This window comes from Coregonus lavaretus, assembly GCF_964263955.1.
Source record: "Coregonus lavaretus genome assembly, contig: HAP1_SCAFFOLD_1277, whole genome shotgun sequence".
Taxonomy (NCBI): Eukaryota; Metazoa; Chordata; class Actinopteri; order Salmoniformes; family Salmonidae; genus Coregonus; species Coregonus lavaretus.
This window is the reverse complement of record NW_028163585.1, coordinates 45,198-117,286: the sequence shown is the minus strand read 5'-3', so window position 1 is coordinate 117,286 and position 72,089 is coordinate 45,198. Positions and strand designations below refer to the sequence as shown.

Genomic DNA, 72,089 nt, shown 5'->3' with positions numbered 1-72,089 from the left:
ATAATCCCTGGTAGGATCCTTACTTTGCAGCCTGAATAAAAAAATAAATGATTGCCTTGGCAACGTCTATTTGGGGATCCCAATAAAAAACTAAATACTTAACTTGACCACAATAATGTCAGCTGTAGTTGTTGTAAGATGCCCATCATCCACTGGTGGCAGGTAGTCTAGCGGATAAGGGTGTTGGACCAGTAACCGAAAGGTCGCTGGTTCGAAACCCTGAGCTGACTAGGTAAAAAAACTGTAGATGTATCTTTGGATAAGAGCATATGTTAAATTATGAAAATGTAAATACTATTATTTAAAATGGTCAAGGGCTTTATGAATGTATTTGAATGCCTATCATCTGCCATGTAAAGTGTTTCCATGCAATTTCTGTGAAAAAAGCCTGAAATGGTGGAAGGTCAAAGATCATGAGTATTTGATATCTGTGTCTCTCTCAGTCTCTGTCTGTCTCTAACCCCAGTTGTCAGTAACGAAAACAGTTAGCTACACCTCATGGTTAATGGTTTATCCTCATGGTGTGTAGAAAACATACCTTTTTAAAAGTATATTTGTTCTTGTCCAGCCATTACATATTTTTAGATGACAGATCAGGATATCCTATAAACTCTAAACTGGAGAGATGACAGAGCAGGATATCCTATAAACTCTAAACTGGAGAGAGGACAGAGCAGGATATCCTATAAACTCTAAACTGGAGAGAGGACAGAGCAGGATATCCTATAAACTCTAAACTGGAGAGAGGGCAGAGCAGGATATCCTATAAACTCTAAACTGGAGAGAGGACAGAGCAGGATATCCTATAAACTCTAAACTGGAGAGAGGACAGAGCAGGATATCCTGTAAACTCTAAACTGGAGAGAGGACAGAGCAGGATATCCTATAAACTCTAAACTGGAGAAAGGACAAAGCAGGATATCCTATAAACTCTAAACTGGAGAGAGGACAGAGCAGGATATCCTATAAACTCTAAACTGGAGAGAGGACAGAGCAGGATATCCTATAAACTCTAAACTGGAGAGAGGACAGAGGAGGATATCCTATAAACTCTAAACTGGAGAGAGGACAGAGCAGGATATCCTATAAACTCTAAACTGGAGAGAGGACAGAGCAGGATATCCTATAAACTCTAAACTGGAGAGAGGACAGAGCAGGATATCCTATAAACTCTAAACTGGAGAGAGGACAGAGCAGGATATCCTATAAACTCTAAACTGGAGAGAGGACAGAGCAGGATATCCTGTAAACATAAGTAAGTATATGTTTAATCAAGGAAGTGTGTGTCTCCTAAATGGTGTGTGAGTCTTTTTATCACACTGTAATTCTGGAAGTTGGAACACACTCCTAAAATGAGTGTCTCTGAGGAGAGAGAGGAGGGGGGCACTGCCAACCCCCAGACCCAGAGAGCAGTCTCCAGTACCCAGCTGTCTGTCTATGACTGGTCCATGTACAATCCTCTCAATGTTATCAGTGGACCAATGCCCTTTGACCCAAAGTAAGATTACTGCCATACATTATAGATTATAAAAGGGGAATTCCTCAAAGATCTGTGGAGAATGTGAGAATGTAACAGACTGTAGTCTGGTTGGGAGGTTGGGAGTTCAACGTTATATCAATAATTTATTTATAAAGCTCTTTTACATCAGCAGTTCCATGTGGGGAGAAATAGAGGGAAATGTCTGACATGATGAATGATGCAGGGTGATTTCTGATACTACTGATCATCATTACTGTATGAAATACTATGGGGTTTAATAATGATCCAGGGTGATTTCTCATACTACTGATCATCATTACTGTATGAAATACTATGGGGTTTAATAATGATCCAGGGTGATTTCTGATACTACTGATCATCATTACTGTATGAAATACTATGGGGTTTAATAATGATCCAGGGTGATTTCTGATACTACTGATCATCATTACTGTATGAAATACTATGGGGTTTAATAATGATCCAGGGTGATTTCTCATACTACTGATCATCATTACTGTATGAAATACTATGGGGTTTAATAATGATCCAGGGTGATTTCTAATACTACTGATCATCATTACTGTATGAAATACTATGGGGTTTAATAATGATCCAGGGTGATTTCTCATACTACTGATCATCATTACTGTATGAAATACTATGGGGTTTAATAATGATCCAGGGTGATTTCTCATACTACTGATCATCATTACTGTATGAAATACTATGGGGTTTAATAATGATCCAGGGTGATTTCTAATACTACTGATCATCATTACTGTATGAAATACTATGGGGTTTAATAATGATCCAGGGTGATTTCTCATACTACTGATCATCATTACTGTATGAAATACTATGGGGTTTAATAATGATCCAGGGTGATTTCTAATACTACTGATCATCATTACTGTATGAAATACTATGGGGTTTAATAATGATCCAGGGTGATTTCTGATACTACTGATCATCATTACTGTATGAAATACTATGGGGTTTAATAATGATCCAGGGTGATTTCTCATACTACTGATCATCATTACTGTATGAAATACTATGGGGTTTAATAATGATCCAGGGTGATTTCTGATACTACTGATCATCATTACTGTATGAAATACTATGGGGTTTAATAATGATCCAGGGTGATTTCTGATACTACTGATCATCATTACTGTATGAAATACTATGGGGTTTAATAATGATCCAGGGTGATTTCTGATACTACTGATCAACATTACTGTATGAAATACTATGGGGTTTAATAATGATCCAGGGTGATTTCTCATACTACTGATCATCATTACTGTATGAAATACTATGGGGTTTAATAATGATCCAGGGTGATTTCTGATACTACTGATCATCATTACTGTATGAAATACTATGGGGTTTAATAACAAACAAAAATACGTTGTGGAAATATTGTACTTGTAAATTGTTAGACTCCAACCAGACCCAGAGAGTAGAGTCTCCAGTACCCAGCTGTCAGAGACTCCAACCAGACCCAGAGAGTAGAGTCTCCAGTACCCAGCTGTCAGAGACTCCAACCAGACCCAGAGAGTAGAGTCTCCAGTACCCAGCTGTCAGAGACTCCAACCAGACCCAGAGAGTAGAGTCTCCAGTACCCAGCTGTCAGAGACTCCAACCAGACCCAGAGAGTAGAGTCTCCAGTACCCAGCTGTCAGAGACTCCAACCAGACCCAGAGAGTAGAGTCTCCAGTACCCAGCTGTCAGAGACTCCAACCAGACCCAGAGAGTAGAGTCTCCAGTACCCAGCTGTCAGAGACTCCAACCAGACCCAGAGAGTAGAGTCTCCAGTACCCAGCTGTCAGAGACTCCAACCAGACCCAGAGAGTAGAGTCTCCAGTACCCAGCTGTCAGAGACTCCAACCAGACCCAGTGAGTAGAGTCTCCAGTACCCAGCTGTCAGAGACTCCAACCAGACCCAGTGAGTAGAGTCTCCAGTACCCAGCTGTCAGAGACTCCAACCAGACCCAGAGAGTAGAGTCTCCAGTACCCAGCTGTCAGAGACTCCAACCAGACCCAGAGAGTAGAGTCTCCAGTACCCAGCTGTCAGAGACTCCAACCAGACCCAGAGAGTAGAGTCTCCAGTACCCAGCTGTCAGAGACTCCAACCAGACCCAGAGAGTAGAGTCTCCAGTACCCAGCTGTCAGAGACTCTAACCAGACCCAGAGAGTAGAGTCTCCAGTACCCAGCTGTCAGAGACTCCAACCAGACCCAGTGAGTAGAGTCTCCAGTACCCAGCTGTCAGAGACTCCAACCAGACCCAGAGAGTAGAGTCTCCAGTACCCAGCTGTCAGAGACTCCAACCAGACCCAGAGAGTAGAGTCTCCAGTTTCCCAGCTGTCTCAATGAAGAGTGACTGGTCCATGAACAATCTCCACATTTTATCAGCAGAACTACGCCATTTGATCAAAGGTAATATGAGAGAGACAGCACTTTCAACAGTACCTTTTATTGTTCAGAGGGTTTTGAGTTCACTTCCTGGGTCGGCGAGAAAGGGTCAGAACTATATATCAGTACCTGTTGCTTACTCTACTCTGTTAAAAAGTTCATAATGACATCACATTCATTGAGAAATAGCAGTGAACAATCTCAATGTCCTTATGTTTTTATAATGTTCTTTCAGCTCTCTGCCAGAGGATCAGTCCAGGTGTGCAGTGTGTCAGCAGGTGCTGAGTGATCCAGTCTCTATCACCTGTGGACACAGGTTCTGCAGACAGTGCATCACCAGATACTGGGAGAAACCTGCTCCTTCAGGAGACTATGACTGTCCTCAGTGTAGAAAGAGATCCAGAACACGGCCTGTACTACAGCACCTGAGTGAACCCAGTGATGCAAACCCTCAACCATATTTGTTGATATGACATGGCAGGTGGAGAGGGATCCCCATATATAACTCTGTGGGGACACCACTAGGTGGAGTCAGAGTGCCACTGTCACACCACAATTTATTCTCACCACAACTACGAGTTATTGTTTAAATGGAATGGAATAGTCCCAAAGGTGCAAAGATCAGTGGAAATCAAGTTCATCTAAAATACAGTACCTAACATTATGAATCCTTTACCCAAGTCTAGTATGAAGCTATGATTTCAGGATGTTCAGAACATTCCATTTTCAGACAGAAAGGTAGAACTGACCTGAAACAGGATACTGGGCCTCATAGTAGGAGTGCTGATCTAGGATCTGCCCATATAATCTTATTCATTATGATCTAAAAGGCTAAACTGATCCCAGATCAGTACTCCTACTCTGAGATGATTTGTGGATACGGCCCCTGACCTGAAACAGGAAACTTTTCTCTTCATTTAAGCTTTTGTGTTAAAATTCTAAATCCCTGTAGCTCATCAACATGGGTTCCTACTGTAACTATGGCAACCAGGACCAGATATACTGAATTACTGTGGTGATGTGTCTCTATAGCTGAACAACTCTTTCCATAATGGAGGACCAGATATACTGAATTACTGTGTTGATGTGTCTCTACAGCTGAACAACTCTTTCCATAATGGAGGACCAGATATACTGAATTACTGTGTTGTTGTGTCTCTACAGCTGATCAACTCTTTCCATAATGGAGGACCAGATATACTGAATTACTGTGTTGTTGTGTTTCTACAGCTGAACAACTCTTTCCATAATGGGGGACCAGATATACTGAATTACTGTGTTGATGTGTCTCTACAGCTGATCAACTCTTTCCATAATGGAGGACCAGATATACTGAATTACTGTGTTGATGTGTCTCTACAGCTGATCAACTCTTTCCATAATGGAGGACCAGATATACTGAATTACTGTGTTGTTGTGTTTCTACAGCTGAACAACTCTTTCCATAATGGGGGACCAGATATACTGAATTACTGTGTTGATGTGTCTCTACAGCTGATCAACTCTTTCCATAATGGAGGACCAGATATACTGAATTACTGTGTTGATGTGTCTCTACAGCTGAACAACTCTTTCCATAATGGCCTTGTCATTGAACAAGCCCAGAAGGCCAAAGCCTCTTCTGCACACAACATGATGGACAATATCTTTAAACAATATCTTCAATTAAAACCCTTCATTAAAACCCACTAAATATAATTTTAGTGAATCCCTTGTCCTTCCAGGTGTTAGACTATTATCAGTGAGTCAGGTGTTCTCTGAACCTGGTCCTGGAGAGCCACTGGGTGTGAGCTCTGTGGGCTATGGAGTGAAGCTACACAAAAGAGACTGTTGACCAGGGGCGGTGTGTTCAATAGGGGGGTATCAGTGTTGTAATCTAGACGTGTGATCTGACTGCCACTAAATGTCCAATCAGGCTAAAGTCGTGCTTCAAATGGCCCCCCCCCCTTTTGGGGCGATTTCAGTCAGGTTGAAAATCGCCCAGAAGTCTGTCATAGACTCCCATGTAAAATCTATTTTTTTCAAATATCAGAGCTTTCAATACAATCTCTATGGGTTTCTGAGGGCTTGCACTTACGCGCTTTCGTCATACGTAACACATATCCATGAACGTAACTAAGAAAAGAGCGGGTAGCAGCGTCAATCAATTCACTACTATCAAAATGGCTAGGCTTCAGTCCAACTCGATTGTGTCTTTGAAATAAGTTCCTTTTTGTCGGCGAACAAATGAAGATAAATTGGCAACGAAACAATTAGGACCTCCCAGACCAAATTTAATAATTCAACAGGTTTCTACTAAAGGCGGAAAGTCCTACACCCGAGGATTTTCCAAAAATTGGTACGAACGAAAAAAGAACATTGCCACTCAACATTGCCACTCAACTGGATGAGGGATACAGGCTAGCTGTCCGCTGCCACAACGATGAGGTTAGTGTTGATAATCACAAGTTTACTGGAGAACTGAGACCAAGTAGAGACTTTGGACAGGGTGGATATGGTATAATAAAGGCAGTTTATTCAGAGGTAAAGATATCTGGAATCGCGTGCACGGACCCGTTCGTCAAACTCTTAGGGAGCTATACATTAAGCCCCATTACTTACCATATCAGATAAGAGAAATTGCTGCAGCTACATATATTTTACATCCTGGCCCTACATAGTTCACTATTTGCATCACTTACCAAAATATTACATGTGGTCATATATGCTTGGAAAGTGGAGATGCCATAGAACGTCAAAAAAGTAAACATTGCTGGAGACACATTGCCGTTTTGGAGAAGACATCGCGTTTGCTAGCGAAGAGATTTGTTGTGGCAAATGAACTTGGGCTGGGAATTGCCAGGAACCTCACGATAAGATATATGCATTGCGAGTCTCATGATTCTATACGTATTGCGATTCGATACTGTTATTTTATTGCGCACCATATGTCTGTTGCAGAGGGATCAGAAAGCCATGAGAACGAGTTTTGATCAGTCATGGAAATAAAAGTGCTGAAAACAAATTGGCTCCCAATGTGAAAAGATTGAGAACAAGCTATGAAGGAACAATAATGGTGTTTTGGTGCAGGTACAGCCAACTAGCGCTAAAATATTGCGATATTGTCAATACAGTATATCGTAAAGTATCACTATGTAACTCGATTTATTTCACCCCAATCCCTCAAGTTAACGGTAAATAACTGAATTGTTTGCCCCACATTTAGCTAAGATGATTAGCTAGCCAGCTAAAATGTTTTATTTAGTTAGCAGTCGCATCTACAATAGTTTACTGTCAATAACATGTCTCCAAAAATGACGTGGTGTCTCCAATTGTGTTGACATTTTACAATTGCGATGCGCATCCATGAGTATCTACTTTCTGTAGCTCAGCTGGTAGAGCACGGCGCTTGTAACGCCAAGGTAGTGGGTTCGATCCCCGGGACCACCCATACACAAAAATGTATGCACGCATGACTGTAAGTCGCTTTGGATAAAAGCGTCTGCTAAATGGCATATTATTATTATTATTATTATCTGAAGAGAGCCCCGAAACATTGTGTGCAGACATTTTATGCAATAAATGAAGTAGGTTGAATCTAGTAGTTCTGATCTTCTGATTGGTCCTGATGAGTTGGGCGAGGTCCCCTCCAGGCTAGTGTCACTGTTGCATTGGCTCTGAGTCGGGTTCTCTGTCTTCAAATGTTCAGCCTAAGAGAGGGGATTTTTGTGTGTGTGTGTGTGTGTGTGTGTTTAACAGTGATGATGTGTGTGTGTGTGTGTGTGTGTGTGTGTGTGTGTGTGTGTGTGTGTGTGTGTGTGTGTGTGTTTAACAGTGATGATGTGTGTGTGTGTGTGTTTGTGTGTGTGTGTGTGTCCTCAGAGCAAGAACTCGTGAGTTGGAAGAACTGAGAGGCCTATGGCGTGGGTGTTGTCCTTGGCCACCTGCTGACAAGGCTGACAAGATAGGACCCTTTTGTCCATTGTTATTGGATAGGAACAGAACTTATAACCAGCTCCTGACCTAAATAGATCTTAGCACAACATTTTACTCAACATATCATATTCCATATTCACTATAACAAATATATTTACTACGACATTAGCAAGAACCGCCACATCCTCAGCCGGCTAATCCAGTGTGTGAAGTTTTGCGGAGTGTTTGAGTTAGCTTTGCGAGGCAAAGATGAAACTGAGGGCTCCACCAACCCTGGTAAGCCAACACTTTTGAGATCAGTCAATAAATGCTTCTGGTATTGACTTATATGCTGCCCCTGTCTTCATGTTGTTGCTGGACATATCTTTTTTAAAATGTGTGTAGGTCACCTAAATCATCAGAAAAATTGCCCCCCCTGAGAATTTTTTCAGGAGCCGCCACTGCTGTTGACTGAAAGTCATCTGACCTTGGCAAAGGACATTGGAATCAGTGTGTCCATGGAACTAGCTGCTAAAGAGGCTCACCAGTTGAGTTCATCAGGAACTTAGTGGGTTCATCTAACAATCCTAATCACCAGCTGATACATTTTAATCTCATACACAGGGTAAACCTTCCACCTAGAAAACATCATTTAATAGAAATCACAACCGCTCCTCTGTGTGATCTATGTAATCAAGGTGCCTTGGGCTCCTTTAATTATATGTACTGGGAGTGACCAGGGGACATGTTTTGGAAAGAGGTATCCTCATACCTTGTTCCCCCAGACTGTTATCACTTAATGATAATTCACTACATATTCATTACAGCAAAGCAATGATCTCCTCCCTAAACTCCCATACTCTCTAGAGAGAATTAGGCCTACCCTTACTTAGCTACCCAACCTCATTATGTAAAAGTATATCATGATGCTCAGCAGACCACGAAACATCAATGTTGAAGGATAAATGTTGATCGGATAAAGTTTATGATAGCCATAACTGAGTCCATTGTTTTTTAAGTCAATGCTGAGTTTAGCCAAAGCACGCTCTTATCAGTGGCGAAAGAGCCAGTAGGCGGGCAGACAGTCCCTGTACCCCTGTTAGCAGCTCTGATTGGCTGCAACTGGTATGTTACTGTAGTGTATTAAGATTATGACTATTCTAGTGGAACCTGATTTTTTTTTATTTTCGTTCCAAAAGAGCCGTTTTTACGGTGACGCCCCAGGGGAGACAGGTGATTGGACAGCAGAGGGAGCAACCCATATTTTTGCATACCTTATAAGTATAGGCTAGACAAAGGAGAGGTTAGAACAGACAGATATCTTTGGACACTGTTCTCCAGCCCTGCAGGGTCTGTAAACTTATGCTGACATCTTGTGATATAAATAAAACTTATAATCAAAGTACAGCGGACTCTTTGTTTGACAGCAATAATTACCAGCATTGACGCGATACTACATTACTTATATTGATTGACAGCACTTAATGGGCAAGACTATAGGAAAACAGATTCTCCCATTGGAGAATATTGAACGAGGGCTCATTTTGGCCCTAAACATTCCATTTTTACTGGGATTGTTTTGCAGATTCTTTTTAATTAATGTTCAGCATTTATCAAAGGGCCATTCTAAATTGATAAATGGTATGGATCTTGGCTGCGGGCTGCCAGTTGAATAGCCCTGACCTAGATGTTTAGAAATGTGTTTGCTAGAGCTTTGCTTCCTTCTGTTTTTATTTTGGAAGCCAGTCAAATCAACCTCTCATAAGATCCAAGTCACTGACATGAGGATTGTCATTTCGTTACTTGAAATGGTTCTTATTTGATTTATTTTTCAGTCGAGCCCAAAAATTGACAATACATCTGTTTCAACCAGAGAAGTGGTTCCGCAACTGGAAAGAACAGAGAGTGTATTTGTAAATATCAATGAACAGTTTATCACACAGGGTTGGGGTCAATTCCATTTCAATTCCAGTCAATTCAAGAAGTACACTGAAATTCCAATTCTCTTCAATAGTTTTCAATTAGGAAAATGTGGAATTGGAATTTGGTTTACTTTTTTAATTGAATGGAATTTAAATGGAATTGACCCCAACCCCTTATATCTCAACACAAAATGGCTGTGATTATTTCATTCTTGCACAGGTACTAACCACTTGTGTTAGGGAAATGTTTTTGGGATACTTGTGCAGTAGCCATTTTGGGGCTTGTTTTCACTTGTTTCACTTCCAAAGTGTAGTATGTATCCCATGTTCCTAGCACGCAATGGATACATCAAGCTTGTGACTCTTCAAACTCCATGGATGCATTTGCAGTATGTTTAGGTCGTTTCTGATTATTTTGTGCCGAATTGAAATGAATGCTAGATAATGTATTGTGTTGTTTTCTAAACACTGTGGATGCTACAGACGTCTTACCATGCCCCCACCCCAACGGACGTTTCATGCTGAATAACCACCACTAGTCAGTTTCCTGCTCCCCCTGGCTGTCACAGAAGAGGTAGAGGAAGACCATGAGCTCAGGCCAAAATACTGTGGATATCATCTTTCTACACTCTTACGAAAGAAAAGTGCTATCTAGAACCTAAAAGGGTTCTTTGGCTGTCCCCATAGGATTTGGGGTGCGTACTATTCTGTGCATTAGCCAACAAAATAGGTAATGGAATGATTACAGTTTTTCTTTCTTGATTATATGAAATAACCCTTTTCAGAAAAATCAGGACATGATTGAACAGTTTGGTTTAGTAAATAAGAGTTGATATGTTGGAGTAAAACAGTTCATGTTTTCAGTGACCAGACAATGTATTCAGTAAAACAACTGTATGAATTCTGATTGTTTTTATGATTTCAGCTCAACAAACAAATGCTTGGATATGATTCTGAAGACTCAATCAGAAACATAGAAACAACAGAAGATGAATATGTGCCAGGAACAGAACGTGGCAATGAGAGCAGTTTAGAGCTTTACTGTATTGAAGAACAAAGGCCTATAAGGGACATAGAAATACTGAGTCTGACACCTCTGTGCAAGAATCCACATGTTCACTTGAAGTCATGCACGTTACAAAGACTAAAGGTTGATCAAGAAGATACACCAAAAAACATTACTGTCTCTTTTGTGAGAAACCACAATCAAAAAATGCCCGGCATCTGGAAATGATTCATAAAGGTGAAGCTGAAGTGGCAAAAGGCCCTTTCTTTCCCAAATAACTCCAAAGACTGGAAGCTCCCACTGACCATAATGAGACAACGTGGGGACAGAGCACACAACAGGCAAATCATAAGAGAAGGCAAAGGTGTTATAGTTCCTTGTAAACAAAGCAGTTTCCCAAATGGAAATCCAAAAGATTTCTTGCACTGTGCAAACTGCCAAGGACTCTTTAAAAGAACATTCCTTATTGTTCAGCATTCACAATGGCATTTTCTGTTGTGACAGGATTGTTATGTTTGGTCTCTCAAGTTTCCACTCTGATGCTACGTTTGTAACCATGTGGAAGTTGGGAATTTTACCAGTTCTGAAGTCGTAAAAAGCAGTTGGATGCATTCATTTAATTTGAACTCATTGATAAACGGTGGTAGGCTAATGGCCAACAACTTCGTCAACCATGAACTAAAAGTACAGTTATCATGCTTGTAACCAAATTATAGAGTTCAAAAACGAATAGATTTTTATAAATAATGTTTTGTTGTTGCATTTAACTGCCAAAAATGCTGTTATAGAAACCATTTCCTCAGTAGGTGAGGTCAGAGGTCACCATGTGGGAGAAGTGGGCCTCAGGATGATAGACCAGTTTCCCACTAGTAATTACCAGTTGGAGGGCCGTTCAAGTGGATTTTTCCCAGTGTTATGTAGTAAATTCCCACTTCCCACTTGGTAACAAACGCACCATGACACTGCCTCCTTCAGTGCCTGATGCGTACTTGTGACTCTCATAAAGGGGGCTTGTCTGTAGCACGGTACATCTCCCACTCCAGGTAATGTGAAAGCCTTGCCCCCACTAAGCCACGCCTCCTAAATCATTTCCCAGTGTGTCTTGCCGTTTATAGTGAATTGTAACGTTACCACTGACTGTACTTGTTAGTGACAGAGACATGGTCGTTGAATTCGTTCATTTTCAGTCCTGTGGCCTTAACCAAGTTAGTTCCTAGGCATATATTATCATCATAAAGTCCATCATCATAAAGTTTTTGACAATACATTACATATCTCTGAAGGTACATTGTGTATTTTGATATTTTTGTACTCCAGGGAACTATACTGTACCCATATTTCTAAGTGTGTGTATACAGTCGTGGTCAAAAGTTTTGAGAATGACACAAATATTCATTTTCACAAAGTCTGCTGCCTCAGTTTTTATAATGGCAATTTGCATATGCTCCAGAATGAAGAGTGATCAGATGAATTGCAATTAATTGCAAAGTCCCTCTTTGCCATGAAAATTAACTTAATCCCAAAAAAACATTTCCACTGCATTTCAGCCCTGCCACAAAAGGACCAGCTGACATCATGTCATTGATTCTCTCGTTAACACAGGTGAGAGTGTTGACGAGGACAAGGCTGGAGATCACTCTGTCATGCTGATTGAGTTAGAATAACAGACTGGAAGCTTTAAAAGGAGGGGGGTGCTTGAAATCATTGTTCTTCCTCTGTTAACCATGGTTACCTGCAAGGAAACACGTGCCGTCATCATTGCTTTGCAATAAAAGCCTTTGACAATTATGGAATGCTTGTAATTATACTTCAGTATACCATAGTAACATCTGACAAAAATATCTCATAACACAGAGAGAGAGAGAGAGAGAGAGAGAGAGAGAGAGAGAGAGAGAGAGAGAGAGAGAGAGAGAGAGAGAGAGAGAGAGAGAGAGAGAGAGAGAGAGAGAGAGAGAGAGAGAGAGAGAGAGAGAGAGAGAGAGTTAAGGTACTGTGGGATTCTTTAATCAGTTTGGCTCATTGGACAGGTCAGAGTCTTTGTTTGAATATGTTGAGTGGTTTTTGGCAATACACTGTAGATGTATTCATGGATTTAGCTGTTGAAATTCCTTCCCGGACCCCTGTACTGCTATGGGCTAAGCCACCGATGTCTTCAAATCCTAGGGGAGAGAGGAGCTGCTACCCCTGGGGAGAGAGGAGCTGCTACCCCTGGGGAGAGAGGAGCTGCTACCCCTGGGGAGAGAGGAGCTGTTACCCCTGGGGAGAGAGGAGCTGTTACCCCTGGGGAGAGAGGAGCTGCTACCCCTGGGGAGAGAGGAGCTGTTACCCCTGGGGAGAGAGGAGCTGCTACCCCTGGGGAGAGAGGAGCTGTTACCCCTGGGGAGAGAGGAGCTGCTACCCCTGGGGAGAGAGGAGCTGTTACGAAGAGAGACTGCAACCCTGCTCGGGAAGAGCTTAACGATTGGTGATTGTTGGGGCAAGTTTGGCAGGAGCTTCAGTGACGAAAACTGCTCAACTTGCCGATGTTTCACAATGTGCCATGGCCGTCTCAGTCACCAGGTCTCAACCCAATTGAAGACAACCATCAACAAAACACCAAATTATGGAATATCTCGTGGAAGAATGATTCCACATCCCTCCAATAGAGTTCCAGACACTTGTAGAATGTATGCCAAGGCACATTGTAAGAGCTATAAAGAGACAGGGAGTGGGAGAGAGAACAGGTAGAACCTGATATGGAAATGAGCAGAACAAACTAAAGGAACTTTCCACCACCGAATGATCATTCCAGACTCTACTTCTATTGAGAGACATATAAAAGGTAAGACGACGATTGTTTTGTGTATTCAAATAGTTGATGATATTGTTATGATATTAATATAGTTGATGATATTGTTATGTGTATTCATATAGTTGATGATATTTTGTGTGGACAGAGTGTTATAATAGGCCTACACTCCATAAAATTGTATTTGATGTAAATTAGATGCGTGGGGTGAATTCATTCTGTGCCCAATATGTGTTCCCCAGGGTGATCTCCTTCATAATAGTCCTATAGACTATATGTGTTCCCCAGGGTGATCTCCTTCATAATAGTCCTATAGACTATATGTGTTCCCCAGGGTGATCTCCTTCATAATAGTCCTATAGGCTATATGTGTTCCCCAGGGTGGTCTCCTTCATAATAGTCCTATAGACTATATGTGTTCCCCAGGGTGATCTCCTTCATAATAGTCCTATAGACTATATGTGTTCCCCAGGGTGATCTCTTTCATAATAGTCCTATATACTATATGTGTTCCCCAGGGTGATCTCCTTCATAATAGTCCTATAGACTATATGTGTTCCCCAGGGTGATCTCCTTCATAATAGTCCTATAGACTATATGTGTTCCCCAGGGTGATCTCCTTCATAATAGTCCTATAGGCTTGTCTTCTCAAAACAAGCTTAAAACACAACAAGCAACAAACAAACATTGTCTCTTTCGAATCCTCTTCCGAACCCTATTGGTTCGATGCATAGGGAGTTTGTCTTTCTCGCCAGTGACCCGGGTTCTCTTCCCTGCCCCGCTGTTCACTACAATATTAATATCATAGACTACTTGTTGAAGAAAGAGACACAATAATATGAATGAAAGGATTTCAGGAAAATATCAGTAAGTCCTGATTTAGAGTTGTCTTTTGGGTTCAGCCTTGTAGCTGCCTTTATCAATAGGGTGAAATGTAATAAATGACATGGCTTCAGAGTTTGGAGATAACCAGTCCCAGTTTAAATCACCATGACAACCATTTCATTATTTCCCCAGAGCAGCAAGGGAATCTAGAGACTCAACCTTTGCAGAATCAGAATCACCTTTAAGTACATTTACACATACATATGTAGGATCTTAATTTGAGCCAATGATTATTAATGGACATTTTTGTAGTGGCCGAAACATTCTTAAGAAAAAATTGAGTCTAAAATGTATGTGGAAATTACAAACTTCAGAAGCCTTTTTAATCCTCAAATACACTGCAGGAAAGTTCAAATTAAGATCCTACATCTTTACTCATAATTTTACTTGGTGATATGGTGCTGCTAGTGATAGACAACATTTAGAGACAGAATACAGACAGAGGAGTTTACACAAAGTTTACGTACAACATTATACACAACTAGGAAGAGTGAGCATAGAGCTATAAGAGAATGAACAGTGGATATACAGATATACAGTACAGTGGGAATACAGTTGGTATACAGATATACAGTACAGTGGGAATACAGTTGGTATACAGATATACAGTACAGTGGGAATACAGTTGATATACAGATATACAGTACAGTGGGTATACAGTTGATATACAGATATACAGTACAGTGGGTATACAGTTGATATACAGATATACAGTACAGTGGGAATACAGTTGGTATACAGATATACAGTACAGTGGGAATACAGTTGATATACAGATATACAGTACAGTGGGAATACAGTTGGTATACAGATATACAGTACAGTGGGAATACAGTTGGTATACAGATATACAGTACAGTGGGAATACAGTTGGTATACAGATATACAGTACAGTGGGAATACAGTTGGTATACAGATATACAGTACAGTGGGAATACAGTTGGTATACAGATATACAGTACAGTGGGAATACAGTTGGTATACAGATATACAGTACAGTGGGAATACAGTTGGTATACAGATATACAGTACAGTGGGTATACAGTTGATATACAGTGGATGTACGCATTTACGGTATCAGTATAAATTCTGTGAGCTCCAAAAGTATTGGGACAGTGACAAATGTGTTGTTGTTTTGGCTCTGTACCCCACTACTTTCGATTTGAAATGAAACAATGACAGACACACAAATATCATACCCCCCCTCCCCCCCAAATGCTAACCTCCCTGTTATTTTTGAGAAGTTAGCATGTCTTGGGGGATGATATATTGTTGAGAGGTTAGCATGTCTTTGGGGATGATATATTGTTGAGAGGTTAGCATGTCTTGGGGGATGATATATTGTTGAGAGGTTAGCATGTCTTGGGGGATGATATATTGTTGAGAGGTTAGCATGTCTTGGGGGATGATATATTGTTGAGAGGTTAGCATGTCTTGGGGGATGATATATTGTTGAGAGGTTAGCATGTCTTGGGGGATGATATATTGTTGAGAGGTTAGCATGTCTTGGGGGATGATATATTGTTGAGAGGTTAGCATGTCTTGGGGTATGATATATTGTTGAGAGGTCACACTCTTAATGATGTACATCACACTCTTAATGATGTAACATGCATTTCCCAAAATACATTTTTGCAATTTAATGACACATTTCATGTAATTCTACACATATTGCCATGACTTATGTTAGTGATATCTGAGTGAGAGTGACTAACAAAATCAATGTTCGGTCGGTGTACGTAGCTGGCTAGACTAACTTACCAATCTAAAAATTGTTAACTCTCATGGCTAATTGAATGTTGTTAATGTACTGTCAGTGACTGACATAACAAGATAAAACATTGCTGATGTCCACATTTTGAACTTTCACCTTGTGCATTCTACTATTCTTACTGTCAACAGGAAGTTGAGACCTCGACTGAGTTGCAAGAAAATTTTATTATAATTTTAAAAAATTGTCCTCTGTAGATAAAGGACAGGTTAAAGAATGATTGTTAAGCCTTGAAACATGGATTGTGTATGTGTGCCATTCAAAGGTGAATGGGCAAGACAAAGCATTGAAGTGCCTTTGAACGGGGTATGGTAGTAGGTGCCAGGCGCACCGGTTTGTGTCAACAGCTGCAACGCTGCTGGGTTTTTTGCCTCAACAGTTTCCGTGTGTATCAAGAATGGTCCACCAGCCAAAGGACAAACAGCCAACTTGACACAACTGTGGGAAGCATTGAAGTCAACATGGGCCAGCATACCAGTGGAATGCTTTCAACACCTTGTAAAGTCCATGCCCCAACGAATTGAGGTTGCTCTGAGGGCAAAAGAGGAGGACTCAAATCAATATTAGGAAGGTGTTCTTAATGTTTTGTGCATTCAGTGTATATTGAGGCAAAAAAGTACAGGCAGTAGCCTACAATTAGCAAAATAGAACTCAATTGAATGAACATGAAATTGATTTCAATATTATTGAATTATATAGGCCTATACAGTGAGGGAAAAAAGTACTTGATCCCCTGCTGATTTTGTACGTTTGCCCACTGACAAAGACATGATCAGTCTATAATTTTAATGGTAGGTTTATTTGAACAGTGAGAGACTGAATAACAACAAAACAATCCAGAAAAACGCATGTCAAAAATGTTATAAATTGATTTGCATTTTAATGAGGGTAATAAGTATTTGACCCCTCTGCAAAACAAGACTTAGTACTTGGTGGCAAAACCCTTGTTGGCAATCACAGAGGTCAGACGTTTCTTGTAGTTGGCCACCAGGTTTGCACACATCTCAGGAGGGATTTTGTCCCACTCCTCTTTGCAGATCTTCTCCAAGTCATTACGGTTTCGAGCCTGACGTTTGGCAACTCGAACCTTCAGCTCCCTCCACAGATTTTCTATGGGAATATGTGCTTCTTCTTGAGCCACTCCTTTGTTGCCTTGGCCGTGTGTTTTGGGTCATTGTCATGCTGGAATACCCATCCACAACCCATTTTCAATGCCCTGGCTGAGGGAAGGAGGTTCTCACCCAAGATTTGACGGTACATGGCCCCGTCCATCGTCCCTTTGATGCGGTGAAGTTGTCCTGTCCCCTTAGCAGAAAAACACCCCCAAAGCATAATGTTTCCACCTCCATGTTTGACGGTGGGGATGGTGTTCTTGGGGTCATAGGCAGCATTCCTCCTCCTCCAAACACGGCGAGTTGAGTTGATGCCAAAGAGCTCGATTTTGGTCTAATTTGACCACAACACTTTCACCCAGTTCTCCTATGAAACATTCAGATGTTAATTGGCAAACTTCAGACGGCTTGTATATGTGCTTTCTTGAGCAGGGGGACCTTGCGGGCGCTGCAGGATTTCAGTCCTTCACGGCGTACTGTGTTACCAATTGTTTTCTTGGTGACTATGGTCCCAGCTGCCTTGAGATCATTGACAAGATCCTCCCGTGTAGTTCTGGGCTGATTCCTCACCGTTCTTATGATCATTGCAACTCCACGAGGTGAGATCTGGATCATGGAGTCCCAGGCCGAGGGAGATTGACAGGTCTTTTGTGTTTCTTCCATTTGCGAATAATCGCACCAACTGTTGTCACCTTCTCACCAAGCTGCTTGGCGATGGTCTTGTAGCCCATTCCAGCCTTGTGTAGGTTTACAATCTTGTCCCTGACATCCTTGGGGAGCTCTTTGGTCTTGGCCATGGTGGAGAGTTTGGAATCTGATTGATTGATTGCTTCTGTGGACAGGTGTCTTTTATACAGGTAACAAACTGAGATTAGGAGCACTCCCTTTAAGAGTGTGCTCCTAATCTCAGCTCGTTACCTGTATAAAAGACACCTGTGAGCCAGAAATCTTTCTGATTGTTATTCTGTCTCTCACTGTTCAAATAAACCTACCATTAAAATTATAGACTGATCATGTCTTTGTCAGTGGGCAAATGTACAAAATCAGCAGGGGATCAAATACTTTTTTCCCTCACTGTATATGTAGCCTATACTGTAGGCTATTCATCTTTGAATGTAATCTCTGTTTTCGAGGGCTGACAGGGATGTGGCCTTGTGTTGCTGCAACGTCTATAACTACCTAAACAAACAGTGACACATTATATAATTATTATAATTATTGTTATTGACAGTTAACATTAAGATGACGTGAAAAATATCATTCATGACTACATGTTCATGGGACTGCATTAAATCACCTGACTGTTTGGATGTTTCTGTTTAGTAAATATATTATTTCTATGAGAAAATGAATAAAAGAGAACAATTGACATTGAATAATTAATTGTCACTCTCTTAACCACAACCAACATGCTGGATCTCTGTTTAGGGCTCAGTGCTTGAAAATGAGTCTCTCTGGGGAACATGACACCAAAGCTAAGAGGTGAGATGTTGTTTAAGAATATATTTCAAAACGCTATATCCACAATTCGTGTTTTTCTCATCAGAAATTATTGCTTATGGGTACCTTCAATATTACTGTTCTCAGATTTTTAGATGTAAATGAAAATGTATTTTTTTGCAATATATCCATTGTTTAGCTGGAATGTAATGTTCGTATCCTGTATATTTGACTGTGATATGTGGTAATCTCACTTAGCTAGCTTAAGATGAATGCACTAACAGATGCCGTATTATTTAGCAAAAAAACATAATTATTTGTTTCTCTGAAATGAAACCATCAAGTGAAACTCTTCTTATGTTTCCCTGTCTGAGCTCAGAGTAGATGAGAGACGTAATATTTGTCTCTGTTGTGTTGAAGCCCAATCAAGCAGGAGAGACCAGCCTCCCCTGTACCCAGCTGTGTGTCCATGAAGAGTGATCATTCTTTGCGTCAACCTATGCTATGCAGTAGACACCTGCTCGTCAAACATCTCATTCCAAAATCATTCCAACCCCCCCCCCCCCCCCCTTGCTGCCATAACAGCCTCAACTCTTCTGGGAAGGCTTTCCACTGGATGTTGGAACATTGCTAAGGGGACTTGCTTCCATTCAGCCACAAGAGCATTAGTGAGGTCGGGCACTGATGTTGGGCGATTAGGCCTGGCTCACAGTCGCCTTCCCCAAACTGTTGCCACAAAGTTGGAAGCACAGAATTGTCTAGAATGTAATTGTATGCTGTAGCATTAAGATTTCCCTTCACTGGAACTAAGGGGCCTAGACTGAACCATGACAAATAGCCCCAGACCATTATTCCTCATCCACCAAACTTTACAGTTGGCACTATGCATTGGGACAGTAAGTGTTTTCCTGGCATCCGCCAAACACAGATTTGTCCGTCTCACTGCCAGATGGTGAAACGTGATTTATCACTCCAGAGAATGCGTTTCCACTGCTTGAGTCTAATGGCGGCGAGCTTTACACCACTCCAGCCAACGCTTGGCATTACATATGGTGATCTTAGGCTTGTATGCAGCTGCTCGGCCATGGAAACCTATTTCATGAAGCTCCCAACTAACAGTTCTTGTGCTGACGTTGCTTCCATAGGCAGTTTGGTACCAAGGTATTGAGTGTTGTGTGGAGGAAAAATGTATAGTCTGGAGGGACAGCCTTGAAAATGTTAATCTTGTCCACTCTGTCATAAACAATCATTGATTCCTGCATGTGCTGGGTAAAGATATGAGGGGGGACGTCATGACCCCTTCCTTAAGACCATCTGGCCAAACGCCCAGAATATGTCCTATAAGTTAAGATAGGAGACGGCGCCAGTCACATGCAGGAAGCAATCCTATGAACAATGTTTTTGTGTAGCTTCAGAGCTCACTTTAGACTGGTACTTTATGCATTCATTTAAGATTGACAATCGAGTGTCCCTGCGTTGAATTTCCATGACAATTTGGCGTCACAAACTGGGTCAGTGATTCCACCTGTGGAGCATCAAACTGGGTCAGTGATTCCACCTGTGGAGCATCAAACTGGGTCAGTGATTCCACCTGTGGAGCATCAAACTGGGTCAGTGATTCCACCTGTGGAGCATCAAACTGGGTCAGTGATTCCACCTGTGGAGCATCAAACTGGGTCAGTGATTCCACCTGTGGAGCATCAAACTGGGTCAGTGATTCCACCTGTGGAGCATCCCAGTGAAGGTCTGCGAAGGAGACACCGGTGCCGCATTCCATAGTGGGAAAGGGAATTTCCCGTCTGAACAAAGACGACGTGGACCCGCCCAGACCCGACTTTTACTGAGAGCTGCCCGGGGAAAGATACCTGATCCGTGAACCTCTGAGGGACATGTCTTCTGAATTTCAGCAAGTCAATTTAAATGAATTTGTATTCAAATAGAAATAAATATTACTAAATCGATAAAACTACATTAAAAGGTGCCCATAGTCTTGTGAGAAGGCTATTAACTAGTCTTATAGAGAAGACTAGAGTGAGGGTAAGTAACGGTACCATGGAGAAGCCCCGCTGACAGCCGTCTGTAGGCATTAATGAGAAGAGTCTACGTGATCTGCAGCCACTGATAATAACACAAGGTGTTATTTTATATGTATAGCAAGTACTGGCAAGAGAACCGTTGAAGATACATATGGTGCATAGCAAGTAACAACAATAGAATCGTTGAAGGTGCACATGGAGTAATAAGGGAGAATACTGAGTGTGTTTGAGAATAGTACTAAGTGAAGTACACAGACCAGCTGGCTGGAGTGTTTACGGACATATTCAATCCCTCCCTATCCCAGTCTGCTGTCCCCACATGCTTCAAGATGGCCACCATTGTTCCTGTACCCAAGAAAGCAATGGTAACTGAACCAAATGACTATCGCCCTGTAGCACTCACTTCTGTCATCATGAAGTGCTTTGAGAGGCTAGTTAAGGATCATATCACCTCTACCTTACCTGACACCCTAGACCCACTTCATTGTGCTTACCGCCCCAATAGATCCACAGACGATGCAATCGCCATCGCACTGCACACTGCCCTATCCCATCTGGACAAGAGGAATACCTATGTAAGAATGCTGTTCATTGACTATAGCTCAGCATTCAACACCACAGTACCCCCCAAGCTCATCATTAAGCTCAGGTCCCTGGGTCTGAACCCCGCCCTGTGCAACTGGGTCCTGGACTTCCTGATGGGCCGCCCCCATGGGGTGAAGGTAGGAAACAACACCTTGGCTTCGCTGATCCTCAACACTGGGGCCCCACAAGGGTGCGTGCTCAGCCCCCTCCTGTACTACCTGTTCACCCATGACTGCATGGCCACGCACGCCTCCAACTCAATCATGAAGTTTGCAGACGACACAACAGTAGTAGGCCTGATTACCAACAATAACGAGTCAGCCTACAGGGAGGAGGTGAGGGCCCTGGGAGTGTGGTGCCTGGAAAATAACCTCTCACTCAATGTCAACAAAACAAAGTAGCTGATCGTGGACTTCAGGAAACAGCAGAGGGAGCACCCACCTATCCACATCGACGGGACCGCAGTGGAGAAGGTGAAAAGCTTCAAGTTCCTCGGCGTACACATCACTGACAAACTGAAATGGTCCATCCAAACAGACAGTGTGGTGAAAATGGCACAACAGCGCCCCTTCAACCTCAGGGGGCTGAAGAAATGTGGCTTGGCACCTAAAGCCCTCACAGACTTTTACAGATGCACAATTGAGAGCATCCTGTCAGGCTGTATCACCGCCTGGTATGGCAATTGCACCGCCCGCAACCGCAGGGCTCTCCAGAGGGTGGTGCGGTCTGCCCAACGCATCACCGGGGGTAAACTACCTGCCCTCCAGCACACCTACAACACCCGATGTCACAGGAAGGCCAAAAAGATCATCAAAGACATCAACCACCTGTCACGGTTCTCTAAGACCGAACCCAGAAGCAGACCAGGACAAGGTGAGTTGAACGAATGTGAGTGTTTATTTACAGATAAAAGATGCAGAATAGTCCAGGAGACGGAGCGGGTGGCGGAGATGAGTAGGTGGTGGTGAAGTGGCAGATGAACTGATGGCACGGCAGGGGTTGGGTGAAGGTTCCGGGAGAATGACTGTAGACAGAACAAACGGAGGTAAGTACAAGGCAGGTCAACAAGGTGCAAAAAACAACAAAACAAAAGCTAGTACTCAGAGGCTGATACGCTGGCAAAACATACTGTTTATGGCTAACGATCCGGCAGGGAATGGATGTCAGGTCAGAGCTTATGAAGGGGTGATGATCAGGACCAGGTGTGCCGAAGCTGATGAGAAGCAGGTGCGGGTAATCGAGAGATCACCCGCCTAGCAACGTCGCCCGGCAACCGGACAGGGTGCGTTCAGGCACCTTCGGGAAACAGGAGATACAGAGCAGAAAAACGGCAACACAGGCAGGAACAGACTCAGGATGCAGGGTTCATGACAGTACCCCCCCTCCGACGAACGCCACCGGGCGGACTACCCGGAGCGCCAGGATGGAGACGGTAGAAGTCACGAAGGAGGTCAGCATCAAGGATCTGACGCCGAGGAATCCAACTCCTCTCCTCAGGACCATACCCCTCCCAGTCTACGAGATACTGGAAACCCCGGCCCCGCCGTCTGGAATCCATGATGCGGCGCACCGTGTAGACAGGACCTCCTCCGATCATCCAAGGAGGAGGAGGAGGAGGTGGAGGGGGCAACAGAGGGCTGAGGAGAACAGGCTTGAGGCAGGAGACATGGAAGGTGGGATGGACTCTGAGTGTACTAGGCAACTTGAGTCGAACCACAACAGGATTAATCACTCTCTCCACCACAAACGGACCAATGAACCTCGGCGACAGTTTCCTTGACTCAGTCCGCAGAGGAAGGTCCCGTGAAGCCAACCAGACCCTATCTCCGATTGCATAAGCGGAGGCTGGAATACGGCGACGATTCGCCTGGAGCTGATACCGGTCAGAAACTATAAGGAGGGCCTTTCTGGCCCGATGCCAGGTCCGGTGGCAACGACGAATGTGGGCCTGGACAGAGGGAACCGAGAGATCTTTCTCCTGAGAAGGAAACAATGGGGGTTGGTAGCCATATAGGCACTGGAAGGGAGACATCCCAGTGGCAGAAGTAGGGAGAGTATTGTGAGCATACTCAACCCAGGGCAACTGAGAGGCCCAAGAGGTGGGGTTGGAGGAAACAAGGCAGCGCAGCGTGGATTCCATCTTCTGGTTGGCTCTCTCCGCCTCTCCATTAGATTGGGGGTGAAATCCAGATGTGAGACTGACTGTAGCTCCAATGGCCAAATTCCAGACAGCAGAGGTGAACTGAGGGCCACGGTCGGAAACTATGTCACTGGGCAATCCGTGAACCCTGAAAACCTCCCTAACCAGGATCTTGGACGTCTCAGAGGCAGAGGGAAGCTTGGAGATGGGCACAAAGTGGGTGAACTTGCTGAATCGGTCCACAATAGTCAGAATGACCGTGTTCCCCTCAGAAGAGGGAAACCCAGTGACAAAGTCCAGAGCCAGATGCGACCATGGTCGCCGGGGGATCGGTAGGGGGTGAAGAAGTCCAGAGCTGGGCCGATTGGCACTCTTGTTCTGCGCACAAACTGGACAGGCAGCAACAAACCTCCGAGTATCTTCTCCCATGGCAGGCCACCAAAATCGTCTGCGTAGAAGCGCCATCGTCCGAGCCACGCCAGGGTGGCAAGCCATCTTGCTGGCGTGGGACCATTGGAGGACAGCAGAACGAACCGACTCAGGCACAAACAACCGACCGGGTGGACCGTTACCGGGACCGGGATGCGTCCGAAGGGCCGCCATAACCTCCTCCTCAATCCTCCACATAACGGCTCCTACGACAAGGTTCCGGGGAAGAATCGTCTCAGTCTTGGCCCCACTCTCATTTGTCTTGGAGAACATCCGGGACAAGGCGTCCACCTTGCCGTTCTTAGACCCCGGTCGGAACGTCAAGGAAAAATTATTGCGTCCAAAAAACAACGACCACCTGGCCTGACGGGAGTTGAGACGTTTAGCCGATTGCACGTAAGCAAGATTCTTGTGGTCAGTCCAGACAACAAACGGTTGCTCCGCCCCCTCCAACCAGTGGCGCCACTCCTCCAAGGCAAGTTTCACTGCGAGAAGCTCCCGGTTACCCACATCGTAGTTCCTCTCCGCAGACGAAAGACGACGAGAGTAGTAGGCGCATGGATGGAGTTTACCGTCAGTGGAGCATCGCTGGGACAGGATGGCACCAACCCCCACATCAGATGCATCCACCTCAACGACAAACTGACGGGCAGTGTCAGGTTGAGAGAGAATCGGAGCGTTGGTGAATCGCCTCATCAAATCCAGAAATGCTCGGTCCGCCTCAGGATTCCAACTGAAGGTTCTGGTACTAGAAGTCAGGGCAGTTAAAGGAGCGGCCACACGGCTGTAATCACGGATAAATCTACGATAGAAATTCGCAAACCCCAGAAACCTCTGGAGCTGCAATCTCGTACCGGGCTGGGTCCAATCCAGAACCGCCCTAACCTTCTCTTGGTCCATCCTAATCTCTCCCCTGGAGATGATGTACCTGAGGAAGGATGTAGTGTGGGTGTGAAATTCACACTTCTCTGCCTTCACAAACAGGCGATTCTCCAACAATCGCTGCAGAACCTGCTTGACATGCTGGACGTGGCTGGAAAGCTCCTTAGAGAAGATAAGAATGTCATCCAGGTAAACGAACACAAAAAGACTGATCATATCTCTCAGGACATCATTCACCATACTCTGGAACACTGCTGGAGCATTGGTCAGTCCAAACGGCATCACCTGATACTCGAAATGACCCGTTGGTGTATTGAAACCAGTCAACCACTCGTCCCCCTCTCTGATCTGGACCAGATGATACGCATTGCGTAGGTCCAGCTTGGTGAACACTGTAGCACCCTGTAAGTAGTCGAAAGCAGAACTCATCAAGGGCAGGGGATACTTGTTCTTGACTGTGATATCATTCAACCCCCGATAATCAATACAAGGTCGAAGAGAGCCATCCTTCTTACTCACAAAGAAGAATCCTGCCCCCAGGGGTGATGACGAGGGACGAATGAGACCAGCAGCTAGGGACTCCTTTATGTAGGTCTCCAAAGCTTCACGTTCAGGTCGGGAGATGCTGTATAACCGTCCCTTGGGATAGACAGCTCCAGGGAACAGGTTTATGGCACAATCATATGGTCGGTGGGGAGGGAGTGACAGAGCCCTCTGCTTACTGAACACTTCCCCCAAATCGTGATATGTGCCAGACTACTGCCGTTCAGAGTGGTAGCTTCAATGGCTTCCGGTAGTCGCTCCTTGGGAAGCCCCAGCTGTTCCACCACGTCGGCATCAATAAAGCTCCCATCGGCACCTGAATCGATGAAAGCGTTAATCGCTAAACTCTGATTCCTGTTCATGAGGGTAGCCGGGAAACGGGGTCTGACAGGGGTGTTGAGAGGTTGAAACCGGCTCGCTAAAAGTCCTCCCAAACTTAGCGAGCCAGGCAGTTTGACTGCCGCTGAGAACAAGTGGAGAGGTAATGTACCGAACTACCACAGTAGAGGCAGCGGTTGGTCTCACGTCTATGTTGGCACTCCTCCTTGGTTAACCCGTGCCGCCCCCCACTTGCATGGGTTCAGAATCTGGAGGCAGGACCTCTCCACTAATCCCGTGTGGTGGACAATGATCGACGCGTTCTGTTCCACCTCCTGACCCGACTGGGAACAGAGAAGCTGATTGATTGGACGGGCCCCATTGCTTCTCCCTCCTTCTCTCTCGAACTCTGTTATCCACCCGAATAGACAAAACTACCAAACTGTCCAGGTCACTAGGCTCCGGATAGGAGATCAGCTCATCCTTGAGTTGCTCCGACAACCCCTGATAAAAGGCCGCTTGCAGTGACTCTTCATTCCACCCACTCTCCACAGCCAATGTCCTGAATTCGATTACGAAGTCGGCAACTCTGCGAGCTCCTTGCCGAAGAGAAAACAGGCGCTTAGCTGCGTCCTTACCTCGGACTGGATGGTCAAACAGCTTCCTCATCTCTGCCGTGAACTCCTGGTATGACGCCATGCAGGTGTCCTGTCGTTCCCATACGGCTGAAGCCCACTCCAGGGCTCTACCACGCAGCAATTCAGTAACAAAGGCTATCCTAGCCTTGTCTGTGGCGTAAGAGTGGGGCTGTAGATCGAACACTAATCCACACTGCATAAGAAAGGAACGGCATCTTCCCAAATCCCCTTCATACTTATCAGGCGTCGGAACCTTGGGCTCACGGAAGGACACAGCTCCAGAAGCGGCAGGCGAGAGGGGTGAAACCAGTGGTGGATTATCCACCGGCAAACTGAGCTGAGCCTGGATCTTCGTCAGACTGGTAGAAAAGCTCCGAACCGACAACGCTATCTCCTGTAGCGCCGTGCTGTGTTGTCCTAACATCCTTTCCTGATGGGTAATGGCATGGCGAACAGAGTCCAGGTCCGCTGGGTTCATTTCTATCCGGATCGTTCTGTGACGATTCTCTAAGACAGAACCCAGAAGCAGACCAGGACAAGGTGAGTTGAACGATGGTGAGTATTTATTTACAGATTCAAAAAGATGCAGAATAATCCAGGAGACGGAGCGGGCGGCGGAGATGAGTTGGTGGAGGTGAAGTGGCAGATCCGATGATGGCACGGCAGCCGCCGACAACCAGGCAGGGGTTGGGTGAAGGTTCCGGGAGAATGACTGTAGACAGAAAAAAACGGAGGTAAGTACACGGTAGGCCAACAAGGTGTAAAACAACAAAACTAACGCTAGTAACTCAAAGGCTGATACGTTGACAAAACATACTGTTCATGGCTAACGATCCGGCAGGGACTGGATGTCAGGTCAGAGCTTATGAAGGGGTGATGATCAGGACCAGGTGTGCCGAGGCTGATGAGAAGCAGGTGCGGGTAATCGAGAGATCACCCGCCTAGCAACGTCGCCCAGCAACCGGACAGGGTGCGTTCAGGCACATTCAGGAAACAGGAGATACAGAGCAGAAAAACGACAACACAGGCAGGAACAGACTCAGGACGCAGGGTTCATGACAGTGTGAGCATTTTCTCTGTTCTCTTTTGTTTCTGGAGGCTTGTTCGATGTGGCCCTTTTTACCACAGGCTGGACAATCCATGTCCTTACACCAACATGTTGATACCTGATGTCCCACCTTGCCACAGTGGAAGCATGTGACTTGATTTCCCGGTCTCTGATTTTCAGTTGAAACCCTGTGCAGTTTTCCTTTTTTTATGATCAACGTTTTATTTATTTGACAGGAACACAGACAAGAACAAATAGCAACATGAATGGTTATACAGCTAGAGAGACAATACTGTTAAAATATATATCAGAACAAATAGCAGCAGGAATGCTTATACAGCTACAGACACACTACTGTTAAAATATATATCAGTATTTTATGGAAACAAGTTATTGCAGATAAATACAATTATAATAAACCACATATACAATCACCCACCTCAGCTGCATCAACCCACCGTCCAACCCCTCCTGGGACCACCCCAACCCACCCTCCAACCCCTCCTGGGACCACCCCAACCCACCCTCCAACCCCTCCTGGGACCACCCCAACCCACCCTCCAACCCCTCCTGGGACCACCCCAACCCACCCTCCAACCCTTCCTGGGACCACCCCAACCCACCCTCCAACCCCTCCTGGGACCACCACAACACACCCAACCTGATCTCCATTAAATTAAATACTAAATCAAGGTAGACATTGGCACAAAAATGATAATTAACAGTCAATCTGTTGGGTAAAACCCACTACAGGAGTTATTTTATGGTTTCAGCTGCAATTGTTGTTTGGCCCCATGGATCCTAGCAGTGGATAGTTCTAAATAAATGATATCTATAAAAGTGCTGATCCAATGAGGTGTGGTGGTTGCCATCTTAGTTCCAACATCTTTTTAGCTGCTGTCCAACCTGACAACTCTTTCTTAGCTTAACTCCACGGCTCAATACTTTGATCAAACTGTCCAATATTTCCAACAATTCCAATAATTGTTCATTTCTCAATAAGCTCCTGATTGTCACTCACTTCAATATTGTCCTCAACCAAAGCAATATTTTCCTCAGTCACGTGATCTTCATTCACTTCACTCACTGACGTTTCTTCCTAAGTTCTCTCATTTAGCAGTTTTAAATAAAAGGTTTGTCTTCACAGTTGAATAAATGTCCTTTCCTTCAATCAATGTATATTCCTCCCTTTTAATCAAGTTGTTTTCCCGCTCCGACGTCCGTCTCCAGTCCTTTTCTGCCGTCCATGACGATGTTAACTCTTTCTTAGCTAGCTGGACTATGCACTTGCCTCTGCTAGCAATACACTGTGCTAACATTAGCCTATTCTGGACCACAGAAAATAACAGTTTTAAACAGTTGTAAAAACCCACTTCTTCCAGACAGAATAGTTCCTGTAGATTCAGACTTACTCATCGCCAATCTGTTGTTATGTCTGGTGGGTTTCATAACCACGTCTTTATAACAATTCAATAATGATGAGACAGGAGACAGGAATCAGTTCAACCATTTATCTGGAATGTGATCATCTCAACACATACAAACCCCCATGATGCTCTGCAGCACAACCCCAATATACAACAAATACATAGATAAGTAAATGGACACTAAACAAAACTCATAGAGGAATTTAAATGTTCAGTTGTAGAAAGTAGGGCCATGGGATAGGGTCAGAAAGGTCAGTATGTTTGATAACTGGTTACAGAGGTGACATAACAAGCATAAGGTCCATTATAACATAGTGAAGTAGAGGTGGGAGCTAAAAGCAGACATGGACAGTGAGACGGTGTGAGGAGGTCAGGGGTGAAACACTAGATCAGGACAGGTAGAAATGGCAAGGCTGGAAATAGACACAGAGACACATTCTGATCATGGCTCAGACCTGACCTGAGACACCCAAACAGAAGATGCCATAGCAAAGTCCTGTCCAGTAGGCTATATGGGATTTCCTTTCATCAAAATACAACACATGGAAATGTGTCCAATGTGTGTGTGTGTTTGTCCAGTGTGTGTGTGTATCCAGTGTGTGTGTGTGTGTGTGTGTGTGTGTCCAGTGTGTCGTGTGTGTCCAGTGTGTGTGTGTTCAGTGTGTGTGTGTCCAGTGTGTGTGTGTGTGTGTCCAGTGTTTGTGTGTGTATGTCCAGTGTGTGTCCAGTGTGTGTCCAGTGTGTGTGTGTGTGTGTGTGTCCAGTGTGTGTGTGTGCGTGTGTCCAGTGTGTGTGTGTGTGTGTTTTCAGTGTGTGTGTGTGTCCAGTGTGTGTGTCCTGTGGGTGTGTGTGTCAGGTGTGTGTGTCCAGTGTGTATGTGTGTGTGTGTCCAGTGTGTATGTGTGTGGGTCCAGTGTGAGTTTGTGTGTGTGTGTGTCCAGTGTGTGTGTGTGTGTGTTTGTGTGTGTCCAGTGTGTGTGAGTGTGTGTGTGTCCAGTGTGTGTGTGTGTGTCCAGTGTGTGTGTGTGTCCAGTGTGTGTGAGTGTGTGTGTCCAGTGTGTGTGTCCAGTGTGTGTGAGTGTGTGTGTCCAGTGTGTGTGTGTGTCCTGTGTGTGTGTCCTGTGTGTGTGTGTGTGTGTGTGTGTGTGTGTGTGTCAAGTGTGTGTGTGTGTGTCCAGTGTGTGTGTGTGTCCAGTGTGTGTGTCCTGTGTGTGTGTTTGTGTCAGGTGTGTGTGTGTCCAGTGTGTATGTGTGTGTGTGTCGTGTGTGTGTGTGTCCAGTGTGTATGTGTGTGGGTCCAGTGTGAGTGTGTGTGTGTGTGTGTGTGTGTCCAGTGTGTGTGTGTCCAGCCTATGTGTGTCCAGTGTGTGTGTGTCCAGTGTGTGTGTCCAGTGTGTGTGTGTGTGTGTGTTGTGTGTGTCCAGTGTGTGTGAGCGTGTGTGTCCTGTGTGTGTGTGTGTGTGTGTGTGTGTGTGTGTCCAGTGTGTGTGTGTGTCCTGTGTGTGTGTGTGTCAGGTGTGTGTGTGTGTGTCCAGTGTGTTTGAGTGTGTGTGTCCAGTGTGTGTGTGTGTGTGTGTGTGTGTCCAGTGTGTGTGTGTGTCCTGTGTGTGTGTCCTGTATGTGTGTGTGTGTCAGGTGTGTGTGTGTGTCCAGTGTGTGTGTCCTGTGTGTTTGTGTGTGTCAGGTGTGTGTGTGTGTCCAGTGTGTGTGAGTGTGTGTGTCCAGTATGTGTGTGTGTCCAGTGTGTGTGTGTGTGTCCTGTGTGTGTGTGTGTGTGTCCAGTGTGTATGTATGTGTCCTGTGTGTGTGTTTCCAGTGTGTATGTGTGTGTGTCCAGAGTGTATGACTGTGTGTCCTGTGTGTGTGTGTGTGTGTGTGTCCAGTGTGTGTGTGTGTGTGTGTGTGTGTGTGTGTGTGTCCAGTGTGTGTGTCCAGTGTGTGTGTGTCCTCTCTTTGTGTGTTTTTGTGTATCCAGTGTGTGTGTGTCCAGTGTGTGTGTGTGTTCAGTGTGTGTGTGTGTGTCCAGTGTGTGTGTGTGTCCAGAATGTGTGTGTGTCGATTGTGTGTGTGTGTCCAGTGTGTGGGTGTGTTTGTCCAGTGTGTGTCCAGTGTGTGTGTGTGTGTGTGATCAGTGTGTGTGTGTCCTGTGTGTGTGTGTGTGTGTGTGTGTCCAGTGTGTGTTTGTCCGGTGTGTGTGTTCAGTGTGTTTGTTCAGTGTGTGTGTGTGTGTGTGTGTGTGTGTACAATGTTTGTGTATCAAGTGTTTTTGTGTGTCCAGTGTGTGTCAGTGTGTGTGTCCAGTGTGTGTGTGTGTGTTCATTATGTGTGTGTGTGTGTCCAGTGTGTGTGTGTGTGTGTGTGTGTCCAGTGTTTGTGTGTGTCCAGTGTGTGTCAGAGTGTGTGTCCAGTGTGTGTATGTGTGTTCAGTATGTGTGTGTGTGTGTGTGTCCAGTGTGTGTGTGTGTGTGTCCAGTGTGTGTGTGTGTGTGTGTGTGTGTCAGTGTTACCATGGTTATTATTTACAGGGACACTGAGGAGTCAACATCATAAACCCCAAACCCTGGATAGAGGGGCTCAGTGAATGTGGAGCGGAATGTGTTCAGGTGGGTCAGTGTGTCAGAGGAGACTCTGTAGAAGGACAGAGTGCCGGCTGGCCAGTCCAGATACACTCCTACTCTGTGGGAGCTGGAGGAGGGGACGTCTATGGGAGTGTGATTATTATTGTGCCTGGCAGAGTAACTGTTGTCATAGCAGAACAGACACCAGGACTTGTCATTCCATCCAATCCTACAGTCATCACCCCTTCCTCTCCTGCTGATTCCTTTATATGTCACTCCTATATCAGCCCCTCTCCCACTCCACTCTACCTCCCAGTAACAGCGCCCAGTCAGACCCTCTCTACACAGCACCTGTCCCCAGACCTCAAATCTCTCTGGGTGATCAGGATACGGCTGCTCCTCTCTCCTACATGTCACCTTTCTGTTCTCCTCAGACAGAGAGAGGCGTCTGTTTACTGTGTTTAGGTCCAGTGTGAGATCACAGGCATCTGATGGATGAAACCAGACACAATATTAGAAATCATCATAATTCACATTAGAATGTTAACTCACTTTTCACTAATTCATTTAATGTAGATGTTTCTAGGTATCAAAAGGAGAAGTTAAGGTAACTTGAGATTTGTTCCATGATAATATGTTATACTGTATTGTAATATAAAACACACTTATTCACATTAATTACACACACACACATCCTGAACACACACACACAAACACACACACATCCTGAACACAAACACACAAACATACACATCCTGAACACACACACACACACACACACATCCTGAACACACACACACACACACATCCTGAACACACACACACAAACACACACACACATCCTGAACACACACACACACACAAACACACACATCCTGAACACACACACACAAACACACACACATCCTGAACACACACACACATCCTGAAGACACACACACCCACACATCCTGAACACACACACACACAAACACACACACACATCCTGAACACACACACACACACACACACATCCTGAACACAAACACACACACACATCCTAAACACACACACACAAACACACACACATCCTGAACACACACACACACAAACACACTGGATACACACACACCTTCACACACACACACACACACACACACACACATCCTGAACACACACACAATATTACAAATCATCATCATCCTGAACACACACACACACACTTTCATGCATCCATGAACACACACACACACATTTCTAAAGTAACACGAACACGTCACACACACACACACAGACACACACATTGTCAAAGCAACTCTTTGTAAACTTTGGTGTCCCTGATTTGTGCTTCTGTAGAACTACAGCTGATATTTAATATGACCAAGTAAGTAATGATGGTGATCTTTGATTTTGACTTCACTTGAATTAAGACTTATTCTTTGTCATATTCTTCACAGCAGTCAACACTCACATTTTCTAAGTCCAGGTTTCATTCTGTTCTCTCCACCATGTTCCACACTGTAGCGGTAAGCAGAAGAACAGACAGTCATTGATGGATACACCTGAACTCACACACACACACACACACACACACACACACACACACACACACACACACACACACACACACACACACACACACACACACACACACACACACACACACACACACACACACACGAACACAGACACACACACACACACACACACACACACACACACACACACACACACACACACACACACACACACACAGACACACACACACACACACACACACACACAGCATATAACAGCATATAACTTTGTCCAAGTGTGTGTCTGTGTGTGTCCAGTGTTTGTCCACTCTGTGTGTGTCCAATGTGTGTGCGTGTGTGTGTGTGTGTGTCTTTGTCCAGTGTGTGTGTGTGTGTGTTTGTGTGTGCAGTGTGTATGTGTGTGTGTGTGTGTGTGTCTGTGTCCAGTGTGTGTGTGTGTCCAGTGTGTGTGTTCGTGTGTGTGTGTGTGTGTGTGTGTGTGTGTGTGTGTGTGTGTGTCCAGTGTATGTGTGAGTGTGTCCAGTATGTGTGTGTGTGTCTAGTGTGTGTGTGTGTGTCCAGTGTGTGTTTGTGAGTGTCCAGTGTGTGTATGTGTTCAGTGTGTGTGTTTCCTTTGTGTGTGTGTGTGTGTTTCCTTTGTGTGTGTGTGTGTGTGTCCTTTGTGCGTATGTTTCCAGTGTGTGTGTGTGTGTGTGTGTGTCCAGTGTGTGTGTGTCCAGTGTCTGTGTGAATGTGTGTGTCCATTGTGTGTGTGTGTGTGTGTGTGTCCAGTGTGTGTGTGTGTGTGTGTGTGTGTGTGTGTGTCCAGTGTGTGTGTGTTTGTCCAGTGTGTGTGTGTGTCCAGTGTGTGTGTGTGTCCAGTGTGTGTGTGTGTCCAGTGTGTGTGTGTGTCCAGTGTGAGTGTGTTTGTGTCCAGTGTGTGTGTTTGTTTCCTTTTTGTGTGTCCGTCCAGTGTGTGTGTGTGTGTGTGTGTGTGTGTGTGTGTCCAGTTTGAATGAGTGAGTGTGTGTGTGTGTCCAGTGTGTGTGTTTGTGTGTGTGTGTGTGTGTGTGTTTGTCCTGTGTGTGTTTGTTTGTCCAGTGTTTGTGTGTGTCCAGTGTATGTGTCCAGTGTGTGTGTGTGTCCAGTGTGTGTACTGATACACATGCACACACACACACACATTGGACCCCCCCCCCCCCCCTCACACACACACACACACACACACACACACACACACACACACACACACACACACACACACACACAGAAACACACACATACACACACTGGATACACAAACACTGGGGACACACACACACTGGACACACACACACACTGGACCCACACACACACAGGACACACACACACACACACACACAGGACACACACACACACAGGACACACTGGACACACACACACACACACACACACACACACACACACACACTGGACACACACGCACACACAGTCTTTATATAACTTAGTCCAAGTGGTGGTCAGAATGTTTGTCTTAACTAGCCTGATAACTCCAACATGTCTGATATGAACATTGACATAAACCCTCTACATACTTGAGTTTCTCCAGTCTGCAGTGTGGATCCTCCAGTCCAGCAGAGAGCAGTCTGACTCCTGAGTCTCCTGGGTGATTGTAGCTCAGGACCAGCTCTCTCAGGTGTGAGGGGTTTGACTTCAGAGCTGAGACCAGAGAAGTACAGCCTTCCTCTGTGACTAGACAGCCTGACAGCCTGCAAAGAGTCAAATCATATTAAAACCACACTGCTATTCTTTAGTGGTGAAAATAGTGGCAGTATATTTTTTCTACATATTAAGATATCAGTGTCCTGAAACCTGCCATATCTATTCATAAATTAATGTATCATTATTAGAAATGACAAATTATCAAAGTATTGCTTGTAGATAGAAAACTGTATAGTACAACTATTTGAGTAGACTGACCAGACCTGTTTAAAAAGCAGCATCAGTCAAAAGACATACAGTGAGGTATCAGATTTAGATTATATTGAGTATACAGTCCACACCATATCTATTTTGACAGTGAAGATAACATTTTAAATGTGGCTCTTTACTCCAGCATTGTGGATTTGAGATCAAGCATTACATATGAGGTGACAGTATATAATGTCACCTTTTATTTGAGGATATTTTAATACATATCTGTTTCACCGTTTAGAAATGAAAGCACTTTATGTATCTAGTCCCCCTATTTGACGAAGTCAAACGTATTCTGACCATTTTACTTATAATTCATTAATGTTGTCAAAAGTTGAGTATTTGGTCCCAAACTCATTGGTTGCATTTGCAGTTTGTTTTGGTTGTGTTTTGGGTTATGTTTTGCCCGATAGTAACTGAATGGTGGATGATGACTGGAGTAATTTTCTGTCTAAGTGAGTAGATAACATGTTTCTAAACATTACTAAATGAATCCTGATGATGCCTTGATTAAGAAAAATCATGAATGAATCATGAATAATAATGAGTGAGAAAGTTACAGAGGCTACAACAAAACATGCTAACCTCTCACCATTAACAATAACAGAGGGGGTATGATCCTTGTTCCTCTGTAACTTTCTCATTCATCATCATTATTCACGATTCATTCATGATTATTCATAATCATGGTAGCATCCACATGAATGTAGAAGTGTTCAGAAACATCTTCTATTCTTACTGACAATACAAGTTGTACAATACAACCCTGATGTTCTAGCAGTGTCTGAATCCTGGCTTAGGAAGGCCACCAAAAATTCTGAAATTTCCATCCCCAACTAAAACATTTTCCGTCTAGATAGAACTGCCAAAGGGGGTGGAGTTGCAATCTACTGTAGAGATAGCCTGCAGAGCTCAATCATACTATCCAGTCTGTGCCCAAACAGTTTGAGCTCCTACTACTAAAAATCCACCTTTCCAGAAATAAGTCTCTCACTGTTGCCGCTTGCTACAGACCCCCCTCAGCCCCCAGCTGTGCCCTGGACACCATATGTGAATTGATTGCCCCCCATTTATCCTCAGAGTTCGTACTGATTGGTGACCTAAACTGGGATATGCTTAACACCCCGGCCATCCTACAATCTAAACTAGATGCCCTCAATCTCACACAAATTATCAACGAACCTACCAGGTACAACCCTAAATCCGTAAACATGGGCAACCTCATAGATATCATCCTGACTAACTTACCCTCTAAATACACCTCCGCTGTCTTCAACCATGATCTCAGTGATCACTGCCTGCGTCCGTAACGGGTCTGCGGTCAAACGACCACTCCTCATCACTGTCAAACACTCACTAAAACACTTTAGCGAGCAGGCCTTCCTAATTGACCTGGCCCTGGTATCCTGGATGGATATAGATCTCATTCCGTCAGTAGAGGTTGCCTGGTTGTTCTTTAAAAGTAATTTCCTCTCAATCTTAAATAAACATGCCCCATTCAAAAAATACAGAACTAAGAACAGATATAGCCCCTGGTTCTCCTCAGACTTGACTGCCCTTGACCAGCACAAAAACATCCTGTGGCGTACTGCATTAGCATTAAATAGCCCCCGCGATATGCAACTTTTCAGGGAAGTTAGGAACCAATATACACAAGCAGTTAGGAAAACAAAGGCTAACTTTTTCAAACAGAAATTTGCATCCTGTAGCACTAACTCCAAAAAGTTTTGGGACACTGTAAAGTCCATGGAGAATAAGAGCACTTCCTCCCAGCTGCCCACTGCACTGAGGCTAGGAAACACTATCACCACCGATAAATCTACAATAATCGAGAATTTCAACAAGCATTTTGCTACGGCTGGCCATGCTTTCCACCTGGCTACCACTACCCTGGCCAACAGCTCTGCACCCTCCGCTGCAACTTGCCCATGCCCTCCCCCTGCTTCTCCTTCACACAAATTCAGACAGCAGATGTTCTGAAAGAGCTGCAAAATCTGGACCCCTACAAATCATCTGGGGTAGACAATCTAGATCCTTTCTTTCTAAAACTAGCCGCCGAAATTGTCGCAACCCCTATTACTAGCCTGTTCAACCTCTCTTTCGTAACGTCTGAGATCCCCAGAGATTGGAAAGCTGCCGCGGTCATCCCCTTCTTCAAAGGGGGTGACACTCTAGATCCAAACTGTTACAGACCTATATCCATCCTGCCCTGCCTTTCGAACATTTTTGAAAGCCAAGTTAACAAACAGATCACCGACCATTTAGAATCCCACCGTACCTTCTCCGCTATGCAATGCGGTTTCCGAGCTGGTCATGGGTGCACTTCAGCCACGCTCAAGGTCCTAAACGATATTATAACCGCAATCAATAATGTACAGTACTGTGCAGCCGTCTTCAACGACCTGGCCAAGGCTTTCGACTCTGTCAACCACCGCATTCTTATTGGCAGACTAAATAGCCTTGGTTTCTCAAATGACTGCCTCGCCTGGTTCACCAACTACTTCTCAGATAGAGTTCAATATGTCAAATCGGAGGGCCTGTTGTCTGGACCTATGGCAGTCTCTATGGGGGTGCCACAGGGTTCAATTCTTGGGCCGACTCTTTTCTCCGTGTATATCAATGATGTCGCTCTTGCTGCTGGTGACTCTCAGATCCACCTCTACGCAGACGACACCATTTTGTATACATCTGGCCCTTCATTGGACACTGTGTTAACAAACCTCCAAACGAGCTTCAATTCCATACAACACTCCTTCAGTAGCCTCCAACTGCTCTTAAACACTAGTAAAACTAAATGCATGCTCTTCAACCAAACGCTGCTTGCACCCGCCCACCCGACTAGAATCACTACTCTCGACGGGTCTGACCTAGAGTATGTGGACAACTACAAATACCTAGGTGTCTGGTTAGACTGCAAACTCTCCTTCCAGACTCACTTTAAGAATCTCCAATCCAAAGTTAAATCTAGAATCGGTTTCCTATTTCGCAACAAAGCCTCCTTCACTCATGCTGCCAAACATGCCCTCGTAAAACTGACTATCCTACCGATCCTTGACTTCGGCGATGTCATTTACAAAATAGCCTCCAACACTCTACTCAGCAAATTGGATGTAGTCTATAACAGTGCCATCCGTTTTGTCTCCAAAGCCCCATATAATACCCACCACTGTGACCTGTACGCTCTTGTTGGCTGGTCCTCACTACATATTCGTCGCCAAACCCACTGGCTCAAGGCCATCTATAAATCACTGCTAGGCAAATCCCCGCCTTATCTTAGCTCATTGGTCTCCATAGCAACACCCACCCGTAGTCTGCGCTCCAGCGGGTATATCTCACTGGTCATCCCCAAAGCCAACACCTCCTTTGGCCGCAATTCCTTCCAGTTCTCTGCTGCCAATGACTGGAACAAATTGCAAAAATCTCTGAAGCTGGAGACACTTATCTCCCTCACTAACTTTAAGCATCAGTTGTCAGAGCACCTTACCGATCACTGCACCTGTACACAGCCCATCTGAAATTAGCCCGCCCAACTACCTCATCCCTATATTGTTATCTATTTTGCTCATTTGTACCCCATTATCTCTATTTGCACATCATCTCTTGCACATCTATCATTCCAGTGTTAATACTAATTGTAATTATTTTGCACTATAGCCTATTTATTGCCTTTACCTCCATAACTTGCTACATTTGCACACACTGTATATATATTTTCTGTTGTATTTTTGACTTTATGTTTTGTTTTACCCCATATGTAACTCTGTGTTGTTTTTATCGCACTGCTTTGCTTTATCTTGGCCAGGTCGCAGTTGTAAATGAGAACTTGTTCTCAACTGGCTTCTTACCTGGTTAAATAAAGGTGAAATAAATAAAATACAAGTGAAGTGACTCCAAAATGACAGGACATTATTCACCATTCAGTTTCTATTGGGAAAAACATCATCTAAAACACAACCAAGACAAACTGCAAATGCATTCAACAAGTTTGTAGAATCACAAGCTTGATGTAATCACTGCAGGTAAGGAATATGGGACCAAACACTAAACTAAATTAATCCTAGTGTGTGTGTCCAGTGTGTGTGTGTACAGTGTGTGTGTCCAGTGTGTGTGTCCAGAGTGTATGTGTGTGTCCAGTGTGTATGTATGTGTCCAGTGTGTGTGTGTGTGCGTCCAGTGTGTGTGTGTGTGTGTGTGTCCAGGTTGTGTGAGTGTCCAGTGTGTGTGTGTGTCATAATGTGTGTGTGTCCAGTGTGCGTCCAGTGTGTGTGTGTGTGTGTGTGTCCAGAGTGTGTCAAGTGTGTGTGTGTGTGTGTGTCCAGTGTGTGTGTGTCCAGTGTGTGTGTGTGTGTCCAGTGTGTGTGTGTCCAGTGTGTGAGTGTGTCCAGTGTGTGTGAACCAAAAAATACTGCAAATGCATTCAACAAGTTTGTAGAATCACAAGCTTGATGTAATCACTGCAGGTAAGGACTATGGGACCAAATACTAAACGTATGACTACTTTAATACAATATAAGTGAATATGTCCAAATTATTACGACATATACAAATGGGAGAACTAGATACATAAAGTGATTTCATTTCTAAACTGTAACACAGATATGTATGAAAATATCCCCAAATAAAAGGTGACATTATATACTGTCGCCTCATATGAAACATTATATCTCAAATCCAAAATGATGCAGTATAGCACCAAATGTAAAACTGTAAGCTTCACTGTCCAAACACATATGGTGTGGACTATGTGTGCCTGGTAAACACATGTGGATCTGGTGAACAGTTATCACTTGTTGACCAACTACAGGAATACTGACCTCAGAGTCTCCAGTTTACAGTGGGGATTCCCCAGTCCAGCAGAGAGCAGCTTCACTCCTGAATCCTTCAGGTCATTGTTACTCAGATCCAGCTCTATCAGGTGTGAGGGGTTTGACTTCAGAGCTGAGACCAGAGAAGCACAGACTTCCTCTGTGACTAGACAGCCTGACAGCCTGCAAAGAGTCATATTAAAACCACACTGCAATTATTTGGTGTTGAAAATAGTGGCAGTATATTTTTTCAACATTTTCATTTATACCAGTGTCCTGAAACCTGTCATATCTTTCATAAATGAATGTATCATTATTAGAAATGACAAATTATCAAAATATTGCTTGTAGATAGAAACATGTATAGTTCAAATATTTGAGTAGACTGACCAGAGCAGTTTAAAAAGCAGTATCAGTCAAAAGACAGACAGTGAGGTATCAGATTTAGATTGTATTGAGTATACAGTCCACACCATATCTAGTTTGAGAGTGAAGCTAACATTTTAAATGTGGCTCTATACTCCAGCATTTTGGAATTGAGATCAAATGTTTCATATGAGGTGACAGTATATAATGTCACATTTTATTTGAGGATATTTTAATACATATCTGTTTCACCATTTAGAAATGAAAGCAATTTATGTATCTAGTCCCCCCATTTGAAGAAGTCATAAGTATTCTGACCAATTCACTTATAGTGTATTAAAGTAGTCAAAAGTTGAGTATTTTGTTGTAAACTCATTGGTTGCATTTGCAGTTTGTTTTGGTTGTGTTTTGGGTTATGTTTTGCCCAATAGTAACTGAAAGGTGGATGATGACTGGAGTAATTTTCTGTCTAAGTGAGTAGATAACATGTTTCTAAACATTACTAAATTAATCCTGATGATGCCATGAAAACATGCTAACCTCTCACCATTACCAATAACAGAGGGGGTATGATCTTTGTGCCTCTGTAACTTTCTCATTCATCATAATTCACGATTCATTCACGATTATTAATAATCATGGTAGCATCCACATGAATGAGGAAGTGTTCAGAAACATCTTCTATTCTTACTGACAATACAAGTGAAGTGACTCCAAAATGACAGGACATTATTCACCATTCAGTTTCTATTGGGAGAAACATAATCCAAAACACAACTAAAACAAACTGCAAATGTATTCAACAAGTTTGTAGAATCACAAGCTTGATGTAATCACTGCAGGTAAGGAATATGGGATCAAATACTAAACTTATGACTACTTTAATACAATATAAGTGAATATGTCCAAATTATTAAGACTTTTTCAAATGGGAGAACAAGATACATAAAGTGCTTTCATTTCTAAACAGTAACACAGATATGTATGAAAATATCCTCAAATAAAAGGTGAAATTATGTACTGTCACCTAATATGAATCATTTGATCTCAAATCAGACCAACTACAGGAATACTGACCTCAGAGTCTCCAGTTTACAGTGGGGATTCCTCAGTCCAGCAGAGAGCAGCTTCACTCCTGAATCCTTCAGGTCATTGTTACTCAGATCCAGCTCTCTCAGGTGTGAGCGGTTTGACTTCAGAGCTGAGACCAGAGAAGCACAGCCTTCCTCTGTGACTAGACAGCCTGACAGCCTGCAAAGAGTCAAATCATATTAAAACCACACTGCTATTCTTTGGTGGTGAAAATAGAGTGGCAATATATTTTTTCAACATATTCAGATATATTAGTGTTCTGAAACCTGCCATATCTATTTATAAATAATGTATCATTATTAGAAATGATCATAATATTGCTTGTAGAGAGAAACATGTATAGTACAAATATTTGAGTAGACTGACCAGAGCAGTTTTAGAAAGCAGTATCAGTCAAAAGACAGACAGTGAGGTATCAGATTTAGATTGTATTGAATATAGAGTCCACAATATATCTATTTTGACAGTGAAGCTAACATTTTAAATGTGGCTCTATACTCCAGCATTTTGGATTTCAGATTAAATGTTTCATATGAGGTGACAGTATATAATGTCACCTTTTATTTGAGGGTATTTTACTTACATATCTGTTTCACCGTTTAGAAATGAAAGCACTTTATGTATCTAGTCCCCCATTTGAAGAAGTCATAAGTATTCTGACCAATTCACTTATAGTGTATTAAAGTAGTCAAAAGTTGAGTATTTGGTCTCAAACTCGTTGGTTGCATTTGCAGTTTGTTTTGGTTGTTTCTGTCACGCCCTGACTCTAGGGACATGTATTGGTTGAGTCAGGGTGTGTGTTTTCTGTGTTGGGTTTGTTAGTTTCTAGATCGTTTAGATCTATGTTGGCCAGGGTGGTTCCCAATCAGAGGCAGCTGTAGCTCGTTGTCTCTGGTTGGGGACCATACTTAGGTAGCCTGTTGGCACTAGTGGGGTGTGGGATCTTGTTCCGTGTGAGGTATGTTATTTGTCTACCTTGGACTTCACGTTTCGTTTGTTGTTTTGTCGTGTGTTTAGTCGTGAAATAAATATGAATGCATATCACGCTGTGCCTTGGTCCTTCTCGTTCATGAACGATCGTGACAGTTTCACCGTTTAGAAAATAAAATGGCTCTATACTCCAGCATTTTGGATTTCAGATTAAATGTTTCATATGAGGTGACAGTATATAATGTCACCTTTTATTTGAGGGTATTTTAATACATATCTGTTTCACCGTTTAGAAATAAAAGCACTTTACGTATCTAGTCCCCCTATTTGAAGAAGTCATAAGTATTCTGACCAATTCACTTATAATGCATTAAAGTAGTCAAAAGTTGAGTATTTGGTTGTAAACTCATTGGTTGCATTTGCAGTTTGTTTTGGTTGTGTTTTGGGTTATGTTTTTCCCAATAGTAACTGAATGGTGGATGATGACTGGAGTAATTTTCTGTCTAAGTGAGTAGATAACATGTTTCTAAACACTACTAAATTAATCGTAATGATGCCATGAATAAGAAAAAGTATGAATGAATCATGAATAATAATGAATGAGAGAGTTACAGAGGCTACAACAAAACATGCTAACCTCTCACCATTAACCTAAAATAAAAGGTGACATTATATACTGTCGCCTCATATGAAACATTATATCTCAAATCCAAAATGATGCAGTATAGCACCAAATGTAAAACTGTAAGCTTCACTGTCCAAACACATATGGTGTGGACTATGTGTGCCTGGTAAACACATGTGGATCTGGTGAACAGTTATCACTTGTTGACCAACTACAGGAATACTGACCTCAGAGTCTCCAGTTTACAGTGGGGATTCCTCAGTCCAGCAGAGAGCAGCTTCACTTCTGAATCCTTCAGGTCATTGTTACTCAGATCCAGCTCTCTCAGGTGTGAGGGGTTTGACGTCAGAGCTGAGACCAGAGAAGAACAGCCTTCCTCTGTGACTAGACAGCCTGACAGCCTACAAATATTCAAATCATTTTAAAACCATACTGCTATTCTTTGGTGGTGAAAATAGAGTGGCAGTGTATTTTATAATATTTTCAGATATATCAGTGTCCTGAAACCTGCGATATCTATTCATAAATTAATGAATGTTTCATTATTAGAAATGATCATATATTGATTGTAGAGAGAAACATGTATATTACAAATATTTGAGTAGACTGACCAGAGCAGTTTAAAAAGCAGTATCAGTCAAAAGACAGACAGTGAGGTATCAGATTTAGATTGTATTGAGTATACAGTCCACATTATATCTATTTTCACAGTAAAGCTAACATTTTAAATGTGGCTCTATACTCCAGCATTTCGGATTTGAGATCAAATGTTTCATATGAGGTGACAGTATATAATGTCACCTTTTATTTGAGGGTATTTTAATACATATCTGTTTCACCGTTTAGAAATAAAAGCACTTTACGTATCTAGTCCCCCCATTTGAAGAAGTCATAAGTATTCTGACCAATTCACTTATAATGCATTAAAGTAGTCAAAAGTTGAGTATTTGGTTGTAAACTCATTGGTTGCATTTGCAGTTTGTTTTGGTTGTGTTTTGGGTTATGTTTTTCCCAATAGTAACTGAATGGTGGATGATGACTGGAGTAATTTTCTGTCTAAGTGAGTAGATAACATGTTTCTAAACACTACTACATTAATCATGATGATCCCATGATTAACAAAAATCATGAATGAATCATGAATAATAATGAGTGAGAAAGTTACAGAGGCTACAACAAAACATGCTAACCTCTCACCATCACCAATAACAGAGGGGGTATGATCCTTGTTCCTCTGTAACTTTCTCATTCATCATCATTCACGATTCATTCATGATTATTCATAATCATGGTAGCATCCACATAAATGTAGAAGAGTTCAGAAACATCTTCTATTCTTACTGACAATACAAGTGAAGTGACTCCAAAATGACAGGACATTATCCACCATTCAGTTTCTATTGGGAAAAACATCATCTAAAACACAACCAAGACAAACTGCAAATGTATTCAACAAGTTTGTAGAATCTCAAGCTTTATGTAATCACTGCAGGTAAGGAATATGGGACCAAATACTAAACTTATGACTACTTTAATACAATATAAGTGAATTTGTCAAAATTATTAGGAATTTTCAAATGGGAGAACTAGATACATAAAGTGCTTTCATTTCTAAACAGTAACACAGATATGTATGAAAATATCCTCAAATAAAAGGTGACATTCTGTACTGTCGCCTAATATGAAACATTATATCTCAAATCCAAAATGCTGGAGCATAGCACCAAATGTAAAACTGTAAGCTTCACTGTCCAAACACATATGGTGTGGACTATGTGTGCCTGGTAAACACATGTGGATCTGGTGAACAGTTATCACTTGTTGACCAACTACAGGAATACTGACCTCAGAGTCTCCAGTTTACAGTGGGGATTCCCCAGTCCAGCAGAGAGCAGCTTCACTCCTGAATCCTTCAGGTGATTGTAGCTCAGATCCAGTTCTCTCAGGTGTGAGGGGTTTGACTTCAGAGCTGAGACCAGAGAAGCACAGCCTTCCTCTGTGACTAGACAGCCTGACAGCCTGCAAAGAGATCATCATGATTTCACAAACACACTGTTAATTAACACCAGTAGTGTAGAGGGACAATGGCAGATGCATTTGGTTTATTCTCTTAAACAACATATAGATTCATCTTCCGTCTCCTAGAATTGTATGGTCATATTGTTGTACTAATGTGAACACCAATGCACTGATTCAGTACGTTTTTCTATTTATTATTATATATTATATACATATTATAATACATATTTTACTCTAAACTTAATATTTCTTCCTGATGATTAGTTCTTATATGTCATGTTATGTACTCACAGAGCAACTCTGGAGGCGTTGACCACTGGCAGCAGCCTCAGAAGACCTTCCTCTGATCTGGAGTATTTATTCAGGTCAAACACATCCAACTCCTTTTCTGAAGTCAGCAACACAAAGACCAGAGCTGACAACTGTGCAGGTGACAGTTTGGCTTCTGAGAGACTTCCTGATCTCAGGTATCTTTGGATCTCCTCCACTAGAGAAGTCATTCAGTTCATTCAGACAGTGGAACAGATTGATGCACCTCTCTGGAGAGGGATTCTTCCTGATCTTCTCCTTGATGTACTTCACTGTTTCTCTATGGCTCTGTGAGCTGATTCTTGTTGTTCTCAGTAGACCTCGTAAGTGCTTCTGATTGGACTTCAGTGAGAGGCCCAGAAGGAAGCGGAGGAACAGGTCCAGGTTTCCCGTTTCACTTTGTAAGGCTTCATCCACAGCACTCTTGTAGAAAGTAACTTCAGTCTTGTGTCTGAGCAGCGAAGAAAAGTTACTGGACTTTGTTTGAAGTTTGTCCGTTAGATTCTCATTGTTGTTGATGAATGAGAGGAACACAAATACAGCAGCCAGAAACTCCTGAATGCTCAGATGCACGAAGCAGTACACCTTGTCCTTGTACAGCCCACATTCCTCTTTAAAGATCTGTGTGCACAATCCTGAGTACACTGAGGCTTCATTGACATCAATGCCAGCCTCTTTCAGGTCTTCTTCATAGAAAATCAGATTGCCCTTCATAAGCTGTTGAAAAGCCAGTTTTCCCAGTGACAGAATGCTCTCTTTATTCCAGTGTGGACCTGTCTCTTCTTTCCCAAGATACTTTTCATTCTTCTGTTTGGTATGAAACTCCACAAGGTGTGAGTACATCTCAGTCAGAGTCTTGGGCATCTCTTCTGTCTTGTCTGTACTCAACATGTGTTCAAGGACTATTGCAGAAATCCAACAGAAGACTGGAATGTGGCACATGATGTGGAGGCTCCTTGATGTCTTTATGTGTGAGATGATTCTGCTGGCCATGTCCTCATCACTGAATCTCTTCCTGAAGTACTCCTCCTTCTGTGGGTCATTGAACCCTCGTACCTCTGTCACCTGGTCAACACACACTGAAGGGATCTTATTGGCTGCTGCAGGTCGGGTAGTTATCCAGAGGAGAGCAGAGGGAAGCAGATTTCTCTTGATGAGATTTGTCAGCAGAACATCCACTGAGGTTGACTCTGTGACGTCACAACACATCTTGTTCTTCTGGAAGTCTAAGGGCAGTCGGCACTCATCCAGACCATCAAAGATGAACAGAACTTTGTACTTGTCGTAGTTGGAGATTCTTGATTCTTTGGTTTCCTTTGAGAAGTGATTGAGAAGTTCAATGAAAGTGTGTTTTCCCCCTTTCATCAAATTCAGCTCCCGAAAAGGGAAGGAAAATACAAATTGGACATCCTGATTTGCTTTTCCTTCAGCCCAGTCCAGAATGAACTTCTGCACAGAGACTGTTTTTCCAATGCCAGCGACTCCCTTTGTCAGCACAGTTCTATTAAGTTTGTCTTGTCCAGTTAAGGTTTTGAAGATGTCATTACATTTGATTGCAGTCTCTGGTCTTGCTTGTTTCCTGGTTGTTGTCTCAATCTGTCTCAGCTCATGTTCATTATTGACCTCTCCTGTTCCACCCTCTGTGATGTAGAGCTCTGTGTAGATCTTATTGAGAAGTGTTGGGTTTCCTTGTTTAGCGATCCCCTCAAATACACATTGAAACTTCTTCTTTAGATTAGATTTGAGTTCACGTTGGCAAATCACAGCAAGCTCATCTGAATGAAGAAATAACACAGAGGATATTAATATTACGTATGTTTTAATGCCTACAGTATTCTAGGACTGTTATAAAGTTTTTAATAAAAATAATTTGTTCTCTTAACTTACTATATAAATGTGTAAATGTTTTCATAATGCATTACAGACTGGATTATATTATTATTGGTATTCTCTCTCTCTCTCTCTCTCTCTCTCTCTTTCTCTCTCTCACTCTCTCTCTCTCTCTCTCTCTCTCTCTCTCTCTCTCTCTCTCTCTCTCTCTCTCTCTCCTCTGTCTCTCCTCTTCTCTCTGTCTAAATTAATCAACACAACACATCCCTGCTGCTACTTGATGAGGTCACTAGGTGATGTGTTAAGGCTGCTACAATATCATTGAGTTACACAGCTACTTTAGCTACAGCTTTTAAATGTTCTAAAACAGCATTCAACATGAGGCAGACAGCTCTTACTTTTCTCCAGTGTGTCAGCAAGCTCATTCTGGTTCATTTTCCTCAGGAGGTGCAGTGTGATCTTCAGAGCCCCCTCTCTGGCACTGCTCTCCTGCTTCTCATCTTCAGCGTCCACCACTTCCTTATCCTGCTTCTGACTCTCAAAGCCTTCAAGACTATATACAAGGAGTACCAGTACTGAGTCAATGTCCAGGAGTACCAGGTAGTTGAGATAATAACTAGACTATATATAAGGAGTACCAGTACTGAGTCAATGTCCAGGGGTACCAGGAAGTTGAGGTAATAACTAGACTATATACAAGGAGTACCAGTACTGAGTCAATGTCCAGGGGTACCAGGTAGTTGAGGTAATAACTAGACTATATACAAGGAGTACCAATACTGAGTCAATGTGCAGGGGTACCAGGTAGTTGAGGTAATAACTAGACTATACACAAGGAGTACCATTACTGAATCAATGTGCAGGGGTACCAGGTAGTTGAGGTAATAACTAGACTATATACAAGGAGTACCAGTACTGAGTCAATGTGCAGGGGTACCAGGTAGTTGAGGTAATAACTAGACTATATACAAGGAGTACCAGTACTGAGTCCATGTGCAGGGGTACCAGGTAGTTGAGGTAATAACTAGACTATATACAAGGAGTACCAGTACTGAGTCAACGTGCAGGGGTACCAGGTAGTTGAGGTAGTAACTAGACTATATACAAGGAGTACCAGTACTGAGTCAATGTTCAGGGGTACCAGGAAGTTGAGGTAATATGTACATGTAGGTAGGGGTAAAAGTGACTAGGCAATCAGGATAGAGATTACATCTCCTCATCCAGGGAGTGCACACACACACACACACACACACACACACACACACACACACACACACAGAGGGAGGGGATTTAATAGTGTTTCAGGACTATGAAAATGGAAAAAAGGATTAGCCTATGGATTATGAAAACAACAAAGATAAATGAGAAAATGGGAGAGGAGAAATGACTAGAGACAGTGTTGTTTAACTCACTGACCATGACCCATGAGTTCTTCTTACCTTTGTTCAGTAGAAAAGTCTCCCTCTCTGAAGTTTATAGGTTCAGCCATAGATGTGTCACTCTTCATGGACACACAGCTGGGTACAGGGAAGGCTGGTCTCTCCTGCTTGATTGGGCTTCAACACAACAGAGACAAACATTACATCTCGCATCTACTCTGAGCTCAGATGGGGAAACATAACAAGAGTTTCATTCTAAAACGCTATATATCCATTTTCAGAAATGTTCGTAAATTAGCTTCTATTCTATTCTATTCTATTCTACTGCTGATGTAGAAAATGTATTCTGGGAATGCATATGAAGCAGACCAGGCCAGGGTTTGGGGTTTGAGATGTCAATGAGAGATAAAAATGACTTCCTTAGTTGTTCATTTAGAAAATGTTCTGTCTTAAGTAGTTAAAAAAACTGACACATTTTCATGTTAGTCAAAAACAACTTTATATTGAAGGAGTGCCTTTGATTTGACGGCCTGCACATGTGCAGTTCAGCACAAGACGACCATTAGACCCAATCAATTAACATTAATTGAGTCACTTCTGGTCGAGAAAAATGTATTTTCCTAGTACATTCATTGTCAGATTCATCAACCAGCAGCGAGCACTCTGCCTTCTCGAACAAGTAGCCAACTCAGCCCCGATAAAAAGCTTGTGCCGTCAGCAGCAGCGAGTTCTCTGCCTTCTAGCGCAAGCGAGGGGAATGTTGAGGTACATTTGCATGATGTAATTTATTGGCGGGCTGGAAGATGCACTCTTGTCTTATCTATTCCGAGGTTATTTACTCCCAATATCAGATATTAAGATCATTTTTTATAATACATGAATACTAGGGTTGAGGTTAAAGCATCTGACTAGTGATTATTTACCCGGGGTTCAACACCTGCTATAGTCACTATTTAATTGCTCTTCCAAAAGCATCACAGGCCTAATACGAGATATATAGCTAGCTAAAGTAATGAGTGACCATCTTAGAATATCATGGGACATATAGTCTTTGGTTGCATGCTATTTTATGTTAATCATATTGCTGCTTGTAGCCTATAACTGATGCTTCGTGGTCATATGCTGCCATCTTTTGGAAATATTTAGCAATTAAAAGTTATTAATTCACGTTCAGACATTGTTGAGGCAGCTGAGAATAAAGTGTATTTTTCTTGTTAATTCCTTTGATCAGTCTCAAACCTGCCCCACCTATCACACAGAGGTTACTAGGTCACCCAGTTCAAACCACATTTGAAAAATGAAATTAATGTGTCTTGTTTATCAAGCCTTCTGCCTTGCAATAATAAATATCATAAAATAACTAATAACAACAAAAAAAGCAAAATGCGTAAACAGGTTTTGATTAACAAAATAATCAAAATGCTATTTAATACTATAATTCTATTTACTAACATAATAATATTATTACTAAAATAGTTTCTAAAAGTGTTCTTTTGCTACCCTACCCTAGAATTAGGGGTTAGGGTTACGGCTAAAATAGGTTATAAGTAGGGTAAGAGTTTCTGTATAGCACTTTGTGACATCTGCTGGTGTAAAAAGGGCTTTATAAATACATTTGATTGATTGTTAGGTTTAGGGTTTTTATGGCAAAAAACAGTATTGGTTTAAAACTCTCTTGCGCCTCCCTGTGGCCGTCTGTGGTTACTACATCACTCATTCATGACACTTGCTAGGCTCATAATCTGAGGTAGCAACTGCATCCGATCTACAAATCCATTAGCTAGACCACCCGATTAGACAACAATCACCCCATTATACCCATTTGGTTTGCAACTCTGTGAACCTGTGCAGCATTCGCTCAAATTTGATGCCTACTAATAAAGATTTCGATGCATATCAAATTACCCAGAGGCCATTTAGAAACAACAAATCAAAGAAAATGTGTTATTTCTTAATTTAAAAATGTATACCGGCTGTTTAAATCGGCCACCTCTTGAAAAAGAGGACAGGGATATGCGTTTTGTTTAGGTTGTACACCTTTTTCTGAAAACATGGTTAACCATGACCAGAAACTGTTTAACATTTCATGGCTTTTCGCCAGCCATCGCTAGCGCTATGGGTTACCACAAGGTGAACTGTGAGCCATAAGTAGGCTTAAACTTGTTAATAATATATTACCTGAGGTAAACCTACAGGGTTAACGCTCACAAAGTAGCCGTAACCTTGTTAATAATGAATTACCTGAGGTAAACCTACAGGGTTAACGCTCACCAAGTAGCCGTAACCTTGTTAATAATAAGTTACCTGAGGTAAACCTACAGGGTTAACGCTCACCAAGTAGCCTTAACCTTGTTAATAATAAGTTACCTGAGGTAAACCTACAGGGTTAACGCTCACCAAGTAGCCGTAACCTTGTTAATAATAAGTTACCTGAGGTAAACCTACAGGGTTAACGCTCACCAAGTAGCCTTAACCTTGTTAATAATAAGTTACCTGAGGTAAACCTACATGGTTAACGCAGGCAGGTCTCATTGATAACAATAGTGAAGCTGGCATTGTGACGCAGAACAATGGGCTGGGAATAGAACGTTCTGAAGGCGAGTCGGTGTCACGGAGCTCAATAGAACTAATAGGAGCTGGTAGGGTGAAAAATACCCTAAAATAAGGCGTGTTTTTTCGCAATTACTTCATAACCAGGGACAGAAGGTAATATTATGAAACTGGGCTCCATGGCGGATGCAATGAACTAATTTTATCAGAAATAAACTTCGGTGTCTCAACACTGTAACGAACTCCGTCGTTATTCCCCAACATCACCTCAGACCACTCTGCGCGTAACTGGACAATATGCTTGGCGCCAAACCGTACGTGGACGCGGACAGTTCTGTACGTGGACGCGGACAGTTCCAGAACGCGGACATGAGCAGAGCCACACAATAAACTAAACCCAGTCTTTACAGTGGCTTACATTAGTAATATTCATTTATTTGTATATGTAAAACAAACATTCAAAGTTTTTTATAACAATATTTTGAGATCTGGGCCCATATCCACAAAGTGTCTCAGAGTAGAACATTGGTGGTATAAGTGCTGAGAATAAAGACATTTTACACTGATGGGTATAAATTAAAGCTATGCATGAAGCCTCTAGTCCCACCTAGTCGGCAGATATTTAGGACACCTCATGAGCTGTCCTAACCAGTTAAGAGTTAACAGCAGGTGTCTTGATAATACTATATAATAATGCAGTGAGTCAGTGGTTCCTGCGCCACATGTAATTGCTTTGGAGTAGTTTAAATAATGTTTCTATATTTCTATATGATCAATCCATAAATAATATAGATCTACATGCAACAGTTTCTCTTCAGCTTTTGACAATGATTTCTGTATAATAAGTGTTGGTGATTCATTACATTACTTTTAACACACCATCTATCTATGTTTTGCTCAGTCTGGCAAATTAGTTGGAGCTGTGGCAGGCGCCAGAAACTAATAGCCCAGAACTATCAGAGGGTCTCTCTTGTGGCTGCTGCTGATGACAACTGCATATATGTTATCATAATAATGATGTCTGCATAACATTTTGTCTTCATTTTGGCAGATTAACTCATGCTTATTTCTGAATATTAACTCAGGTTTTCGCTCAGCGGGAAATGGCAGAAAAGTGTCCAGTTTGAATCCCAGGCCAGGCGCTGGAATAAACAGGCGGAATTGATCTGATCACTGGAGGGCTGCTGGGTTCACATCCTCAACACATTCACCTTTCGTTGGGCCCTTGAGCAAGGCCCTTAACCCCACAACATGCTCTCCATCCAGGGGCGCTGCACTGCAGCTTGAACCTGTGCTGGTCTCAAATGTATGTGTGAGGTCTGCTGTTTGGGGGGGTTAAGAACGGAGCAGACGTGGGCCATCGTTCAAACAAAGAGATGCCTCCCTGGCCACCAGTGTGTTTGCATATAACCAAGATCAATTATACCCCCCATACAATACTTTTATACACAGTAATTACTTTTTTATATATAATAATAATAATAATAATAATAATAATAATAATAATAATAATAATAATAATAATAATAATTTCTTATACACATTACATTTTGGATAGCTAGTACTCAGACATTTATAGTGTTTACAGTAATGACTATTACCGATTATGATATTTTTTAATCCCACCCCTCTGCTACTCTCTGCCACGCCCACCTATCTCCGTAGAACATCCTCTTTTGATTTCCACCTGCCATATTTTATCAAATGTGCTGTGATGTCATACATGCATGTTTAACCTTTCTAGTCTCATAGTATCCACAGACTAAATTAAAGATCAATATTTTTCATAAGAGTATTATTCTATTGTTGATTCACTGACTATGGCTTTCCAAATCCCCAGCAGTTCTGATCAAAGAACCCTATAAAAGGTTTCTATATAGAACTTTTAGTGGTTCCATATATTAAGCAGGTGATAGAACCCTTTTTGGTTTAAACAGGACTGTTAATTTGATGGTAATATTGTCAAAATTCCGCTTGTAACAACGATCAGAATTAGTAAAAACAATAAGTTTATGCATGACAACATATTAGACAATAACTAAGAGTAGGCTAAATGATTGCGTCATGCAAAACTTCTATAGATGTGTGTGTGTATGATGGTAAAGATGTGTGTGTGTGTGTGTGTGTGTGTGTGTGTGTGTGTGTGTGTGTGTGTGTTTGTGTGTGCTGGTGAGACATCCACATATCACAGTCAAATATACAGGATACAAACATTTCATTCCAGCTATATAGCGTTTTGCAAAACAAAAATTCATACACAAAAATCTATTAATTAAAATCTTAGAACAACAATATTTAACAGACACATGAAGGTACCCATAAGCAATAATTTCTGATGTAAAATAACAAACGTGAAAAAATTGTGGATATAACATTTTAGAAATAAACTCCTTATAAATTCTTAAACAACATTGTCATCTCACCTCTTAGCTTTGGTGTCATGTTCCCCAGAGAGACTCATTTTAGAGGCAGGGCCCCCCTCCTCTCTCTCTCCAGAGAGACTCATTTTAGACCACTGACCCCTAAACAGAGATGCAGCATGTTGGTTGTGGTGAACACAGTGACAACTAATTATTGAAGGTCCATTGTTCTATTTTATCTCTTAGAAATCAAACATTTACTAACAGACACGTCCAAACAGTCAGGTTAATGCAATCACATCAACATGTAGTCATGACTGATATTTTTTACCTTTTCTCCATGTAGTGGAACTAATAATAATTATATTAATATTAATAATAATAATGTCTCACTTTCTCTTGTAATAATTTCACTCATTCTAGTGTGTTGCTTTGTTCAACAGGTCTGATATGATTATGATATTATTGAATTTAATTCATAATATCAATGTTAAGAAAAGTACGTTCAGGTTTCATACCAAATTACACAGGAAGTAGGAGCTCATTGTAATTTTGAAAACAACAAATGTTCTGATATTCTGAAAGATGATTTAGAACTATGATACATTACAATTTTTACATATTGTAAAATAACCACGATATACGAATCCTATAATACGAGATATGAACAACAATATGTTTTTGAATTTGACTTGCCTACGCCCAGTTAGCGCCATTTTGTATGATTGAACTGTCACGTACCTGTCCCAGGTGAAATGGACTGTTAGATCTGAGTGTTTTACTGTCATTCTCTATACTATAATAACACCATATATTTAATTTCCCTACACACTTTACAATAATCCCTTGGAAGATTCTTACCTTGTAGCCTGTATTCACAACCAGAACATGTCAAGTCATTGGATATTTTCCGTTGTGCTGAGAGAGCACCTTCCTGATGACAAGTGGCTCTGTATCTATGTTCTAGGTACAGTTGATCTTTGGATGCAATAATATCTGGTCAAAGTCTAGTGGCACAACACCATAGTATATCATTAACATAACAGTAGTTTAACCTTTGGCCAGTAATGGCCATGGCATACTATAAAATGTAGAATCATTATGAGGGATCCAGTTTCAACATATCTCTAACTTTGAAGTATACAGTGGGTTCCCAAATTATTAAATTAAATGATTTTATACTAATAAAATTGCTCAGAGAAAGAGATTTTGTTTAACAAGTAATACTTTTTTTCTCAAAAAGGTAGGGGTCAAAATTGGCTCTCCCTTTCAATACCTCCCTTGCGAGGATAACGGCACTGAGCCTTTTTCAAAAATGTTTTGTGTTGGAGTGATATTATACCATTCCTACATACATAATCCTTCCAAATGACCAACTACAGGAAGTTAAAGGTACAACTAAACACACAATAAAGAAACAAATCTCCTTAACTGACGGGAGGCTTGAATCTTAGTCATTTACCCACCGGCCTCTTACTACTATCCCAATGTATACATTCTACCAACATCATACATAAATAATCCCTGGTAGGATCCTTACTACTATCCCAATGTATACATTCTACCAACATCATACATAAATAATCCCTGGTAGGATCCTTACTACTATCCCAATGTATACATTCTACCAACATCATACATCAATAATCCCTGGTAGGATCCTTACTACCATCCCAATGTATACATTCTACCAACATCATACATCAATAATCCCTGGTAGGATCCTTACTACTATCCCAATGTATACATTCTACCAACATCATACATAAATAATCCCTGGTAGGATCCTTACTACTATCCCATTGTATACATTCTACCAACATCATACATAAATAATCCCTGGTAGGATCCTTACTACTATCCCATTGTATACATTCTACCAACATCATACATAAATAATCCCTGGTAGGATCCTTACTACTATCCCAATGTATACATTCTACCAACATCATACATCAATAATCCCTGGTAGGATCCTTACTACTATCCCAATGTATACATTCTACCAACATCATACATAAATAATCCCTGGTAGGATCCTTACTACTATCCCAATGTATACATTCTACCAACATCATACATAAATAATCCCTGGTAGGATCCTTACTACTATCCCAATGTATACATTCTACAAACTTCATACATAAATAATCCATGGTAGGATCCTTACTACTATCCCAATGTATACATTCTACCAACATCATACATAAATAATCCCTGGTAGGATCCTTACTACTATCCCAATGTATACATTCTACCAACATCATACTGGGTGGTCGAACACCTCTTGGAACAGTCTTTTGAACTGAACTTCCACATTCAACTCGGGGACCTCAGCTGCCCAAAGCGCAGTAGCCCAATCCAGTGCTCTTCCCGTTAGCAGAGAAATCATGAAATCCACCCTGCTACGGTCATCGGGAAACATAGTACGGTTATACGACATATACAGGGATGTCTGGAGTAGAAACCCCTGACATTTGCCAGGTTCCCCGTCTTACCTTGTCGGTAAAGAAATCAGAGGTGCATGACGAGGACTGACCGTGCTTGGGGTGGTGCCCTCAGCCGCACCAGCGTTGAGTAGTTGCAGGAGTTCATCCATCCGTTTCTCCTGTATCTCCCATCGCCTCTGTAATTCCGCTGGATCCATGGTATTGGCGAGGTATTCTGTAATGAATACTCGGACAGAGTGGTAAGATCCAATTGCAGAATAGCGATGCTTTATTAGAGTACAGACAAGGGAATAGCTTAATCGTGGTCGGGCGGGCTGTGGTCAAAACCGGGCCAGGCAGAGACAGGCAGAGGTACCAAGGGAGCGGGCTTAGTCGTAGTCGAGGTCACAGACACAGGATCAGAGGACGGTAATCACTGGGGTAGACAAGCAGAGGATTAAGCAATTCGGGGAGTCAAACAACAAGGCACAGGTCGGATACAAACAAAAAACAACAAACAGACTGGTGTGACTCTCTCTCTCTCTCTCTCTCTCTCTCTCTCTCTCTCTCTCTCTCTCTCTCTCTCTCTCTCTCTCTCTCTCTCTCTCTCTCTCTCTCTCTCTCTCTCTCTCTCTCTCTCTCTCTCTCTCTCTCTCTCTCTCTCTCTCTCTCTCTCTCTCTCTCTCTCTCTCTCTCTCTCTCTCTCTCTCTCTCTCTCTCTCTCTCTCTCTCTCTCTCTCTCTCTCTCTCTCTCTCTCTCTCTCTCTCTCTCTCTCTCTCTCTCGGAACAAAACGCTTAGCAAGTCACAATGGAACAATACCTCGCACCGACTGAACTTCTGAGCACACCTTATATCCTACACTAATTACTGACAGGTGTGCTCAGAACTCAGGTGAATCAGATCGAGTCTGATGACTCCCCCTCTCTGTAGATCGGGGAAGTGTCAGACTCTGCCTAGACCCAGCCAACCCCCGATCCCTTACAGTTATGGACGGCAGAAAAGGACTGGAGACGGACATCGGAGTGGGAAAACAACTTGATTAAAAAGGGAGGAATTAAAGGAAAGGACATTTATTCAACTGTGAAGACAAACCTTTTAATTAAATCTGCTAAATGAGCGAACTTAGGAGGAAACGTCAGGTGAGTGAAGTGAATGAAGATCACGTGACTGAGGAAAATATTGTGGGGATATTGTGGAGATACTTAAAGGACATTTTTCACCAGAACCACTAGTTAATGCTGAAAGGTTCAGGTTCCACAGGAGACATCAGGAAGAGGGAGAATCAGTAACAATGTTTGCTGCTGCATTAAAGAAACTACCAGAACACTGTGAGTTTAATGCTGTTCTAAATGACATCATTAGAGACAGACTAGTATGTGGGCTACGGAGTGAAGCTACACAAAAGAGACTGTTGACTGAAAGTCATCTGACCTTGGCAAAGGACATTGAAATCAGTGTGTCCATGGAACTAGCTGCTAAAGAGGCTCACCAGTTGAGTTCATCAGGAACTTAGTGGGTTCATCTAACAATCCTAATCATTAGCTGATACATTTTAATCTCATACACAGGGTATACCTTGCACCTAGAAAATATCATTTAATAGAAATCACAACTGCTCCTCTGTGTGATCTATGTAATCAAGGTGCCTTGGGCTCCTTTAATCATATTTACTGGGAGTGATCAGGGGCATGTTTTGGAAATAGGTATCCTCATACCTTGTTCCCCCAAACTGTTATTACTGAATGATAATTCACCACTGTCATTACAGCAAAGACGTATAATGTTGTCAGGTTGGACAGCAGCTAAAAAGATGTTGGAACTAAGATGGCAACCACCACACCTCATTGGATCAGCACTTTTATAGATATAATTTATTTAGAACTATCCACTGCTAGGATCCATGGGGCTAGCCAAATAACAATTGCAGCTGAAACCATAAAATAACTCCTGTAGTGGGTTTTACCCAACAGATTGACCGGTAATTATCATATTTGTGCAAATGTGTACCTTGATTTAGTATTTCATTTAATGGAGATCAGGTTGGGTGTGTTGGGGTGGTCCCAGGAGGGGTTGGAGGGTGGGTTGGGGTGGTCCCAGGAGGGGTTGGAGCAGTGGCGGCTCCTGAAAAAATTCTCAGGAGGGGCAATTTTTCTGATGATTTAGGTGACCTACACACATTTAAAAAAAAGATATGTCCAGCAACAACATGAAGACAGGGGCAGCATATAAGTCAATACCAGAAGCATTTATTGACTGATCTCAAAAGTGTTGGCTTACCAGGGTTGGTGGAGCCCTCAGTTTCATCTTTGCCTCGCAAAGCTAACTCAAACACTCCGCAAAACTTCACACACTGGATTAGCCGGCTGAGGATGTGGCGGTTCTTGCTAATGTCGTAGTAAATATATTTGTTATAGTGAATATGGAATATGATATGTTGAGTAAAATGTTGTGCTAAGATCTATTTAGGTCAGGAGCTGGTTATAAGTTCTGTTCCTATCCAATAACAATGGACAAAAGGGTCCTATCTTGTCAGCCTTGTCAGCAGGTGGCCAAGGACAACACCCACGCCATAGGCCTCTCAGTTCTTCCAACTCACGAGTTCTTGCTCTGAGGACACACACACACACAAACACACACACACACACACACACACATCATCACTGTTAAACACACACACACACACACACATCATCACTGTTAAACACACACACACACACACACACAAAAATCCCCTCTCTTAGGCTGAACATTTGAAGACAGAGAACCCGACTCAGAGCCAATGCAACAGTGACAGTAGCCTGGAGGTGACCTCGCCCAACTCATCAGGACCAATCAGAAGATCAGAACTACTAGATTGAACCTACTTCATTTATTGCATAAAATGTCTGCACACAATGTTTCGGGGCTCTCTTCAGATAATAATAATAATAATAATAATATGCCATTTAGCAGACGCTTTTATCCAAAGCGACTTACAGTCATGCGTGCATACATTTTTGTGTATGGGTGGTCCCGGGGATCGAACCCACTACCTTGGCGTTACAAGCACCATGCTCTACCAGCTGAGCTACAGAAAGTGGATACTCATGGATGCGCATTGCAATTGTAAAATGTCAACACAATTGGAGACACCACGTCATTTTTGGAGACATGTTATTGACAGTAAACTATTGTAGATGCGACTGCTAACTAAATAAAACATTTTAGCTGGCTAGCTAATCATCTTAGCTAAATGTGGGGCAAACAATTCAGTTATTTACCGTTAATTTGAGGGATTGGGGTGAAAGAAATCGAGTTACATAGTGATACTTTACGATATACTGTATTGACAATATCGCAATATTTTAGCGCTAGTTGGCTGTACCTGCACCAAAACACCATTATTGTTCCTTCATAGCTTGTTCTCAATCTTTTCACATTGGGAGCCAATTAGTTTTCAGCACTTTTATTTCCATGACTGATCAAAACTCGTTCTCATGGCTTTCTGATCCCTCTGCAACAGACATATGGTGCGCAATAAAATCACAGTATCGAATCGCAATACGTATAGAATCATGAGACTCGCAATGCTGATGCATATATCTTATCGTGAGGTTCCTGGCAATTCCCAGGCCAAGTTCATTTGCCACAACAAATCTCTTCGCTAGCAAACGCGATGTCTTCTCCAAAACGACAATGTGTCTCCAGCAATGTTTACTTTTTTGACGTTCTATGGCATCTCCACTTTCCAAGCATATATGACCACATGTAATATTTTGGTAAGTGATGCAAATAGTGAACTATGTAGGGCCAGGATGTAAAATATATGTAGCTGCAGCAATTTCTCTTATCTGATATGGTAAGTAATGGGGCTTAATTTATAGCTCCCTAAGAGTTTGACGAACGGGTCCGTGAACGCGATTCCAGATATATTTACCTCTGAATAAACTGCCTTTATTACACCATATCCACATCCAGTAAACTTGTGATTATCAACACTAACCTCATCGTTGTGGCGGCGGACAGCTAGCCTGTATCCCTCGTCATCCAGTTGAGTGAGTGGCAATGTCTTTTTTCGTTCGTACCAATTTTTGGAAAATCCTCGGGTGTAGGACTTTCCGCCTTTAGTAGAAACCTGTTGAATTATTAAATTTGGTCTGGGAGGTCCTAATTGTTTCGTTGCCAATTTATCTTAATTTGTTCGCCGACAAAAAGGAACTTCTTTCAAAGACACAATCGAGTTGGACTGAAGCCTAGCCATTTTGATAGTAGTAGTGAATTGATTGAGGCTGCTACCTGGTCTTTTCTTAGTTACGTTCATTCGTGGTTACGTTATGTATGACGAAAGCGCGTAAGTGCAAGCCCACAGACACCCATAGAGAATGTATTGAAAGCTTTGAAATGTGAAAAAAATAGATTTTACATGACAGGCTATGAGAGACTTCTGGGCGATTTTCAACCTGACTGAAATCGCCCAAAAAACGGGCGGGGCCATTTGAAGCACGACTTTAGCCTTATTTGACATTTAGTGGCTGTCAGATCAGACGTGAACACTGATAACTGCTGTTGCCGTGATATAATTTTTTATTAATTTATTTAAAAAAATTATATATATTTTTTTTTTTTTTTTTTTTTATAATTGATTAGAAAAAAAATCCCTTCCTTTTCCCGTTTGGCAGTGCGTCGCCCATATCGCCCTATTGAACAAGCCGTACCTGGGTTGGAGGGTGGGTTGGGGTGGTCCCAGGAGGGGTTGGAGGGTGGGTTGGGGTGGTCCCAGGAGGGGTTGGAGGTTGGGTTGATGCAGCTGAGGTGGGTGATTGTATATGTGGTTTATTATAATTGTATTTATCTGCAATAACTCGTTTCCATAATATACTGATATATATTTTAACAGTATTGTGTCTCTAGCTGTATAACCATTCCTGCTCGTCACGGTTTCGGCCGAGGCGGCTCCTCCTCCTTGTTCGGGCAGGTTTCGCCGGTCGTCGTCTCCGGAGTTCTAGCTGCCACCGCTCGATGTTTCTTGTTTGTTTGGTTTTGTCTGTTAGTCACACCTGTTTTGTGTTAGGTCTCATTTAGCACCCTATTTAGTTTCCTTGTTGTTAGGTTTGTGTTGTGTGTGATTGTTCGAGTCGTGGTTGCGCTACCCGTGTCGGTACGCTATTTTTCCTGAGCTTCCTCTTGTTGTGTGAGGAGAGATTTACGCACCTGTGTGTGCGCTTGTATTTACGCCTGTGTGCGTCTTTTGCCTCCGGGCTGTTTTGGATTACTTTTCGTGCTAAGTAAAGTCTTGGTGGACTTACCCTTTGCTGCCTGCGCCTGATTCTACACCACACCATAATATGGAATCAGCAGGAGCACCCGTCGACCCCATGGAGGAGTGTTTCCTTGGACACGAGCACCGGATCAACCGTATCGGGCACGCCTTGGAGGGCGTCATGGACACCCTTCGTCGATGGGAGACCAGCGGGGTTCCCATAGCCCCACCTATCACACCATCACCTTCACCACCGGACAACCAGCCCGTCCATCGACCGGAACCCAGTGGGATTCGGCTCTCGCTCCCGAGGGCGTACGACGGCACCGCTGCCGGGTGTCAGGGGTTCCTTCTACAAGTGGAGCTCTACATTGCCACCATACACCCGGCGCCCTCGGGATACGAGAGCGTTTCCGCCCTCATCTCCTGTCTCACCGGCAAGGCGTTGGAGTGGGCCAACGCCGAGTGGAGGGGAATAGACGCCGCCACAGTCACCTATGCGGAGTTCTCCCGTCGCTTCTTTGCGGTCTTCGACCATCCACCAGAGGGGAGAGCAGCGGGGGAACGTCTATTCCACCTCCGACAGGGGATGAGGAGCGCTCAGGCGTTTGCGCTGGAGTTCCGGACTCTAGCGGCTGATGCGGGGTGGAATGAGAGGGCCCTCATAGACCACTTCAGATGTAGCCTTCGGGAGGACGTCCGCAGGGAGTTAGCCTGCAGGGACACTACTCTAACATTTGACCAGCTGGTGGACATGGCCATTCGACTGGACAACCTGCTGGCGACCCGCGGACGTCCCAGGTGGGGGCCCCCCATTCCACCCTCCATCGCCTCCGAGCAGTGTCCGATGGAGCTTGGAGGTGCTGGTGCTAGAGGGAGAAGAGGTAGGAGCCCGAGGGGGGCAGTCTCCTGCACCAAGTGTGGGCGCGGAGTACACACCGCGGCTAGGTGCTGGGGAGGGTCCCCTGGTGAGGGAGAGAGCAGGTCATACAGTGGGGAGTCCATCCAGGTGAGTAGGCGCCCTACTTACCCAGAGCTTTCTGTCGTTCACATTACCTTACCTGTTTGTTTCCCACAGGTTGCACCTCGGTCCCAGCATAAGGCGCTAGTCGATTCAGGCGCAGCTGGGAATTTTGTAGACCGGAGATTCTGTGTTAAGTTAGGGATTCCCCTCCTTCCAGTCGAAAAACCCTTTCCTGTACATGCCCTAGATAGTCGTCCGTTAGGATCTGGGTTGATTGGGGAGGTCACAGCGCCACTTAGGATGATGACGCAGGGGGGTCATGAGGAGACGATTCAACTCTATCTTATCGACTCTCCTGCGTATCCGGTGGTACTGGGGCTTCCCTGGTTGATGACCCATGATCCTACTATTTCGTGGCGAGAGAAAGCTCTTAAAGGGTGGTCTGCTCAATGTGAGGGGTTATGTCTGGGTGTTTCCGTAGGGGCGACCTCGGTGGAGAGTCCGAACCAGATGCCAGCACTGCACATTCCTCCTGAGTATGAGGATTTGGCGCTCGTGTTCAGTAAGACCAGAGCGGCACAGTTGCCACCTCATAGACAAGGGGATTGTGCGATAGACCTCCAGACAGGAGCAGCGCTTCCGCGGAGCCATGTGTATCCTTTGTCACAGGAGGAGAAAAGGGCAATGGAGACTTACATTGCCGAGTCTCTGAGACAGGGATACATACGGGCCTCCACGTCTCCCGCGTCCTCGAGCTTCTTTTTTGTGAAGAAAAAGGATGGAGGTTTGCGTCCGTGTATTGATTACCGCGGTCTCAATCAGGTGACGGTGAAGTACAGCTATCCACTTCCTCTGATTGGGACCATGACGGAGTCCTTACACGGGGCAAGGTTCTTCACAAAATTGGATCTCAGGAGCGCATATAACTTGGTGCGCATTAGGGAGGGCGATGAGTGGAAGACAGCATTTAGTACTACATCCGGCCATTACGAGTATCTCGTCATGCCATATGGGTTAATGAATGCTCCATCAGTCTTCCAATCGTTTGTAGACAAACTTTTCCGGGACATGCAGGCGCAGGGAGTAGTGGTGTACATAGATGATATTCTTGTGTACAGTGCTACTCGGGCCGAGCATGTAGCCCTGGTGCGCAGGGTATTGAGGAGACTGTTGGAGCATGACCTGTATGTCAAAGCTGAGAAATGTCTGTTCTTCCAGGAGTCAGTTTCCTTTTTGGGTTACCAGTTGTCTGCGTCAGGGGTGAGAATGGAGGTGGACCGAGTGTCCGCCGTGCGTAATTGGCAAACCCCAACTACGGTTAAAGAGGTGCAGCGGTTCTTGGGTTTTGCGAATTACTACCGGAGGTTTATCCGGGGTTTTGGACAGGTGGCAGCTCCCATAACGTCTCTTCTGAAGGGGGGTCCGGTGCGCTTGCAGTGGTCAGCTGAGGCGGACAGGGCCTTTGGGAGACTGAAGGACCTGTTTACCTCGGCTCCGGTGTTGGCGCACCCGGATCCCACTTTACCCTTCCAAGTTGAGGTGGACGCGTCTGAGGCCGGTATCGGGGCAGTTCTTTCTCAACGATCCGGTACACCACCTAAGCTCCGCCCCTGTGCTTTTTATTCTAAGAAGCTCAGTCCGGCGGAGCGGAATTATGACGTAGGGGACAGGGAGCTGTTAGCCGTAGTACAGGCCCTAAAGGTGTGGAGGCATTGGCTTGAGGGGGCTCAGCACCCTTTCCTCATTCTGACCGACCATCGTAACCTGGAATACATTCGGGCAGCTAGGAGACTGAATCCTCGCCAGGCTCGATGGACTATGTTTCTCGCCCGGTTTGTGTTCAAGATCACTTACATCCCTGGGTCCCAGAACGGGAAGGCAGATGCTCTGTCCCGTCGGTATGACACGGAGGAGAGGTGCGTGGAGTCCATTCCCATACTACCGGAGTCTTGTCTGGTGGCACCGGTGGTGTGGGAGGTCGATGCGGAGATCGAGCGGGCGTTACGCACCGAGCCTAGTCCTCCACAGTGTCCGGTGGGCCGGGTGTACGTCCCGCTCGAGGTCCGGGATCGGCTGATTTATTGGGCTCACACGTCCCCCTCCTCTGGACATCCGGGTATTGGCCGGACAGTGCACTGCCTTAGTACAAAGTACTGGTGGCCAACGTTAGCCAGGGATGTGAGGGTTTATGTCTCCTCCTGCTCAGTGTGTGCCCAGTGTAAGGCGCCCAGACACTTGCCCAGGGGTAAATTACAGCCCCTGCCCGTTCCACAACGACCCTGGTCTCACCTCTCGGTGGATTTTGTTACCGATCTTCCCTCCTCACAGGGGAATACCACCATCCTGGTCGTTGTGGATCGGTTCTCGAAGGCCTGTCGTCTCCTTCCCATGCCGGGTCTTCCTACGGCCCTACAGACCGCTGAGGCTCTATTTACTCACGTCTTCCGGCATTACGGGGTGCCCGAGGATATAGTGTCCGACCGAGGCCCCCAGTTTACCTCCAGAGTCTGGAGAGCATTTATGGAACGTTTGGGGGTCTCGGTGAGCCTTACCTCGGGTTACCACCCGGAGAGTAATGGGCAGGTTGAACGAGTCAACCAGGATGTGGGTAGGTTTCTGAGGTCATATTGTCAGGGCCGGCCGGAGGAGTGGGCGAGATATGTGCCCTGGGCCGAGATGGCACAGAACTCTCTCCGCCACTCCTCCACCCAACTAACCCCTTTTCAGTGTGTATTAGGGTACCAGCCGGTTCTGGCACCGTGGCATGAGAGCCAGATCGAGGCCCCCGCTGTGGATGAGTGGGTGCGGCGCTCGGAGGAGACGTGGGACGCTGCACACGTCCATCTGCAGCGTGCCATACGTCGACAGAAGACGAGCGCCGACCTACACCGCAGTGAGGGGCCAGTGTACGCACCTGGAGATCGAGTCTGGCTCTCAACCAGAAACCTGCCCCTCCGCCTGCCCTGCCGGAAGCTGGGTCGGCGGTTTGTGGGGCCTTTTAAAGTCCTGAGGAGATTGAACGAGGTGAGTTACAGGTTAGAACTACCTATTGATTACAAGAATATTAACCCCTCGTTCCATGTGTCTCTCCTCAGGCCAGTGGTAGCTGGTCCACTCCAGGACTTTGAGATTGAGGAGACTCCTCCGCCCCCGTTGGACATCGAGGGGGCACCGGCGTACACTGTTCGGACCATCCTGGATTCGAGACGCCGGATGGGGGGTCTCCAATATCTCGTGGAGTGGGAGGGGTACGGTCCGGAGGAGCGGTGCTGGGTGCCGAGGAGGGACATTCTGGATCCGTCCCTGATGACCGAATTCCATCGTGGTCATCCTACGCGCCCTGCTCCGCGTCCTCCTGGTCGTCCCCGAGGCCGGAGGCGGCGCGCGGCTGGGGCCGCGCGTCAGGGGGGGGGGTACTGTCACGGTTTCGGCCGAGGTGGCTCCTCCTCCTTGTTCGGGCAGGTTTCGCCGGTCGTCGTCTCTGGAGTTCTAGCTGCCACCGCTCTATGTTTCTTGTTTGTTTGGTTTTGTCTGTTAGTCACACCTGTTTTGTGTTATGTCTCATTTAGCACCCTATTTAGTTTCCTTGTTGTTAGGTTAGTGTTGTGTGTAATTGTTCATGTCGTGGTTGCGCTACCCGTGTCGGTACGCTATTTTCCACAGCTTCCTCCTTGTGTGTTAGGAGAGTTTTACGCACCTGTGTGTGCGCTCGCTAATTACGCCTGTGTGCGTCCTTTTGCCTCCGGGCTGTTATGGATTTATTTTGTGTGCTCAAGTAAAGTCTTGTTGGACTTATCCTCTGCTGCCTGCGCCTGATTCTACACCACACCTATACACAGCAACGTGACAGGGACAGCCAAAGAACCCTTTTACAAACTGCAAATGCATCCATCGAGTTTGAAGAGTCCCAAGCTTGATGTATCCATTGCGTGCTAGGAACATGGGATACATACTACACTTTGGAAGTGAAACAAGTGAAAACAAGCCCCAAAATGGCTACTGCACAAGTATCCCAAACACATTTCCCTAACACAAGTGGTTAGTACCTGTGCAAGAATGAAATAATCACAGCCATTTTGTGTTGAGATATAAGGGGTTGGGGTCAATTCCATTTAAATTCCATTCAATTAAAAAAGTTAACCAAATTCCAATTCCACATTTTCCTAATTGAAAACTATTGAAGAGAATTGGAATTTCAGTGTACTTCTTGAATCGACTGGAATTGAAATGGAATTGACCCCAACCCTGTGTGATATACTGTACATTGATATTTACAAATACACTCTCTGTTCTTTCCAGTTGCGGAACCACTTCTCTGGTTGAAACAGATGTATTGTCAATTTTTGGGCTCGACTGAAAAATAAATCAAATAAGAACCGTTTCAAGTAATGAAATGACAATCCTCATGTCAGTGACTTGGATCTTATGAGAGGTTGAATTGACTGGCTTCCAAAATAAAAACAGAAGGAAGCAAAGCTCTAGCAAACACATTTCTAAACATCTAGGTCAGGGCTATTCAACTGGCAGCCCACAGGCAAGATCCATACCATTTATCAATTTAGAATGGTCCTTTGATAAATGCTGAACATTGATTAAAAAGAATCTGCAAAACAATCCCAGTAAAAATGGAATGTTTAGGGCCAAAATGAGCCCTCGTTCAATATTCTCCAATGGGAGAATCTGTTTTCCTATAGTCTTGCCCATTAAGTGCTGTCAATCAATATAAGTAACATACCAGTTGCAGCCAATCAGAGCTGCTAACAGGGGTACAGGGACTGTCTGCCCGCCTACTGGCTCTTTCGCCACTGATAAGACTACACTGCCAGAGCGTGCTTTGGCTAAACTCAGCATTGACTTAAAAAACAATGGACTCAGTTATGGCTATCAGAAACTTTATCCGATCAACATTTATCCTTCAACATTGATGTTTCGTGGTCTGCTGAGCATCATGATATCCTTTTACATAAGGAGGTTCGGTAGCTAAGTCAGGGTAGGCCTAATTCTCTCTAGAGAGTATGTGAGTTTAGGGAGGAGATCATTGCTTTGCTGTAATGACAGTGGTGAATTATCATTAAGTGATAACAGTCTGTGGGAACAAGGTATGAGGATACCTCTTTCCAAAACATGTCCCCTGGTCACTCCCAGTACATATGATTAAAGGAGCCCAAGGCACTGTCGTATCGCGTCAATGCTGGTAATTATTGCTGTCAAACAAAGAGTCCGCTTAGGCTGTACTTTGATTATAAGTTTTATTTATATCACAAGATTTCAGCATAAGTTTACAGACCCTGCCGGGCTGGAGAACAGTGTCCAAAGATAATGTCTGTTCTAACCTCTTCTTCGCTTTTACCCAGTATATATAATCTTCCCAAGATAGGGGTGGCTCCCTCTACTGTCCAATCCCCTGTCTACAACACACACTTCCTGTATTTTGTATGTGGCGTCACACTAAAACCTTCCCTCTGACACTAAATAAACATCCTTTCAGTTCCACTTAAAAACATTAACAAAGACATAATCTTAATCAATCAATCAATCAATTTTATTTTATATAGCCCTTCTTACATCAGCTAATATCTCGAAGTGCTGTACAGAAACCCAGCCTAAAACCCCAAACAGCTAGTAATGCAGGTGTAGAAGCACGGTGGCTAGGAAAAACTCCCTAGAAAGGCGAAAACCTAGGAAGAAACCTAGAGAGGAACCAGGCTATGAGGGGTGGCCAGTCCTCTTCTGGCTGTGCCGGGTGGAGATTATAACAGAACCATGCCAAGATGTTCAAAAATGTTCATAAGTGACAAGCATGGTCAAATAATAATCAGGAATAAATCTCAGTTGGCTTTTCATAGCCGATCATTAAGAGTTTGAAAACAGCAGGTCTGGGACAGGTAGGGGTTCCATAACCGCAGGCAGAACAGTTTAAACTGGAATAGCAGCAAGGCCAGGCGGACTGGGGACAGCAAGGAGTCACCACGGCCGGTAGTCCCGACGTATGGTCCTAGGGCTCAGGTCTCTCAGTTGGCTTTTCATAGCCGATCATTAAGAGTTGAAAACAGCAGGTCTGGGACAGGTAGGGGTTTCGTAGCCGCAGGCAGAACAGTTGAAACTGGAATAGCAGCAAGGCCAGGCGGACTGGGGACAGCAAGGTGTCATCATGCCCGGTAGTCCTGACGTATGGTCCTAGGGCTCAGGTTCTCAGAGAGAAAGAGAGAACGAGAGAATTAGAGAGAGCATACTTAAATTCACACAGGACACTGGATAAGACAGGAGAAGTACTCCAGGTATAACCAACTAACCCCAGCCCCCCGACACATAAACTACTGCAGCATAAATACTGGAGGCTGAGACAGGAGCGGTCCGGAGACACTGTGGCCCCATCCGAAGAAACCCCCGGACAGGGCCAAACAGGAAGGATATAACCCCACCCACTCCGCCAAAGCACAGCCCCCGCACCACTAGAGGGATATCCCCAACCACCAACTTACAATCCTGAGACAAGGCCGAGTATAGCCCACAGAGGTCTCCACCACAGCACAAACCAAGGGGGGGGCGCCAACCCAGACAGGAAGATCACGTCAGTAACTCAACCCACTCAAGTGACGCACCCCTCCCAGGGACGGCATGAAAGAGCACCAGCAAGCCAGTGACTCAGCCCCTGCAACAGGGTTAGAGGCAGAGAACCCCAGTGGAGAGGGGAACCGGCCTGGCAGAGACAGCAAGGGCTGTTCGTTGCTCCAGCCTTTCCGTTCACCTTCACACTCCTGGGCCAGACTACACTCAATCATATGACCTACTGAAGAGATAAGTCTTCAGTAAAGACTTAAAGGTTGAGACTGAGTCTGCGTCTCTCACATGGGTAGGCAGACTGTTCCATAAAAATGGAGATCTATAGGAGAAAGCCCTGCCTCCCGCTGTTTGCTTAGAAATTCTAGGGACAATTAGGAGGCCTGCGTCTTGTGACCGTAGCGTACGTATTGGTATGTACGGCAGGACCAACTCGGAAAGATAGGTAGGAGCAAGCCCATGTAACGCTTTATAGGTTAACAGTAAAACCTTGAAATCAGCCCTTGCCTTAACAGGAAGCCAGTGTAGGGAAGCTAGCACTGGAGTAATATGATCAAATTTCTTGGTTCTAGTCAGGATTCTAGCAGCCGTATTTAGCACTAACTGAAGTTTATTTAGTGCTTTATCCGGGTAGCCGGAAAATAGAGCATTGCAGTAGTCTAACCTAGAAGTAACAAATGCATGGATTAATTTTTCTGCATCATTTTTGGACAGAACATTTCTGATTTTTGCAATGTTACGTAGATGGAAAAAAGCTGTCCTTGAAACAGTCTTGATATGTTCGTCAAAAGAGAGATCAGGGTCAAGAGTAACGCCTAGGTCCTTCACAGTTTTATTTGAGACGACTTTACAACCATCAAGATGAATTGTCAGATTTAACAGAAGATCTCTTTGTTTCTTGGGACCTAGAACAAGCATCTCTGTTTTGTCCGAGTTTAAAAGTAAAACGTTTTCAGCCATCCACTTCCTTATGTCTGAAACACAGGCTTCTAGCGAGGGCAATTTTGGGGCTTCACCATGCTTCATTGAAATGTACAGCTGTGTGTCATCCGCATAGCAGTGAAAGTTAACATTATGTTTTCGAATAACATCCCCAAGAGGTAAAATATATAGTGAAAACAATAGTGGTCCTAAAACGGAACCTTGAGGAACACCGAAATGTACAGTTGATTTGTCGGAGGACAGACCATTCACAGAGACAAACTGATATCTTTCCGACAGGTAGGATCTAAACCAGGCCAGAACTTGTCCGTGTAGACCAATTTGGGTTTCCAGTCTCTCCAAAAGAATGTGGTGATCGATGGTGTCAAAGGCAGCACTAAGGTCTAGTAGCACGAGGACAGATGCAGAGCCTCGGTCTGACGCCATTAAAAGGTCATTTACCACCTTCACAAGTGCAGTCTCAGTGCTATGATGGGGTCTAAAACCAGACTGAAGCATTTCGTATACATTGTTTGTCTTCAGAAAGGCAGTGAGTTGCTGCGCAACAGCTTTTTCTAAAATTTTTGAGAGGAATGGAAGATTCGATATAGGCCGATAGCTTTTTATATTTTCCGGGTCAAGGTTTGGCTTTTTCAAGAGAGGCTTTATCACTGCCACTTTTAGTGAGTTTGGTACACATCCGGTGGATAGAGAGCTGTTTATTATGTTCAACATAGGAGGGCCAAGCACAGGAAGCAGCTCCTTCAGCAGTTTAGTAGGAATAGGATCCAGTATGCAGCTTGAAGGTTTAGAGGCCATGATTATTTTCATCATTGTGTCAAGAGATATAGTACTAAAACACTTAAGTGTCTCTCCCGATCCCAGGCCCTCGCAGAGCTGTGCAGATCCAGGACAGCTAAGCCCTGGAGGAATACGCAGATTCAAAGAGGAGTCCGTAATTTGCTTTCTAATGGTCATGATCTTTTCCTCAAAGAAGTTCATGAATTTATCACTGCTGAAGTGAAAGCCATCCTCTCTTGGGGAATGCTGCTTTTTAGTTAGCTTTGCAACAGTATCAAAAAGAAATTTTGGATTGTTCTTATTTTCCTCGATTAAGTTGGAAAAGTAGGATGATCGAGCAGCAGTGAGGGCTCTTCGGTACTGCACGGTACTGTCTTTCCAAGCTAGTCGGAAGACTTCCAGTTTGGTGTGGCGCCATTTCCGTTCCAATTTCCTGGAAGCTTGCTTCAAAGCTCGGGTATTTTCTGTATACCAGGGAGCTAGTTTCTTATGACAAATGTTTTTCGTTTTTAGGGGTGCAACTGCATCTAGGGTATTGCGCAAGGTTAAATTGAGTTCCTCAGTTAAGTGGTTAACTGATTTTTGTCCTCTGACGTCCTTGGGTAGGCAGAAGGAGTCTGGAAGGGCATCAATGAATTTTTGTGTTGTCTGAGAATTTATAGCACGACTTTTGATGCTCCTTGGTTGGGGTCTGAGCAGATTATTTGTTGCGATTGCAAACGTAATAAAATGGTGGTCCGATAGTCCAGGATTTTGTGGAAAAACATTAAGATCTACAACATTTATTCCATGGGACAAAACTAGGTCCAGAGTATGACTGTGGCAGTGAGTAGGTCCAGAGACATGTTGGACAAAACCCACTGAGTCGATAATGGCTCCGAAAGACTTTTGGAGTGGGTCTGTGGACTTCTCCATGTGAATATTAAAATCACCAAAAATTTGAATATGATCTGCTATGACTACAAGGTCTGATAGGAATTCAGGAAACTCAGAGAGGAACGCTGTATATGGCCCAGGAGGCCTGTAAACAGTAGCTATAAAAAGTGATTGAGTAGGCTGCATAGATTTCATGACTAGAAGCTCAAAAGATGAAAACGCCATTTTTTTTTTTGTAAATTGAAATTTGCTATCGTAAATGTTAGCAACACCTCCGCCTTTGCGGGATGCACGGGGAATATGGTCACTAGTGTAACCAGGAGGTGAGGCCTCATTTAACACAGCAAATTCATCAGGCTTAAGCCATGTTTCAGTCAGGCCAATCACATCAAGATTATGATCAGTGATTAGTTCATTGACTATGACTGCCTTTGAAGTGAGGGATCTAACATTAAGTAACCCTATTTTGAGATGTGAGGTATCACAATCTCTTTCAATAATGGCAGGAATGGAGGAGGTCTTTATCCTAATAAGATTGCTAGGGTGAACACCGCCATGTTTAGTTTTGCCCAACCTAGGTCGAGGCACAGACACAGTCTCAATGGGTATGGCTGAGCTGACTACACTGACTGTGCTATTGGCAGACTCCACTAAGCTGGCAGGTTGGCTAACAGCCTGCTGCCTGGCCTGCACCCTATTTCACTGTGGGGCTAGAGGAGTTAGAGCCCTATCTATGTTGGTAGATAAGAGGAGAGCACCCCTCCAGCTAGGATGGAGTCCGTCACTCCTCAGCAGGTCAGGCTTGATCCTGTTTGTGGGTGAGTCCCAGAAAGAGGGCCAATTATCCACAAATGTTATCTTTTGGGAGGGGCAGAAAACAGTTTTCAACCAGCGATTAAGTGCTGAGACTCTGCTGTAGAGCTCGTCACTTCCCCTAACTGGGAGGGGGCCAGAGACAATTACTCGATGCCGACACATCTTTCTAGCTGATTTACACGCTGAAGCTATGTTGCACTTGGTGACCTCTGACTGTTTCATCCTAACATCGTTGGTGCCGACGTGGATAACAATATCTCTATACTCTCTACACTCGCCAGTTTTAGCTTTAGCCAGCACCATCTTTAGATTAGCCTTAACGTCGGTAGCCCTGCCCCCTGGTAAACAGTGTATGATCGCTGGGTGATTCGTTTTAAGTCTAATACTGCGGGTAATGGAGTCGCCAATGACTAGGGTTTTCAATTTGTCAGAGCTAATGGTG

At 43.6% G+C, this 72,089-nt stretch overlaps 1 pseudogene across 1 annotated transcript; it reads right to left on the bottom strand.

Annotated features, from left to right (window-relative positions):
* Nucleotides 1-28,836: 28,836 nt before the first annotated feature.
* On the bottom strand, nucleotides 28,837-53,941 carry LOC311117982 (NACHT, LRR and PYD domains-containing protein 12-like; annotated as a pseudogene). Its single transcript, XR_014615604.1, has 12 exons — nucleotides 53,900-53,941; nucleotides 53,102-53,200; nucleotides 48,189-48,305; nucleotides 47,148-47,302; nucleotides 44,902-46,694; nucleotides 44,437-44,610; nucleotides 42,819-42,992; nucleotides 41,022-41,195; nucleotides 39,588-39,761; nucleotides 34,395-34,568; nucleotides 32,775-32,821; nucleotides 28,837-31,812 (listed from the first exon to the last, which is right to left on the bottom strand). The product of XR_014615604.1 is annotated as an NACHT, LRR and PYD domains-containing protein 12-like (transcript).
* Between the last annotated feature and the right edge of the window lie 18,148 nt (nucleotides 53,942-72,089).